The sequence below is a fragment of the Macrotis lagotis genome, chromosome 6 (assembly GCF_037893015.1).
Source record: "Macrotis lagotis isolate mMagLag1 chromosome 6, bilby.v1.9.chrom.fasta, whole genome shotgun sequence".
In the NCBI taxonomy this organism is placed as follows: Eukaryota; Metazoa; Chordata; class Mammalia; order Peramelemorphia; family Peramelidae; genus Macrotis; species Macrotis lagotis.
The window spans coordinates 172,809,576-172,881,664 of NC_133663.1; positions in this window are offsets into that span (position 1 = coordinate 172,809,576).

Here is a 72,089-nt window from a genome sequence, read left to right on the forward strand (position 1 = left end):
ATCTGACTTTATGTGGGTGAGAAGTGTTTCATAATTGTGTTCATATAAGTTTCTGAGTTTTCTTTTTGTGAGGAAGTATCATCTCACACCTCTCAGATTGGCTAAGATGACAAAAAAGGGAAAATGATCAAAATTGGAGAAATTGTGGGAGAATTGGGATGTTGCCAGTGGAGTTGTTAATGAATCCAATATTTCTGGAGAGCAATGTGGAACCATGTCCAAGGAGCAATAAAACTATTCATACTCTTTGATCTAGGAATATCCAGAAGAAATTATTTAAAAAGTGATAAATCCTACATGTTCCAAATATTTCTAGTAGCTCTTTTTGTAGTGGCAAAGAATTGGAATTTGAGATGCCGATTCAATTGGGAAATGGCTAAACAAGTTATGGTACATGAATACTATGGAATACTATTGTTCTATAAGAAACCACAAATGGTTCGACTTTAGAGAAGCATGAATTGACTTGTGGGATCTGATGCTGAGTGAAGTAAGAAGAGAATAATGTACATAAAAGAACATTACAACAACATTGTTAAATGAAAGAACTTGATGGAATTAGCTCCTCTCTGCAGTCCAGAGAGCTAGGAAAGCTATTTTAGACTGGCTATGGACTATATTATCCCCATCCAGAGAAAGTAAAACTAAACACACCAAAAAAACAATACCCTCCAGAATCTGGTGAACACTTTATAAAAATTAATTCTTATGTATCCTTTTCCCTTAATCCTAATTCCTCATACTGAAAATTATTACTTTATAAATATGTTTATCAAAATATGTTTGTGTAATGATAAAAAAAAGACTTTTTCAAAGCTGGAACTGAGACTCAAATAAAAGTAATATCATTCCAAAGTTTACAAGACTATGAATATAAACAAAATATTTAAAGCAATAAAGAAGGAGACAGAAAGATGGAGAGACTGACAGACATCCAAAAAAAAAAAAAAAGAATAGCAAACAGACAACCCAAAGGGCCATAGAAAAAGAGAGCATGAAATAATGTGTATATGGGTAGGATTAGAGTCAAGAAAATCTGAGTTCAAGTTTTGCCTTTGCATTTGAACTTTCTACAAATGTTGGCTTTGCATCCTGAATATATGATATTGGTGAGCCATTTAACCTTTTAGTGACTGAGAGAGCTCTGAAAGATAAAATCTTGAAGAATAGATGACTATGGATGTATAGTGGAATTTACCAGAAACTGATTTTTATCAGCAAATAACAATATAATAAAACAATTCCATCTAATAACTGTTTCATCACCATTGTCATTGTGGTGAGTTTCACAAGGACAATTAAAGACTAGAAAAATCTGAAATAGTGAAAACCTGTCAGTAGTATTATATTACTTATATGTGTGGGACAATTAAAATATCATGAGATAAATAGTTTCTATGTAATTCAATAATTTTATTAAAATTAATTAAAGTAAAGGATGAACATTTGCCCACTTTGTTTAGACCATAGACCTCTATTGGTTGTGAACTCACAATTTATATGAACCTCAAAGAATATGTGTTCCATAATAGTGTCAATCAATTATTCCTTAGCAAGAGAATGAATATTTTAATGGAAGGTGGGCTTTATTAAAATGAAGATCTTTGGAGTATGTGATTTGAATCACTCAAATATTGATTTAACAGTTTTGATATCATCTGTCTGACAAAAGAGAGAATCTACATTTTTTCCCCATTTCTGTTCAAGTTGCACAGGAAGGAGGAATATATCCATTAGCCCAAACTTAAATTTTTCTTATATTGTCTTTTTGGATCTTGTTTTGGGTAAATCTTAAAGAGAGAGATTTCCCACAATGATTGGTTTCCTCATGAGGAATTAGAAAGGAAAAGAAATCTTAATCCATTTCATTAATTACTTACTAAATATAAAGGTAATTTCACACAAGCATATTTCACTATCAATGCATTTAACTTGTTGCCCACCCTTTCTTTCAGAGAAGCTATGCATACTTGTGGGAGAGTATGTTGAGATTTTGAGTGAACATGCTTCTGACTATCATATTTGAAACTAATATTTTATCTTTCCCAAAACATGTTATGAAAGTTGTTTCAATATCCATAAATATGCATATGAATATTTTTAAGTTATAAAACTTACGAAACTTTTAAGTTACAAAACTCCAACCTCCCTTCCCAATCTCTCTCCCCTCAGTGGTGAATAGTCAGGTAAACATTGAATATGCATATATTTGATAATCATGCCGATTAGTCATTTTCGGTATGAAAAATTAGGATTAAGGCAAAGAGATACATAAGAAATAATTTTATAAAGTATTCATCAGATTCTAAAGGTTTTTTGGGGGGAGTATTTTTTGTTTTGTTTTATTTTGTTCTTCCTCTGGATGGGGATAGCATTGGTGACTGCTGATCTAATACATTTATCCTAGCTCTATGAATGACTGAGAGGAGCTGATTTCATCAAAGTTGATCATCTCACAATGTTGTTGTTGATGTGTACATTCTTCTCTTGGTTCTGTTACCATTTCTCATCATCAATTCCTTTAACTCATTCCTTGCTTCTTTGGAGTCCAACAATTTATGGTTTCTTATAGAAGAATTATATTCCATAGTAATCTTATGCCATAACTTGTTTAGCCATTGCCCAATTGATGGGTATCACCTCAATTTCCAATTCTTTGCCACTACAAAAATAGCTGCTATGAATATTTTGGAATATGTGAGACTTTTTCCATTTTTTAATGATATTGCCTGGATACAGGCCTAGAATTAGAATTACTGAGTCAAAGGCTATGAACAATTTTATTGCCCTTTGGCCATAGTTCCATATTGCTCTCCAGAATTTTTGAAACTGTTCACAACTCCATCAGCAATGCACCAACATCCCAATCCTCCCACCACATCTCCAACATTGATCATTTCCCCTTTTTTTGTCATCTTGGCCAATCTGATAGGTTTGAGGTGAGATCTCAGAGTTATTTAATTTTTATTTTTCTAATCAATAGTGATTTGGAGCATTTTTGTATGTTTATATATAGCTTTAATTTCTTTTTTTGAAAACTGTTTATATACTTTGACCATTTTTTCAATTGGGGAATGACTTGTAACCTTATAAATTTAAAACAATTCTCTATTTATTTTAGAAATGAGACCTTTATCAGAATTCCTGGCTGTGAAGATTGTTTCCCAGCTTTTTGCTTTCCTTCTAATTGTGGCAGGATTCATTCTATTAGTGCAAAACTTTTTTAATTTAATGTAGCCAAAATTACTTCTTTTTGTAGTTTATAATGCACTCTGTTTCTTGTTTGGTCTTAAATTTGACCACTGCCGATGGATCTGATAGATAATTTCTTGGTTTATTAATTTACTTGTGGTATTGCAATTTATGTATAAATTTTGTACCCATTTTGACCTTATTTTGGTCTAGAGTGTGAGATGTAGGTCTATACATAGTTTTGCAATACTATTTTCTAGTTTTCCTAATAATTTTTGTCAAATAGTGAGTTCTTATCCCAGAAGGTGATGTCTTTGGGTTTTTCAAACAGTAGATTGCTGGAGTCATTTGTTTTGAACCTGTCTTATTCCACTTATCCACTACTCTATTTTTTTAAGAAAGCAATGGGGTTAAGTGATTTGTCCAAGGTCACATGGCTAGGAAATTATTAAGTGTCTAAGGCCAAATTTGCACTCTGTTGCTCCTGACTTCAGGACCTATGCTCTATCCATTGTGCAACCTAGCTGTTCCATTACTATATTTCTTAACTAGCACCAGGCAGTTTTGATGACTTCTGCTTTATGGTATAGTCTTAGATCTGGAAGAGTTAGGTTACCTTACCTTACAATTTTTTTTCATCTGTTCCCTTGCTATTTTAACCTTTTGTTGCTCCAGATGAATTTTGTTACTATTTATTCTAGCTCAGTAAAATAGTTATTTGGTAGTTTGATTGGTATGGCACTGAATAAGTAATTTAATTTTGGTAGAACTGTCATTTTTCTCATATTAGTTCAACCTAACATTGAACAAATCACATATTTCCAATTATTTAGATCTGACTTTATGTGGGTGAGAAGTGTTTCATTATTGTATTGATATAAATTTCTGAGTTTTATTTTTGTGAGGTAGATAACCAATTATTTACTGTTGTCTATAGTTACTTTAAATGGAATTTTTCTTTCTATCTCTTGCTCTTGGTTTTGCTGTTCTTATATAGAAATGCTGGTGATTTGTGTGGGTTTATTTTATATCCTGCTACTTTGCTAAATTTGTTAATTGTTTCAAGGATTTTAGATGATTTTCTTAGTTTCTCTAAGTATACATTCATATCATCTGCAAAGAGCAAAATTTTTGCTTCCTCATTGCCATTTCTGATTTCTTCAATTTCATTTTTTCTCTTATTGTCAGCATTTCTAATATCATATTAAATAGTAAGAGTGATAATGAGAATTCTTGTTTTTACCCTGATTTCACTGGCAATGATCCAAGTTGTTCCCATTACATATAACATTTATTGATGGTCTTATTTAGGTACTATTTATTATTTTAAGGAAAACTCTATTCCTAAGTTTTCTAGTGTTTTTAATAGGAATGGATGTTGTATTTTAGCAAAAGCTTTTTCAGTAACTATTGAAACAATCATGGTTTCTGTTGGTTTTGTTATTGATATGTGAAATTCTGTGTAATGTTTTTCTAATATTGTTACATCCCTGCCTACCTGGTATGAATCCTTCCTGATCATGTCATACTATCCTAGTAATAACTTGCTGTAGTCACATTGTTATGATTTTATTTTAAAATTTTATTCAATATTCATTGGCAAGATTGGTCTATAATTTTCTTTGTCTCCTTTGGTTCTTTGTCTTAGGTATGACACATAATTGAGTCATAAAATTTGTTTGGCAGAACTCTTTCTATTTTTTTTAAATAGTTTATATAGAATTCCTATATAGAATAGGAATTCATTGTTACTTAAATATTTTGTAGAATTCACTTGTAAATACTTCTGGATCTGGATAATTTTTCTCAAGGAGTTTATTGATGGTTTCTTCAATTTCTTTTTCTGAAATGGGATTATTTAAGCAGCTTTTTCCTCTTCTGTTAATCTTAGAAGTTTTTATTTTTGTAAATATGAATCCATTTCACTCAGGTTATGCAATTTATTGGCAAACAGTTTGGCAAAGTAGCTCTGAATTATCTCTCTAATTTCCTTCATAGGTAGTTAGTTTACCTTTTTCTGGTTTTGATACTGGTAATTTTGACTGTTTTATTTCTTTTTTTTAAAATCAGATTAACCAGAGGTTTGTCTAGTTTTTTTGGATTTTTCATAAAATCAACATTTTGTTTTATTCATGTGATCATCTGATCATTCTTGATGCTCTTACTGCAATATTTAATCATTGCATGATTATGTGCCTTTATTAAAAAAAAAAACTACTTGGATTTATTGGGAGATTATGAAAGGGAAGCTCACCAGAGATGATTAATGAGTTAAGATGTTAAAATATCCACCTACAGTGTTACCCTTCAAACTTTGCATAGTATCAGTAGTTTCTTTGTGGACTCAAACTCCAAAAGTTAGTGGGGTATTAGTAATAATCCCAAAGTTGTTACTAGCTATAGATTACTTAAAATGAAATGAGTGGTTCATTTTTATTATTTTAAAACTAATATTTAAGAAATGGGGAAATTCACATAAACTTATATTCCTGAATTTGCTTCCTATTTTGAACACTCTAAGATTATAATAATCTATTTGATCCTTCTCAAACACTTTTTACCTTCCTCTTAGCAAAAGTATCCTATGCTGCAGATAAAATATGAATTTATTTTTAATTATATCTCTTTAACTCTATCCATCCAGACAAAATAATGGAATAAATGATAGAAAAATTATCTTCCCCTCTTATGAAAATCATCTCATATACTGCCAGAATCTTATTCCAAAATCTTTCATTTTTTTTGTCCTCCTTAAATCCCACACTATCAAATAGGCCTATGATATAATACTTTCAAACCTTAATTTATTTAATTAGGACAATGAAACCTGCTTGGAGTAATATTTTGGAGGAATGAATGCAACCTTAACCTATTACTCTTGGTCACTGTATACTTTGTCTCCATTCCAATAAATCCTTTTTGTTGACAGTTTCATGATCTCATTTATTTTATCTTTCTCATAAGGATGAGGGCCTGAGTAAGGACTAGTAAGTTATTAGTCTGTGGTGACCCACATCGTTCAAAACAGATGTGACCATTGAGACATTTGACTAGCATTCAAACTGAGGTTATGTTTGAAAAAACAGGATTTTTTTAACTTTTGAAAAAAATCACTAGAGAATGTGAACTTAATACAGATATAGCTAAGAATATGATTTCAACGGGATCTTCAAAACTTCTCTGTAGAAGCAAGGTATTTAAAAAAAATTTAAACAATCAAGGTATTTAAGGTTGTTACATTATACATTTTTTGGTAGATCACATGTGTTCCTGTTATCCCTGAGTAAGGTTGAGCAAGGCCCACTATCTAAAGGTTCATTAACTAAGTTCAACAATATACTCTCAATCTTTGTACCCTCTTAGATTTAGTTTCAAATAAAGCTGGGATGAATTATGGCTTCAGATAGATGCTATGTCAATATTGGTGGTTTGGATTCAAATCTAATACAAACTCGAAAAATTGAGTTTTGATTAAACCAAAAATCTGAAACTAAGAAACTGTGTTTCTTTCTTCATTGACATGAGATAAAAACCTATGAACTTACACCTAAAGGGAAGTTTATGTGATATCAATTTCAACCTCAAATATTTAATTTTTATGTGAGTCATACAATTGCTAACATATAAAAGGAAATTTAATATTTTCTGTAAATTGAGACCTGAGTTAAGTTAGTGAAAAGTATTTATTAAAGGTTTGCTATGTTCCAAACAAATAATGAGAATACAAATAGTGAAAGTATGGCAATCATTGTTCTCAAGGATTTCACCCCCTATCAGGGAGGAGTGGAAGACTTCATTTAAAAAAAAAGTTTGAAAACAGATACAAAAACCTTGAAAGGTTGAAGACTGTCCAATCATTTTGGGCTGAATAGAATGTTCTTTCTTCATGAATGATTTGACCTGAATTATATAAACATGTGTATATGTGTATTTATTTACACACATGTACACTCATTGTGTTTGCTAGATGGCATGGTGGATAAAGTATTGAGTTTAAAGTCAAGAAAATCTGAGTACAAATCCACCTTAAACACGGTGACTTTGGACAAGCTGCTTAATAATCCTATTTGCCTCAGTATCCTTTTATGTAAAATGAGCTGAAAAAAAGAAATCGCAAACCATTTCAGTATCTTTGTCAAGAAAATGCCAAAAGGGGTTGTGAAGAGATGGACATGACTGATATATCTAAACAACATCATGATATACACATACACACATATATAAACTAGATGAATATACATCTATATATTAATTAGGCAATAAAAAGAAAATAATATTATTATCCATGCCTACTATATTTTACTTTCAGTGTTCACATAAATCTCAGAGTTTAAAAGCAAAGCATTGTTCATTTCCATTTTGTCAAATCTACAAAGTGATCTTCATTTTGAAGTAGAATTATTAAATGACCTTGAAACAAAAAATAAATCTGAATATTACCTGCATGATTTCAGACATGCTTTTTAGACCTTTTAAACTAATAGTACTTAATACACAGTTATAAGATAGTGCACCACACTCTTGAAGAGAACCAAACCAAATTGATATGTAATTGGCAAATATCAACCCACAAAAACCACAACACAACATAGATAATGTTAATATTTGTTTCCTTACTTCAATATATGCCTGCAGGTATCTTTTTGTGTACTTGGATTTTTTTTTTAAGGATGAAATGAATCAGGTCATTTGAGTCCAGGCTTTTTGTTTTCTTCTTTTACATTGCTTAGTGATGCATTTGGGAGAACCTGAATAAAATTACAATCAAATAATGAATTAAATCGAACTATAGTAAAACAAATAAGTTTTGCTCCTGTCATTTGAAATCAAATTAAGTAACTTTTGTCCAGAGGCAGATTTTTTTCCTTTGGTAGAAAGAAAAGTTTTTGGAAACAACTTTAATGATTTCTCTCCTTGACATCAATCCCTGTCCACCAGAAGTGTGCCTCATTGTATATAGCAACACAGACTCAGGGAAGGATGATGAGAAGAGTCACAGGCTCTTGAAATCTGTCAAGAGGTCTTTTCAGGGGAAAGACAAAGAATGTGCATGATTGCATGGGGTGTTATGTAGAATTTTCTTCATCATCTCTGAAGAAAAATGAATTGCTGTGAGTGTGTGTGTGTTTTAAATCACATTTTTGTACTAGAGAGCATTTACTTGAAACATTCAAGGGAAGAATCCTTTGTTAAGAATACTTTGTTAAGATATGAAGGTTAAATTTTCAAAAGTTTCTGCCAATAACTTCAATTTATGTGAAAAAAAGGCTTACTTAGATGAACAAAATATCTATTAGGAAAAAATAAAGTCAGGCTTTTTCAAATTATGGAATGATTATGGCATGCATAGCTAATTCCTAAGCATCCAGTTCAGGAAAGATGCAAGAAGTCCATGTTTGCCTCATTAAATTCTATAAATCAAAGCTGCATTATTATTCTTCCTTAGATATGCCCCAAGAGGAATATATTGCCTATTCTTCCTAGAACTTTCCCAAAGAATACAAAATGTGAATATTTTTAAATATATAAGATGAAAATAAATGAAGTGTGAAATTGTGTAAACTTTTCATTAAGTCTTTGTGGGCATAGATTTCTCTTGTCCAACAGAGATGACTAGGAGAACAGTGATTCTCACTTGGAACTCATCCTCCATAAATCTTCTGGACTCTAGATTAACACATTCCTGTCATCCACTTCACTAAGTAAGGAAAAAGTAAACCAAAGTATTGTACAAGAAGCTCTGTCTGAGCTTTGAGGGAAACACAGTAGGTGGGTGAAGTGAGAATTAAAAACTGCCATGTTCCTGAAGTTCTCACATTTTTAATATTCCCCTTCAAAGCAGCCAGTGATGGCAAAATCATTCCAGCCATGTGATATAATTAATTGCTTTAATTTTAGTTAGTTCAAAAGTAACTGAGCCCTTCACACTGTGCTAATGAGAAGGATCCTTAACAGGAGTTAATATTTTGTTTATAGGAAGCTCTGGAAAATTTCACCTCAGATATGGACACAAATTGATTCTACTTCTGCTTTACATGTAAAATGTTTTATAATAATTAATAGAAACTATACATTACATTTCTGCTGTAGTTTTCTATGAAAATGATGCAAATTACTTATGAACACTTATAAAGATCTGACTCTTGAAAGTATAAACGATGCAGGAAGCTCTCACACAACAGGAAAGAACAGAAATGTGCCCAGTATTCACTTCCCTCAATATTTTTTGTTGCAGGGAAAGGGGACAGAAAGGGGAGGGGTTTGGATATAGGGAGGCAAACACACTGAAAGCTATGGTATTCAGAAACAAAATACTGGGAATGTGAAAAAAGGGAGAAAATACAAACAAAGGGAAGATTGCATGGAGGGCAATAAAGAGTAAATATAGCTTTGAATGTGAATGGGATGAATTATCCCTTAAAACATAAGTGAATAGCAGAGTGGATTAAAAAACAGAAGCCTACAATATACTGCTTACAAGAAACTCATTTGAAACAGAGAGAGATTCATATAGAGTAAAGGTAAAAGGTTGGAGCAAAATATATTTTGCTTTAGCTGAAGAGAAAAAAGCAGAATAGCAATCTTTACCTCAGACAGAGCAGTTGAAAAAAAATCTTCTTAAAAGACATAAGGAAGGTAACTATTTCCTACTAAAAAGACAGTGAATAGACAGTAAAATAATTTCAATATTGAATATGTATGCACCAAATGATATAGCACCCAAATTTTTGGAGGAGAAGTTGAAGGAGTTATAGGAAGACAAAGGCAACAAAACTCTCTTGGTAGGAGACTTCAATCTTCTCTCAGATATAGATAAATCTAATCATAAAATAAACAAGAAGGAAATTAAGGAGGTATGTTAGAAAATCTAGATGTGATAGACCTATGGAGGAAATTGAATGGGCATAGAAAGGAATATTTCTTTTATTTTTTTTCTGCAGTACATGGCACTTACACAAAACTTGACTATGTACTATGTATGTCACAAAAACCTAATAATCAATTACAAAAAGGCAAAAATGGAGAAGATATCTTTCTCAGATCATAATACAATAAAAATCACATGCAATAATGGGCCAGGGATAAATAGATGTAAAACTAATTGGAAACTAAATAATTTCATTATAAAGAATGAGCGGATCAAACCACTAATTATTTATATAATTTGTAATTGGCAATGAAGAGGAAATTAAAGTAATAATTCAGAAATATTTTGCCCAACTCTATAACAAAAAATTTAATAATCTAAGTGAAATGGACAAATATTTATAAAAATATAAGTTGCCCAGGTTAAATGAAGAAAACATTAAATAACTAAATAACCCTATCTCAGAGAAAAGTAATTAAACAAGCCATTATTGAACTCACTAAGAAAAAAAATCTCCAGGGCCAGATGGATACACAAGTGAATCTTTTCAAAAATTTAACAAACAATTAGTTCCAATTCTACATAAACTCTTTGGAAAAATAGGTGAAGACAGAACTCTGCCTTTTTCTATGAAACCAATATAGTGCGGATACCTAAACTAGAAAGAGTTAGAACAGAGATATAAAAATTTTAGACCTATCTCCCTGATGAATATAGATCCAAAAATCTTAAATAAAATCTTAGCAAAACAATTGCAAGTTATCACTGGGACCAAGTTAGGATTTATGCCAGGAATGCAGGTTTGGTTTAATTTTAGGAAAACTGGTAGTATAATTAAATATATCAATAACAAACCTATCAGAAATAATATAATTATTTCAATATATGCTCAAAAAGCTTTTGACAAAATACAGAACCCATTCCTACTAAAAACACTAAGAGAGCATAGGAACAGATGGATCTTTCTGAAACCATCAGCAACATTATATGTAATAGGGATAATCTAGATGCATTACCAATAAGGTCAGGGGTAAAACAAGGATGCCCATTATCATCACTTCTTTACAATATTGTATTAGAAATGTTAGCTTTAGCAATAAGAGAAGAAAAAGAAATTGAAGGAATTAGAATTGGGAAGGAAAAGACGAAACTTTCACTCTTTGCAGGTGACATGATGGTATACCTAAAAAATCCCAAAAAATCATCTAAAGAGTAACTATAAATAATGAGCACCTTTAGTAAAATAGCAGGATATAAAATAAACCCTCATAAATCCTCAACATTTCTATATATATGACTAACAAGATATAGCAGAAAGTGCGAGAAAGAGAAATCTCATTCAAAGTAACCTCAGACAAGATAAAATACCTGGGAGTCTACCGGCCAAGGCAGACTCAAAAACTTTTTGAAAACAATTACAAAACACTTCTCAAAGAGTTGGGCAAACATCAACTTCTCAAACAGATGGGCAAACATCAACTGTTCATGGATAGTTTGAGCTAATATAATAAAAATAACAATTCTAGCAAAACTAACCTACATGTTTAGTGCCCTACCAATCAAAATTCAAAAAAAATGATTAATGAGCTTGAAAACATTGTAACTAAATTAATATGGAGAAATAAAAAGTCAAGAATTTCCAGGAACTTAATAAAAAATAGTACAAAAGAAGGTTGATTAGCCCAACTAGTTCTAAAATTATATTATAAAGCATCAGTCATCAAAACTCTCTGGTATTGGCTAAGAAATAGAGTGATGAATCAGTGGAATAGACTAGATGCAATAGTAGGAAATGATTATAGTAATGCACTGTTTGATAAACTCGAAGAATCCAGCTTTTGAGTTAAAAACTCTCTCTCTTCACTTAAAAAGTTTGGGGAAAATCTGAACTTAGTGTGGCAGAAACCTGAATTAGACCAACATCTCACACCCTATAGCAAGTTAAGATCAAAATGGATACAGAATGTAGACATAAACAAACAATATTACAAACAAACTAGGAGAACAAGGAATAGTTTTCTGTCACATCTATGGAAAGGGAAGCAATTTATGACAAAGGAAGAGATAGAGATCATCATTAAAAACAAACTAGATAATTTGCAAAGACAAAACCATTTTAAAAAAGATCAAAAGAAATGTAGTAACCTGGGAAACAATCGTTTCACAACTAGTATTTCTGACAAAGGACTCATTTCTGAAATATACAGAGAACTTAGTCAATTTTTAAAAGAGCCATTCACCAATTGACAACTGGTCAATGGATATACAAAGGCAATTTACAGAAGAGGAAATCAAAATAAACCATAGTCATATGAAAAATTACTCTAAAACATTATTTATCAGAGAAATACAAATTAAAGTGTCTCTGAGGTATCACTTCACACCTCTCATATTGGTTAATATGACCAGAAAGGACAAGGATCAAAGGTGGAAGGGATGTGGGAAATCTGGGACACTAGTGCATTGTTAGTGGAGCTGTGAGCTAATCCAAACTTTCTGGAGAGCAATTTGGAATTCTACCCAAAGGCAATAAAAATGTATTCTCTGATCCAGTAATACCACTACTAGGTCTATAGCCTGAAGAGATTAGGAAAAAGGGTACAAACATCACTTATAAAAAAATAGCAGCTCTGTTTGTGGTGGCAAATAATTGTAAATTGATTGAATGTCCATCAAATGGGGAATGGCTGAACAATTTGTGGTATATGTACATTATGAAACACTATTGTTCTATTATAAACCAAGAGGGATGGGAATTCAGGGAAGCCTGGAAGAGTTTGTATGAACTGATGGTTTGCAAGATGTATAGAACCATAAGAACATTTCATACCCTAACAGCAACATGGGAGTGTTGATCAAACTTAATGGACTTGCTCATTCCATCTGTGCAAAAATCAGGCACAATTCTGGGGTATCTGTGATGGAGAAGGCACTCTATATCCAAGGAAAGGATTGTGGAGTTTGAACAAAGACCAAAGACTATTACCTTTATTTAAAAAAATTATCTCATTATGTAATTTTGCTATCTCTTACACTTTATTTTTCCTTAAAGATATGATTTCCCTCTCATCACAATCAACTTAGATCAATGTTTACCATGGAAACAATGTAAAGAGTAACACACTGCCTTCTGTGGAGGGGAGGGGGAGGGAAGCAATATTAGTGAACAAAATTGTAAAATTGTAAAATTCAAAATTAAATAAATAATTAATGTTACATTACTCACTTAACCTCATTATTTCACTTTCTGTTCCATAATCTTTGCTTACCTCATGGATACCTGACAGTTTAAATAATTAACCAAAATAGATGAGTTGAAAAGTCTAGACTACTGATCTAGGGGTTGTATCAAGCAGTTTCTGGAAATTTCAATACTGTTCTAAGAGATTTAGTGCAAGTTAAGCAAATGATTTTCTTAAATTGGATTCTTTAAGTGAGTTGGGGAAGCATAAGAAGGTAACACAAAGTTCAGTTAAAATATTTTAAATGCTTTTACAAATATCGATTAATTAACTGAACAAATTTTAAAAGATATTGTCTAATATTGATGTTGTTCATTTAGTTCCAAGACTCCAAACTTAGTAGAAATTGATTTATTTTAGTTACTGCCATCAAAGAATTTATAATGAAGCACTTACATTTTTATTTCTTTTCCTTTTCTCATTTATTCTGTATAACATCAACTTATATGACATTTTGAGTGAAAAAAATTATGTACCACATCTCTTCAATTTTCTCATTCTTTTTCCCACTGTGTTTCTTGGTCTGTGCTTTTCCCCCTTTACCTGTAATGAACTTCTGTCTAAAATTGTTTTTATTTTTAAATATATTTCTTAAAAATCAATTGCAGAGGGGTGGAGCCAAGATGGCAACAGGAGAGGATCCTCTCTTAGGTGCTTTCTCTCTGATATTTCCAAACTTATAAAATAAGGACTCAACTGAATTTCCAAGAGACAGAACCCACAGAGGGATCCAGTGAGGCAGTTCTTCAGCACAAGGTAACCTGGAAAACAGTGAAAATACTGGGCTCCATGGGGTTAGAGTGGGTGGCTGCCAGAGTGAAGCAGCTTCAGCCTCCTGGAGGCAGCCCCAGGGTGCTGGGAGCCTTGGCACATGGCAGCGAGGGTAGGTTCCTGACCTACACAACTGGGAGCACAGGGCACAATTTGGGGGATGTAGGGGGAACCTCTGTCAGAGCAAGCACATGAAGCCCAGCCCTCAGGGCACTCAGTGAGCAGAGTGGCCACCGCAGCCCAGATCTAGGAACTGGAATCAGGTGGAGCAGGTAATTAGAAGCCCCCAGGCATGAATGCTGAGCCTAGGTAGGGGAGTGGAAAGAGACTGAGGAGGTCTGTCATCTGTTTCTGGAACAAGATTCTGGGGCTCTGACAACATTCAGATCCTGGTCACAGTCTAGGCTCCCCCATAGAACAGCAGGGACCCCCCTACCTCAGCCCCATGGCAGAGGGATGCACTTGTGGTTGTTTACAGATCAGGAGAGAAGACAAAGCCTCACACATGGAGATGCTTGTGTGGGGTGGTGTTGCAATAATACTCCAAAGCTCAGGAAGCACCCCAAAACCAGGCACAGACTGGAGAAATGAGTAAGCAGAGAAAAAAGAGAAACACCATTGAGAAATACTTTGTCTTTGATCCTAAGAAGGATCAAAATACTCAGTCAGAAGATGAGGAAGTCTAAGATCCTGCATTTAAGACTCCAAGAAAAAGAGAAATTGGACTCAAGCTATGACAGAGCTCAAAAAAATATTTTGAGAATCAAGCAAGAGAGATAGACAAAAAATTGGGAAAAGAAATGAGAGCAATGCAGGAAAAACATGAAAAAGAAGTCAGCAGCTTAGTCAAGGAGATCCAAAAAATGCTGAAGAAAATAACATGTTAAAAACAAGCATAGGTCAAATGGATAAAACATTTCAAAAAGTTATTGAGGAGGGGCAGCTAGATGATGCAATGAATAGAGCACTGGCCCTGGAGTTAGGAGTATCTGAGTTCAAATAGGGCCACAGACAATTAATAATTACCTAGCTGTGTGGCCTTAGGTAAGCCACTTAACCCCATTGCCTTGCAAAGGAAAAGTTATTGAGGAGAAGTATGCTTTAAAAAGAAGAACTGGCCAGATGTAAAAAGAGATAAGAAAACTCTCTGAGGAAAACAAATCCTTCAGGTATAGAATGGAACTGAGGGAGGCTGCTGATTTTACAAGAAATCAAGACAAAATACTTCAAAACCAAAAGATTGAAAAATTAGTAGGAAATATGAAACATCTCTTTGAAAAAATAACTGATCTGGAAAACAGATTCAGGAAGATAATTTAAAAATTATTGGAATACCTGAAACTTATGATCAGGAAAAGAGCCTTGATATCATTTTCAAAGAATTCCTACAGGAAAATTGACCTGATATCCTAGAAGCAGAGGGCAAAATAGAAATTGAGAGAATTCACCAATCTCTGTGAGACAGAGATCCAAAAAAACAAACCTCAGGAATATTATAATCAAATTCTAGAACTCCCAAGTACAAGAGAAAAATATTACAAGAAGCCAGAAGGACACAATTCAAATATCATGGATCTGCAATCAGGATCACACAGGACTTAGCAGTGACTACATTAAAAGCTCATAAGTGGGGCGGCTAGGTGGAATAGTGGATAAAGCACTGGCCTTGGAGTCAGGAGTATCTGGGTTCAAATCTGGTCTCAGACACTTAATAATTACCTAGCTGTGTGGCCCTGGGCAAGCCACTTAACCCCGTTTGCCTTCCAAAAATCTAAAAAAAAAAGATCATGGGGTTTGGAATATAATATTCCAGAAGGCAATGAAGTAAATAAAGATAATGTCTTCCCTGAAATGAAACAAAAGAAAACAAAACAAAAAAACCCAATTGTAATCAGCTCCTAAAGCGCTGCCCTTAAGCATTACACATGATTGTGTTTGTTACTATGTTCATATTAACTTGACTATCTCTTGACTGTCCATCTATCTGTGATTCTAATATTGATTACATAAAGGGAAATGTGGTTTTAGGAAAAAGAGAAAAAAGGAGAAGACTGACAGCCAAGAGATAGAAAGAAAAATCATGGATTTTTGAATGACTGACAGGAGTCTTCCAGAACCATAAACACTGATGTGAGATTTCAACAGACTCCAAGTTGTTGTTTTCCTTTCCTCTTGTGCAATTTATCATTTAAATTAATGTTTGTGCTTCTCCTCAATTTCTGTTTTATGATTTGCTTTGATAAATATATGTTTGTTATCTGAGGCTGTCTTTTAATATAATTGTTTGATGTCAAAAATTTTAAGCTGGGCACAGTTAAGCTGTTAACAATCCCATCTAGAATGAACCTACTTCTCACCCAGAAGAACCAGCAGAAACAGCTTTTAACTTCAGTCATAGCATCACACCACCAAACTGCAAGTACCTGATATGTGACAGATATAATTCAGGCCCAATTATTCTCTTGAAGTTAGGAGAGTGAGCAAATAAGTACTCAGGCTTGGTTATCTTCTCTCCACAAAAGTAAAAATGATGTTCTCCCTTGTAGATGTGAGTTTTCCATATCATATTTATTTATTTGTACATACCCATTAAACATGGGTTCCAGGCTTCTGTGTCCTGGTTTAAAACTATTTCATTTATTATCCAGATTTCAAGTCAACAGACATTGGGTTAGTAATGTTTTATGGCATTTTACTATACACTGGAAATTTTTTTCATATTAATTTAGGGAAGGTGGTGGATGCAAATTTATGATTTAAACTAACTAGAGGGTTCCCTCCATTTTGACTGGTAACACCTCAGTAATTTTTAAGAATTGTGCATTTGGGAGCAGCTAGGTGGTGCAGTGGATAGAGCACCAGCCCTGAAATCAGGAGTACCTGAGGTCAAATCCTGCTTCAGACACTTAAGAATTACCTAGCTGTGTGGCCTTGGGCAAGGCACTTAACCTCATTACCTTGGAAAAAAATCTTAAAAAAAAAGAATTGTTCATTTGTAGCTAGAGGTTTTGATTAATATCTCATTTCTAAAATAGAGAATTGACTCAAGTTTATAAGGTTACTAGTCATTCCCCAACTGAGAAATGGTTAAAGGATATGTATACGCAGTTTTCAAATGAAGAAATTAAAGTTATATATAATCATATGAAAAAATGATACAATTATTTATTGGTCAGAAAAATATAAATTAAAAAAACTAAGAGTTTAACATTTCACACTTATCAGATTGATTAAGATGAGAAAAAGGGAGATACAATCAATGTTGGACAGGTTGTGAGAATATTGCGGCATAGTGCATTCCTGGAGGAGTTGTCAATGGATCAAATCTTTCTGGAGAGCAATGGGGTACTATGTCCACAGAACAATAAAACTGATCATTTGAATCAGCAATACGAATACTAGGCCTATATCCAGAAGAAATCTAAAAAAAGAGAAAAGTCCTATATGTTTAAAAATATTTATAACAGCTCATTTTGTTATGGCAATTAATTTGAAATTGAGGGGATATTCATCAATTGGGGAATGCTTAAACAAGTTATTGTACATGAATACTATGTAACATAATTGTTCTATAAGAAACCATAAAGGGTCAGACTCTAGGTAAGCATGGAATGCATTACAGGATCTGATTGTGAGCAAAGGGAGCAGAACCAAGAGAACAATGTACACAATAACCACAAAATTGTGAGATGATCAACATTGCTGTCTACAGCACCTCTCAGCAGTTCAGAGAGCTAGGACAACCCTGCTAGACCAGCTATGGACAATACTATTCCCATTCAGAGGAAGAAATACAAAACAAAACAAAAATCCTTCAGAACCTGATGAATAGCACATTCATTTTTTTATATCATCTCTTATGTATTTCTGTTCCTTAATCCTAATTCCTCATAATGAAAATGACCAATCTGTAAATATGTTTAACACAAATGTTTATGTATGACATTAACCTGACTGTTCACCACTGAGGGCAGGAGGATGGGAAGGGAGGTTGGAAGGAAATTTTGTAACTTAAAAATATACACAGATATATGGATGAATATTGAAAAACTTTCATAACATGTTTCTTGAAAAATAAAATGTCAATTGAAAAGAGGTATCCTCAGTCTCATTTCACCACATGGACAATTTGGGGGTCAGATGGCTTAGTAGAAAAGTAAAGTAACAAATACAACTGTACTGACCAACCTTAATCCCGGTCTTATAGCTGCATGGACAAAGGAGCTAGCATATGCCTGTAAGTGTGGTAGCAGAGGGGCAGGGACACTGATAACTGTGGGCATAGGAAAGAGAGCAGGCTCCCTCATTTCATTTCTGAACACAGAGGACCAAGATCATTTGAGGGACAATGTGACTGTGGGTTCTATCTATGACTTAGGGGTTTAGAAGAGTGTGAAAAGTTGAGTCTCAGGACAGAGTTCAGAATATAACAAGAGAGAACTAAGGCCTAGGGAATCATTCCATGTACCTCAGGCCTAGAACTTGACTATAATAAAAAATGTTAACAATGAATTAAAATAAAATAGAAATAAAAATGAGTAGCATAGGAGAAAGAACCAAACAATAGATAGGTACTACTATGATAGAGAAAATCTGGGTTCATATTCAGAGAAAGATAATGGAGTTAAAAGCTCCACTCCTTTTTCAATGATAAGCATCAAAGGGTCACAAATTAAAAAAAAAGTTCGTGGATGAACTTAAAAAGTACATTAAAATCAAATGAGAGATTGAGTAAAAATTGGAGAAATATACAATCAATCCAATAAAATCAATTAAATTATAAAAGTTGACCAATTGGAGATACAGAATCAATTTTTTTTGTTTAGGTTTTTGCAAGTCAATGGGGTTAAGTGGCTTTCCCAAGGACACACAGCTAGGTAATTATTAAGTGTCTGAGACCTGATTTGAACCCAGGTACTCCTGACTTCAGGGCCAGTGCTTTATCTAGTGTGCCACCTAGCCGCCCCAAGAATCAAATTCTTAAGGAAGAAAATAATTCCTTGAAAAGTAGAATTGGAGAAGGAGAAGCTAATGATTTTATAAGGCTCCAAGATACAATAAAAAAAATCAGAAGAATCAATCTGATTGATATATTTGAATAATTTTGCTAAAAATTTAGAGAAGTGTCTAAAGGAGTGATGTTATACAGAAGATCACATTTACAGAGCTTTGAGATTCATAACAGACTTTCATGCAAAAGTCCTCATTTTAAAAATAAGTCAATATAACCAAGGTCATGCACATACTAAATGACTGAGCTAGGATTATTAATATCAGGATTCCTCGCATTGAAAAATATTGTCTATATTACAATTTTACTTATTTTTTCAATGTTGGTTTAAGAAAAAAGGAACCACAGAGTGATCATGTAATATCTACTATGTACAAAAGATACAGGCATTCTGTATTTCTAGAGTCCACCCAGCCCATATGTTTAAAGATTAAAATTAAATCTGAAATTATTTCTCAAAGATGATTAGTTCTGTTATATATGTTTGTCTCCGGCTATTTATTTATAGATGGATGCTCTTTAAGATTAAGATGAAACCAAACCCATTTTAGAGACCTATATAGGAACAGCTAGTTACTTTCAATTCCATTTCCTGAGCAGTTTTGATATGATTTGCATGGCTTCATGACCTATGATTCATTCCATAATCTCAGGTAACCCTCAATTGCAAAGATCTTGGTTATTGTCATTTTTAAGAGTACTCTCGCCAGTTGGTCACATCTGAAAATTATTATTGTAATTCTCCCACTGGAAAAAAAAGAAATATAAGACAAAATGCTTAACCTAGTATGTTCTGCTGGTATCTCAGAACTATTAGGATCACATCATAAAGTGTTACTATACCCCTTACAATTTCACTAAACAGGAAGTTGGGGATATCCAATTTCCAATATTATTGTTGACCTAAGTTTAGGTTTAAAAAAATCAAGTCCACTGGTTGTAGATGACTATCTAATCTTTTGAACAGTTCCAATAAAATTGTCTTTCATTACAAAATTGTATCCCATTAATAGGAATCATTCCCAGGCTAGCTAGTGATGGTAGAGGTAAAGCAAGTTATTTTCAGTATTGATGCAGAGGAATGTTGAGCTTACCCTGAATAACATCAAAATTATTTCTTAGAATAGCAAATCCCTATTCTTCATTTGGATGAACCTTTCCTAGCTAAGATTAACCTTATCTTCATCATCAGCATTTCAGCAAAATTGTACTTCTTTTCTTTCCCACACAGAATAATGTGGATAAAATGCAATGCATCATACTTTTTAAAAGCAGGTTATCATATAGATAGACCCAGATAATAGAATCATCAAAATGGGAGATAGAAAAGACCCAAAAGGTCACTTAGTCATCTTTAAAGAAACGCAGATACTATTTTTATAGTGTACTTTTGAATATTTTGTCCATTCTAATTTTAATATGACAATAGTGATGGGTATCCATACATCCCCTCATGCTATTTTCCAGTTTAGAAATCTCTATGTTACAGAGTGTTTCATGTTAAGCAGTTTCACTTTCAATTATATTTTTTTACTTAATTTTATTCATTATTTCTCCTGAATGAATAGAACACCCAATTCTTTTCTCCCATATTGGGCATTCATTTTTGTGATTCTAAATAAAGTAATTTCCATATATCTAAATATCATTCATTTATATAGAATTGTGCTTCTTATTTTTAACCAAATAAAACGTATGCCATACACAGGATATATAATTGTTGTAACAGAATACTGATATATACATCCTTAGAAGATCTTTACTCCAATTCTTCTACACATATTATAAAATACCACTTCAATGAATCAATCAGCAAGCATTTAATAAGAAATACTATGTGCCAGAAGCTTTGCTAGGATTGGAGTTATAAATATAAAGAATGGGAAGAACCAGTAAGGTGAAATAGAGACAGCAATGCAACCAAATTCTTCCCATACTTCCTCCAAATAACTTTAAATTAACTTTTTAAATTGAATTATAACATTAATGAAGCTTTGTATATTGTAATTTTTCCCATACTTTTGCTTCCATTGCAATTTTTTCCTTTTATTCATTAAATACTCCTTTCAAAGATATTCCAATCTGATGGAAGCTTTCTTCTTAATTTATTTAATATTTTATGCATGCTAGTGCAGCATTCGGCATGATCATCTTCTTTCTTCTCGTCATATTATAGCCTGTATCTTTTCTTGTTCATATATGTCTTGTTGATATCAAAGAATAATAGAATTTGATAGGTGGAAGGACCAGAACAGTCATCTGGTCTAAAATACATAAATTCTAGTCATGGTAGATTAATAAAATAATGCCCATTTACAATCACAATGCCATTTTGATTCCTCTTTGAGTTTAAGTCTTTTAAAATAACTGGGAAAATATTGATAACAAAGTCAGATAAGATAAGAGATTTTTGAACTCAGATCCTCCTGATTCAGGACTGGTGCTCTATCCACTGTGTAAACTAACTGCTTCCTAGATAGATGATAATCACAGGCAACTGTCAATTGGGAATTTCTTGGTTAGAGGTATTTTTAATTTTCTCTCAATTTCCCTTCCCTTTTTCCTGGAGGACAATGATGAAGAGAAAAGTGGGAAAAGGACAACTTAACTCAAATACTGGTTTCAACATCACTCAGAAAAAAACAAAAAAAGTTCTCTGACACCTAGTTTACTCCTGAAATTCATGAAAGGCACATTTTTATTCACTGTGCTATATAGATATAACATAGGTAATATAACAGTTTCAACTCTAACACACAGAATCCTTGAGTATATAAAAATAAATGGAACAAAGTACTTATTGTCTGTGTTTAGACTTTTGACCTTTTCTTATTTTTGACAGTCTTTGAATTCCATGACTTATGTGTCCATATGTTCCTAAGGTGTAAAGAGAATGCATTCTTTTTTTCCATGAACCAGTGAGTTTCCTTGACTCTCTAGCTAGGCATTTTATCAACTAGGAAATAAATCATTTGTCTCTTGTTTGGATTCTGTCCTTATAACTCTAGAGAGACCATTGGTCTGTTTCCCACTATTAACAATTTATTCACCTATGAAGACAAACTTTTGACAATTTTATTATTAAACTATTTAATTGGTGAGTCTTCTGATCTATTCCCCTTAGTTGCCAATGTAGCTACTATGGATGCAGACAGCACCATGGCCAAGGTTATTTACAAAGACCAAAGATATCATGGAATCACTGATCTGAAGTTGGAGAACAACTCCTAAGTCATCTATTTCTACACAGATTTTACAAATGACCCTGAGGCACAAGGAGGTTTACTGCCTTGTTCTGTCATAAAGATATTGAATATCAGTGTTTGACATTCAACCCTGGTCCTTTGCATCTGGAAATATTGCTGAATCTACAGTATAATGCCGCCTTCTAAGTCATTTTCAGTTGAATTGCTTTGCAGTATTATTATAAGCAGAAGAAGATACATATGATGAGATATTTGAAAATGAGACAGAAAGAGAAATGTTAACATTGCCTGTGAGTTAATTTCCTTAATCAACCTTTGTGACTTTGGGTGGATTGTAATGTTTTCAGTCTCTTGACTCCGAAGAAGTCAAGATTCTGAAAGTAAATCATTATAATTTATGAATTCATCAAAAAATTCTGCTAAATTAGATGTGTTTCTAGTTTGTTTGATAATAAAAAGACCAACAAATTCTTCTTCATTAGATTATTATTGAAAAATATGAAAATATATCTCATTAGCACATTATCTTCTATTCTAGAAGAGAGACATCTTCAAATAATATCCAAAAAAATATAACCATTATGTTTGCCCTCCATTGGTCATAATTTAGACTGCAGATGTCCTTTAATGTAGAATCTAACAGTCACTGAAATTCTCCACTTGGGGTCTGACCAAGTCAGAATATATCAGGACTATTTTATTCCTCATACTGAATATTATCCTGCTTTTAGTAAAGTCTGGATTTGCCTCATCTTTTATAAATAATAATTTATCTTGATGCAATTGAAGTTTAATAACAATCTGCAGAAAACCAGATCTCTTCTGAAAGAACTATTTATGACTGGACATGCTTCATTTTTGTATATTGTGAAGGTGCTTTTTTGAGTTATTATAGTACTCCATATGAAATTCCATCTTATTAAAGTTGAACCACTTTTCTATGGGTGGTAGATAAAAGTAGTAACAGGTGAGATTATGAATTACTTTATCAAAAGTCTACTGTTTTGATGTGGTAGTGTTTGGTACCCTCCTCACTTAGACAGAAGCCATTTCTGTGGTGAATCTTGAGTCTTAGTTGAAATGATTTTAAACATTTCTTTTTTATAACATTACTGATTTCATGCTTCTTCTTGGACTCCTTTTTAGTACTCCAAGGACAGTTTTGAAAATATAGATGTAGGATTGGTAATCTTACCTGACTTGCTTAGTTCCTAAATCAGCAATCACGTCAGATGTTTTACTTAAGCATCTAGCTTATAAAGCAAAGGTCTCATATATGCAGGGTACAAATTAATCAGATTAAGAAAACAAGAGTGAATGATATTCAAAATCTTGAAATTCATAGTATAGTCAGATTATCAGATTTTTTTTAATTTATAAGAGAGACAGAGTGAATGGCTAATAGTAAAAATAAAATGTCTTACTTAATTTGCACCTCTTTATAGATGTCCAGAAATGCATTATGCTATATTGAATTATTATATTCCAAGTAATAATTAGAAACTAAAAATCTCTTCCCCTTCATTTAGAACCATCTGGTAAGGAAAGGGTAACTTGGTTTCCATTTACATCATCATATAATTTCCTTCCTGGAATGTCGTGAAACCACTAGTACTCAATATTCACATTAAGTTCTTTATAGTTATTATATCCCTTATTCTTTCCAAACAGATTCAGCTAAAATGTGCCTTCCAATACCTGTAAGAAAATACTTGATGTTTATTATGGCCATTCTGGTTAGTTCTTTTGCTGTATCATTTATTGCCCCAGCTAGAATTAAATCCACTTAAGATCAGATATTATATCTTTCATTGTTTTTTTTGAATAGTGACCTTCATTAATAGGTATTTATTGATTTATGGCATGCTGAAACAAATACGTATGATGTTTATATAAGCAATGTATTTTCAGTATTAACATAATGAAGAATACTTAATAGAAGGCTTACCAAAGGGTTTTTTTAGTTATAACTGGACACTAAGGTCTCTCATAACTCCTTTGATCAGTTTCAAACTCAGTAACACTTCACAAATTCAGTCCAAGTAATATCAGTTTATATGAGGACATTAATTTATTTCTTCTCCAAGGAAAAGCTTTATTAAAAACAAAAATTATATTTTATCAATCTGAGTAGGTGAGAATAATGCAATTGAAAAATCAATATGTACACATTTCAAAAGAAGTATATGAACCCTTTGATTAAATGACATTCTGAAATCTGAAACTATACAAATTATATACACAAATTTAGCTTGTTTTGACATGAATAAAAATTCTATGGATGGATTGAGGTCAGAATATAGTAGAGCAAAAACACAGAAACTCAGGAAGAAAACACACAATCACATACACACACATGAATGCACATGCACATACTCATGCACTCATACAGAGCGAACACCAGCTGTAGTCAAACAAACTTAATTAAATTCAATAGTTCCCAGGTGCTCACATGAGAATGCTTCCTCCCAATTATGGATACAAATCCACCCTAACAGCTTAATCCACCACTTCAAAAATTTTAGGCCTTTAAAATAAGCTTTTTTCCTTTTTTTTACTGCCACTACACTTCTTTTTCTTTGAAGATATAATAAACAATCTTTATAAACCAACAAGTAGACACATTTTTTCCTTCATCCACAATAAGAATTTACTTAAACAGTTTATTTCTAAGAGATTAAAAGTTCAGTATTCAACATCTTGGCAAGAAGAAAAACCTTATTCTCTTGAGTTTTCCATTTCTAGTTTTTCAACCAGATGGTCATTTTTTCTGTTTCATCTTTAATCAAAATCTCCCATTATAAAAAAAGATCTCCCATAAAATTCCAGCTTCATAAAACAAAAAGTTTTAAAATATTGCTACAAGATGAAAAATGAATAGATTAAAGAGTAAAATAGACCATTTATTAATATATTTTTTCTAAAACAATATTTTTCAGTATAATTCCCTTCACCTTCAGGTATAAATTCTTAAGAATATGCTTTCTTATTTTTAATCTTAATTTGTATTCTATTTATTCAACTTCTAAAAAACTGAAATCTATACATAATTAACAATATTTTAGTATAACATAAAAATAACTGAAAGGATTTTTTGGGTAATGAAAGCATGTAAAGTGTTATTTTTAAAACTTCTATATCTCACTTTCCATTTATGACATGCATTTAGTATTTTTGAGGTGATTTTTTAATTATATAAAATATTTTTGTTACTAAAACCTTATTAGAGTTTAAACTATTGGATTATATTATATATATTACTAATAGTATTTGCATTTTAAATATTTGATTCTGCATATATGTATGTATTTCTGCATTATACACACACATACATATATCTATACACACACACATGCAATATTTATCTCAAAGTCTAGAATAATTAAAACATTTTGAAAGCTTCTAAAAATGTCCCTTTAAGTCTTCTGGCATGAACATCCACAACTTGCAAATGTCCACTGATGAAAGTTTACCATTTTTACGAGTTAATTCTATATAAATCCCTTGGTATATCAATTCAGACATTTTTAAAATTTGAATTTTGAATTACTTGGACCTCAAAATTGTTTACTATGAAGGAGTGTTAAATAGAAATTAAAGTTAAATCAAATACATTATTGCATATGTTCATATAATGTTTTCTATTTGACTGATATAAATTCTCAAAATTTGAATTTTTAAAGGTAGCTTAATGGTCATCTTGTCCAAAGTTTTGAGATAGAGTGGCTGAAACAAAAATATCTTGGTATTTTAGGGTCAAAAATATGAGGTCAGTTCATATTGGTTCCACTTACTACCTATAAGACTGAGAAGGAGATTAAAGAAAGTTTTATGACTTGCAGTTTCTTGAGTGTAAAATCAGAATTTGGTATTATATGACTTTAAAGTTCTTACCGGTTTAAAATCTATAATCTTCAAATTAACAGAAGAGGAAATAAATTACTTTAATAACCCCATTTCAGAAAAAGAAATTGAAGAAACTATCAAAAAAAACCCTAGGAAAATGTCTCAGGCCCAGATGAATTTACAAGTGAATTCTAGAAAACATTTAAGGAACAATTAATTCTTATTCTACATAAACAATTTAAAAACATAGATGAAGGAGGAGTTATGTCAAATTCCTTTAATGACACAAACATAGCACTGATACCTAAATGAGAAAGAACCAAAACAGAGAGAAAATTATAGATCAATCTCCGAAATGAATACTGATGCAAAAATCTTAGATTAAAATTTTAACAATGAGACTATATCAAGTTATTACTATGATAATACACCATGATCAGATAGGATTTATAGCAGATAATCAGGGATGGAGCAACATTAAGGTTACAGTAAACATAATTAACCATACCAATAGCAAAACCAAGAAAAATCATATGAATATCTCAGAAGATATTGAAAATGTCTTTGGAAAAAATGCAACATCCATGCTTGTTAAAAAAAATAACTAGAAAGTTTAGGAATAAATGAAGTTTTCCACAAAATAATAAGTAGTTCCTAAATAAAACCATCAACAAATATATGTAATGAGAATAAACTCAGAAAATTTACAATAAAATCAGGGGTAAAAAAGGATGCCCATTATTGCAATTAAATATAGTATTAGTAATGATATCTGTAATAATAAGAGAAAAAAAATAAATTGAAGCAATCAGTATTGGCAATAGGAAGCAAAGCTTTCACTCTTTGCAGATGATGTGATGGTATGCTTAGAGACCCAAGAAAATCAGCTTAAAAACTGTGAAAAAAACTAATAAATTTGGCAAAGTAGCAGGGTATAACATACCACCCCCATAAATCATCAGCATTTCTTTAGATGAACAACAAAGCCCAAGAGTAAGAAACACAAAGACAAATTCCATTTAAAGGAAATATAGAAAACATCAAATGGCTAGGAATCTATCTGCCAAGACAAACCCAAGAAACTGTATGAGCATAATTATCAAATTCTTTTCACCCAAATAAAGTCAGATCTAAATAATTGGAAAAATATCAAATATTCATAGTTAAGTCCAGCTATTATAATAAAAAATGGCAATTCTATGCAAATTAATTACCTATCCAGTTCCATACCAATCAAACTAAGAGATTACTACTTGATCAAACTGAAAAAAATGATAAAATTCATCTGGAGCAACAAAAGGTCAAGAATAGCAAGAGAACTGATGAAAAAATCATTTAAAGAAAGGTGGACTAGCTTTACCAGATCTAAAACTATGTTATAAAGCAGCAATCATCAAAACTGCCAGGTATTGGCCAATAAATAGAGTAATGGATCAGTGGATTAGGACAGGTTCAAAAGATAAATTAGGACAGGTTCAAAAACAACAACTTCTGGGATAAAAAAATCAGAAAGCTGCAAAACACTCTTCACAACTAGTTCTGTTAAAGTTATCATTTCTAAAAGCCATCAAGGTTACAAGTCATTCTCCAGTTGATAAATGGTCAAAGGATATGAATAGATGGTTTTCAAATGATGAACTTAAAGCTATATATAATAATATGAAAAAATGCTCCAAATCATTATTGATTATAGAAATGAAAATTAAAACAACAGTGAGGTATTACCACCTATTCGTTTGGCCAAGATGAGAAAAAAGGGAAAAGGTTCAATACTGGAGAGGTTGTGGAAGGATTGGAATATTGATGGTAGAGTTGTGAAAAATCCAACACTCTGGAGAACAATAAAACTGTTCATACCTTTGACCCAACAATTTCAATACTAGCTCTATATCCAGAAGAAATTATTTTAAAAAAGGGAGAAGTCCTACAAAATATTCATTGCAGCACTTTTTCTAATGGCAAAGAACTAGAAATTGAGGGATGACCATCAGTTTGGGAATGGTTAAACAAGTTATGGTACATGAATACTAGGAAATAATATTGTTCTATAAGATACTACAAATGGTCAGACTCTAGAGAAGCATGGAATCACTTACAGGATCTGATGCTGAGGGAAGGGAGTAGAACCAAGAGAACAATGTACAATTTACAAAAACCTTGTGATATGTATAACCATGATGGTAGCAACTCCCTTCAGTAGTTTCAAAGGATAGCATAACTGCAAATTGACCATATGTGGACTATATTATTCCCCAACCAGAGAAAGAAAATTAAAAGAAAACACCACACACACACACACACACACACACACACACACACACACACACAGACCATTACCACTACCATCACCACCACAAAAAGAGCAGCAACCCATCACAATCTGATGAACACTTTTTAAAAATTATCGCTTATGTAGCTCTTTCCCTTAGTCCTAATTCTTCAACCTGGAAATAACTAATCTGTAAACATGTTTATCAAAAATATATATGTACAATGCTAACCTCTCTGTTCACTCTGAGTGAAAGGGGGTGGGAAGAGAAGGTAGAAATAAATGTTGTAACTTAAATACATACATGTGCATATGGATGAAAATAAATAAAATTTTAAAATCTATAACCTTATGAATTGCCTATGTCAATTCAAATTTTATTTTTTATATTTATTTGCTTTTGTTTTGTACAAATGAAATTTTTATACATTAATAAAATATTCTTGTTTAAGAGTAAACATAATAACCCCTCCCCTGAAAAAATATAGACCCTCGTGAGCAATAAAAGAAAGAGAAAAAAAATTAAAATAAAAAAATAATAATAGCGGAAGCTAGGTGGTGCAGTGGATGGAGCACTCTTCCTGGAGCCAGGAGCACCCAAGCCCAAATCCAGCCTCAGACACCCAACAATCACCCAGCTGTGTGACCCTGGGCAAACCACCCCAACCCCATTTCCCTGCAAAACTAACAAAAAATAACATAACATAACATAAAATAAAATAATAATAATAATAATAATGATAAATGTGCTTCAGTTTGTGTTCCAACACCCCCAGCTCTGTCATAGGTGGATTACATTCTTTATGAGAACTCCATCACAAAAGCTACTTCCAACTCCCTCACATTCCCCCACAACTCCTTCACATTCCCCCACAACTCCCTCACATCCCCCACAACTCCCTCCATTCATACTTCCCCACTACCATATACAATATTTTCTTCTCCTTTCACTCTGTCCTTCTTAAATGTGGTGTAGGATAGCTGAGTGACTCAGCAGACTGATCACAGTTCCTGGGGCCAAGAGGCCCTAATCCCACACACTACCCCTAAGGCCCAGCAACCACCCAGCCCTATGGTCCCCGACAGGCCATCCAATGCCAGCCCCTTGCAAGAATTAAAAAATAAAATGTGTTATAGCTGACCATTCTTCCCCCATGGTACATCCTCTCCTCCATCACTCACACTCCCCCTTCCCCCTGTCCTCCTTCTCTCCTTCTTACTCTAGATGTCTATACCCCATTGAGTATATATGCTTTTTCCTCTCCAAGCCACCTCTGATGACAGTGAAGGTTGCCTCATTTTCCCCTTGCCTTCCCCCTTCCATATCATTGTAATAACACATTGTAATAAAAAATCTTATTATATGAAATATCTTAGCCTATTAGACCTCTCCTTTCTCTCATTTCGCTTTTAGCCATTGGCTGCATTTTTACAATATATTATATCTTCAAATTCAGCTCTCTCTTGTGCTTCATCTATAAAAGTCCCTTCTACGTGCTCTATTAATTGAGAAGTATCTTATGAGTATTATCAGTATCATTTTGTCTATGCAGGAATACATGTAGTTCATCATTGTTACATCCCTCATATTTTACCCTTTTCCTCCACTCTCTGTAATTCTTTTGAGTTTTGTATTTGAAGATCAAACTTTCTGTTCAGCTCTGTATATTTTAACAAGAACATTTGAAATTCCCCTGGTTCATTGAAAGTTCATCTTTTCCCTGGAAAAGGACATTCAGTTTTGCTGGGTAGATGATTGTCGGTTGCATTCTGAGCTCTTTTGCCTTCTGGAATATGATATTCCAAACCCTATGAGCTTTCAATGTAGTTGCTGCTAAGTCCTGTGTGATCTTGATCATGACTTTCAGATATTCCAATCATTTAAAAATTATCTTTCCTAAATCTTTTTTCCATATCAGTTGTTTTTTCAATGAAATGTTTCACATTTTTTTCCAAATTTTTATTCTTTTGGTTTTGAAGTATTGTGTCTTGATTTTTCATTCTAGATCTGAAGGATTTGTTTTCCTCAAAGAGCTTTCTTATTTCTTTTGCCTTCTGGCCAATTTTTCTTTTTAAATTATTCTTCTCCTCAATAACTTTTTGAACTGTTATCCACTTGAACTATGTTAGTTTTTAACATATTATTTTATTCAGCATTGTTTGGATCTCCTTGACTAAACTGCTGACTTCTTCTTTTTTTCCTGCATCTCTGTCATTTATTTCTCAATTTTTCCTTCTATCTCCCTCACTTGATTTTTCAAAATCTTTTTTGAGTTCTGTTATCCTGAACCCAGTTTCTGTTTTTGTTTTTGTTTTTTGTTTTGTTTTTTTTTTTTTTTTTGTTTTTTTTTTGCAGTCTTTAGATGCAGAACCTTGCACTGTGTTTTTGAGTATTATTGGGACACACACCCCTGCAAGGTTCTCAGTTTGTGAAGCTCTATCTTCCCTCCTGGTCTGTGAATGATCACAAGAGCACCCCTCTGCCATGGGGCTGAGGTAGGGAGGGCCCTCTTGTTCTATGGGAGGCCTAGACTGTGATCAGGATCTGAATATGGTCAGAGTCCCAGAGCCTGGTTCCAGGTACAGAGGACAGACCTTGGAAGTTTCTCTTCACTCCCCTACCTAGGCTGAGTACTCAAGGCTCAGTTGCCTGGGAGCTCCTGCTTACCAGCTCTACCTGCTTACCAGCTCTGCCTGCTTACCAGCTCTGCCGGCTTTCCATTCCTGGATCTGGGCTGCCATGGCCACGCCGCTCACTGATTGCCCTAAAGGCTGGGCTTCACGTGCTTGCTCTGGCAGAGGGCCCCCCACTGACCTTTCAAGTTGTGCCCAGTGCTCCCAGGTGTGTAGGTCAAGACACTGCTCCTGCTGCCATGAGCTGCATATCCCAGGTGCCCTGGGGGTGCCTCTGGGAGGCTGAAGTTCCTTCACCTTGGCTGGGCCCCTCTCTAACCCTGTGGGGCAGAGCCTTTCCACTATTTTCCAGGTTACCTTGGGCTAGAGAACTGCCTCACTGCATCCCTCAGTGACTTCTGTCTCTGGAAAATTTAGTTAGAGTCCTTATTTTGAGTTTTGAAATATTAGAGAGAGAGAGAGAGAGAGAGAGAGAGAGGGAGACAGAGAGAGAGAACCTAAAAGAGGCTCTTCTCTTTGTTGCCATCTGGCTCCACCCCCCCATTCAATTCAAATTTTAAAGCTAATTTCACAAACTGCTTGCCTCATAATTTTGTGAGATATGTAATACATGATAATCTCCCCTATTTTTCTGATAACAAACCTGATGACCAAAGTGAGTATGACTTTTTAAAAATATTTAGATAATTATTTTAACATAATTGATTTCTTAAAAATCTTATAAATTTTGTAGTTGTATACTCACAAGTGATGTAAATACTCTTCTAAAATACAAAAACATATTGTCAATAAAAATGTTAATGTGCCCTTGGTATATTAAGTTATGGTCGATATATATTCAAGTATGGCTTTCTTCCAATTGTTTTGTGTGTATGTGCGTGTGTGTGTGTGTGTGTGTGTGTGTGTGTGTTTTAATATGGTTCCTCTTTCAATTTTTTTTCTTTTCTTTTTTTTTTAGGTTTTTGCAAGGCAATGGGGTTAAGTGGCTTGCCCAAGGCCACATAACTAGGTACTTATTAAGTGTCTGAGACTGGATTTGAACCCAGGTACTCCTGACTCCAGGGCTGGTGCTTTATCCACTGCGCCACCTAGCTACCCCTCCTCTTTCAATTTTAGCAAAATATTACAACCAAGTTTTTTGTGGTGCAGAGGCTACTTTGACATCTTGAAAAATTGTCAGTAAAGACTTGAGCCAGAGATGGAGTATTTATTTTTTTATACAAAAAAGCAATCTTTGGGTTTTGGGGGGGTTTGGCAAGACATTGGGGTTAAGTGACTTGCCTAAGGTCACAAGCTGGATGATTATTAAGTGTCTGAGGCCAGATTTAAAGTCAGGTACTCCTGGACTCTATCCACTGTGCCACCTAGCTGCCCCTTTACAGGTTTTAAAGACAAATTATGCATCGATGACCATTATTTACATTTACATTTATTTATATTTATAATCATATGTGTGCCTACTTATAAACAACAAAGCAATGCTTCTATGCATGTAAACTTCTAGATAATTGACTCATATATTTAGGTGTTTCCTTCAATGACTAAATCACAATTATTGAACTTTATAGTCATGAAATCATTTCTTTGAAGTTTGAAGTATGAAGATGGCAGTGAAAAGGTGGACAAATTACTAAAATTTCAAAATTCATCTATTTTAGTGTTATTGCAATCCCAAGGTAGTTATTCTGTTCATTTAATTCAACATACTATCTGGTAACCAGAATAAAGTAAGTGATAATGTAGTAATTTCACTAGACCACTAAGCTTGTTAGTAGCACTAAAAATAGGTGTCCTAATACCTGGTATAATATCCATACTTCATAATTGATCCAACTCGATCCCAATATGATATGTGAGCATTTCAGTTTGTATTGAACACAAATACAGCCTACTACAGGAGAAAGAGTACTAGATAAGGAATCACAGAATTTGAGTTCAAATATTGTGCTTGTTATCTGCTGCCCAGTTGGATTTGGGGAGCTGAATACCTCCAAACATCAATTTTTGCATGGAAAAATTGTGGAACTTGGACATTATTGCTAAATAAGATGAATATCTGCATCTCATAAAATTTAAAAGCATCCAAAACTCATTTTGTATTATATTCATAATAAACACAGTTCAGACAGCCACATTTAAGGATGACTACTGCAAACATGCACACACTTGTGGAGTCTTTCATCTTTCTTTTACAAATGTGGCAAATTGATTCAAAATTAATTCCTCTATTATTTCTTGTAATAAAGGAGAAATAAATCCTGATAAATAGAATTTTTATTAATTGTTATCTTTTCTATGATATTATTTTCTGACATAATTAAATGTCTTTCACATGTTTTAACTGCATCAAATTTAGCTGAATATTATCTTTTACTTTTTACACTCTGTTTCAAATTAACTTCATTTCAAACTGAATAGGGCTTATGGCTTGATTCCTTTAATTTTTCCCTAAAAACAACATTTATAAAAGAAATAACATTAACAAAAATAGCCAATTTTGATAAAACCATCTAAAATATTTTCAAAAGTCTATCTACACTTGATAAAACAGATTTCTTTTTTAAGTAGTGCCATAGGAATATAAATTTCAATGAAAACATTCAAGTTTAATATTAAAATGATGAAGATAGTCCATAACCTTTAATTCTTAGACAACACAGAAACTAGAAAAATACATCAAGATAGTCTATGAATGAAAAAATATTTTCTGTCCTACTTTTTGTGACTAAGACTTAAATACCAATGAATAACTATAAAAAATAAATACCTAGAAAGATTCTATTCCAAATAGTTTGTATAGTTCAAACATAGTAATTCAAAGCATCCATCCCCTTATACAAACATTTACACATACAAACATACATAGCCACGTTATACACACAAAGAAACACACATGCATGCATACATGCATATATAAATGTAAAAATTTGGCAGAAAGTAAGACTAGGATCTTCATCTAAACGAAAACGAAAATTTCAAGTGCTCTAATTGAATGTTTAGACCATAACTAACTAGCTCAAATATCAAGAACATGAATTACTCTCAATGCTCTATTTTCCCCGTTAGGTCAGATGATATTAGAAAAAAAATGAACTTAAAAAACAAACATACGAGATAAATCATTATTAAAATTGACATTTTTCTTTCTATAAGATTACTTCTATCAAGTGATTTCTTGCTAAATCAAGAATTCCTATGCCCTTGGGATGTGTAAAAGGCATCAAAATACATTCTGTGAGGTCTTAGTTTATCTGTTTTAACATTTAGATATAAGAATTATGCTGTACCTTTATATATTTAGATACTTAAGTCCATGGATAATTTGTTTTTGAATAAAAAATTGGGTAAAGGTATTATGTGCTTAATGATTTTATATAATTAGCAACAAAATTTGTTTATAATTGCAGTAAAAAGGAAACCATTAATTAACTTACTTTTGCATAGACAATGCATAAATTTAGATTTTTCTAAAATGTAGGTAAATATAGGTACATACTTTATATATACATATTACTCAAAAGTGATTAGAAAGTATGAGTAGTGTGATTCTTTATAATTGTATTTCAGTTCCTAGCAGTGTTAGTACATTGTTGGCACTTAAATCCTGTATGATTATGATGGTAATATGAACTCCCACAAAAGCACATATATACATATATTTGCATAGACATATGAGGATATTCATACATAGGTGCAATTGTATGGGCAATACAGTTTAGTGAGGAAATTATCATTATTTATACATACACACCTATATAGCTACATTCATTTACATGCTCACAGAAACATACTTCTATACGTACACACACTAACATATATTCACATTACCATATACCCAACTATTTACAAACACACACACACTTTTGTCTACACACTTTTGTCTACAAGTACACATACATACACTACATACACATGAGCATATATATGCAGATATACCCTATCCTTAAATAAAATACACATATGTGGATTTCAAAAAAATCCTTAAGAGACTTAAGTTGCATTTTTTAAAACAGTATTTTTAAAATTATCTCAAGCTTACATTAATCATAGATAAGCTTGATAGGAAATTAAGACCATGAACCCCTTTGAAAATTTTTTCATTTTTAAACACTAAAATTATTGAGATTTTTAGATGACAATTTTATTTCCCTTATTTTTACCTACCAGACAATAAAATACATTTAACACTTGGGTAATATATTATATTAGATATTTACTTTCAGTGTAAATATGTTTTTTTCTTTTGTGGTTTTTATCTTGCTTAAACACAACTACATATCATTTTGGAGATTTTGTTTCCTGGAGTTTATTCTTTTCTTTGCCTTTATTTGTAAAAAATAAACTTAGTCAAATTTCAAAAATACTTTCTTTTTATTCAAAATTATAGTTTGTGAATTTGCAAGAGATGTTTTAATGTTTTATATACTAATCATTAAAGTGGCCCAGTATGCAACAGCTATAAGAAAATATATTTTTAACTACCACATGCTGGATCATTCACAAAAAAATAATCTATAAAAAATTCATTCTAATTCACAGCCACAAGACTGGTAATAGAATAGGCATCGAAAATAACTTGAATACAAACTACACCTAGGCAAATGAACATCTTGGATGGCAGTAGTAGAAAATATGATCTCACTTTGTATATTTCACATTTTACTGTTCATTCACACAGCTCTATAGATAATTAATTTTTTTAAAAAGTCTTTAGATAGTGATGATGGTATTGTGTCATATATAACAACAACTAAATCAGCAAATTGATACTGTGACCACAGTTCTAAGTAGTCAGATGTCTATATACTAAAATCCTGACACTGTTAGCATCCTGCTTGGCAGTTTCTGTTTTGATGCCACAGACCTACTGAAGAATGCTGATCAAATGTGGTGAACTCTTTGAGGATTTTAACATCTGAACACAGACATCTGTGCTATTATAACATGATTTTTACATCTTTATGCTCTTTTTTCCCAACATCCTTTCAACCATGTAATAATGTTACTGGGCAGTATTCCTTTATGTTGATAGATATTCAGTGTAAATTAATTAAAACAGTAAGAAGGAACAGAATAAATTGCAAATCCAATCATTTATGATTCATTTGAATATACAAGATACTACTGATTCTGAATATCAAGCTTATATCTATTATGAGTAGTTTATATACATAATTCCTGTTGACACAACTAGTGCAGCAAACAGCAATATGAGAACATATTTCACAAATATGAATATTTAAGTGCAAAAGAAAGAGGAATATAGATGTAGAGCTAAAAGGGATCAATTACTAATAGTTACTACTGCCACTTACCTGTCCTTATTTACCACAATTTACTTTGTTCAGTATGCACGACATCCGGTCAAAATGGGAACTTTGTGGATGGGGCACAGTCCAACATTCTGAAAGCAAACAAAAAGCAGAAAACTGTGTCTTCGTCAAATTTACTGGGTGGCAGCACTAATGTCATTTTACTATTAGGGGTATGAAAGGTGTGGATTTATTCAGGCATGCAATTACTTAATCATTGGAATGCAGTAAAATGATATAAGTCACACAAATAAACAGACAAGCTTACTATAATTGTTTGTTCTTCATTGTCAATAAGGACCAGTGGTGTCATGAGTGATATGTTGCCTCATACCTGAATTGAATTTAAGAAAGGCAGAGTTGAACAAAGTGATCAAACTCACTCTCTCTTCAAGAATCATCAAAGTTGGGGGGGGGGCGCGGCTAGGTGGTGTAGCAGATAAAGCACTGGCCCTGGAGTCAGGAGTACCTGGGTTCAAATCCGATCTGAGACACTTAATAATTACCTAGCTGTGTGGCCTTAGGCAAGCCACTTAACCTCATTTGCCTTGCAAAAAACCTTAAAAAAAGAATCATCAAAGTTCAGTGGGAAGAGAAAAGTCAAGAAGATGAGTGAAGTCATTATTGTCTGATGACAGCCTAAGCACTCCATAGCACTTGATTTGATTGTCTTGGTCAACAATGGATTCCCATTTACCCAGTCTTCACATGTTTGAGGTAGCTTACCAACAAATTTGAGATCTATTACCTTAAGTCTTATTTAGCCCAATTATTGAAGCACGTTTAAATAAGTGTGGGCAATGTACATGTTATCATTACTTAGTGCCAAAGATGACATCAAATTACAAGACCAAAAAGTATAAAAATTTTCATTTCATAAGAGATCCACATGCTCAATTTTCCCCTAAACGTATATACTCTTTAACTTTGTGGGGATACCACAAATTCAACAAATAATTAATTGTGTTTAGATATAGATTTCCTATACAGCATTGGAAAATGAGCAAGATTCCCCTAATGAAATTCGACTCATGACTTGGTATAAGTTTGTTGTGAAGGGTGTTGGGAGTAGTAGGGAGGAAATCTATATAAGAGAATAGAGAGGCTGATTCAGGTACAAGAGCAGGCTTCCAACTGCTGATTCTACTGTTTTCTTGCTTAAAATTCTGTCCTTGGTTCTAACTCTGACTGTAATCTCACAGTTTTCCTAAATACTAATTTTCAACTAGGTTTGAAAAAATATTGTCTGAGAAAGCTACAATTGAGGTTTGAGTTGATGCTAAAGATTTGAAGCAATAAAAGACAGAAAAGAACAGTACTAAAACATTTTAAACATATAAATTAAAATAATTTTCAGAAATCAAAATAAATTCAGATTCGATTCTTATAATTTTAAGTTTTATGTATTTTCTAAAAGCAATCTGTATGTACATGAAGAAGATGAATCTGGAAATATGTTAAAGAAGAATATACATGTGTGTATATATATATATATATATATATATGTAAAAAATAAATATCAGATTACTTGCTGTCATTGGGGAGTTGAAGGAAGGGATGGAGGTAAGAAAATATGAAACAACAGTATAGAAAAAGAAGAATGTTGAAAATTATCTTCACATGAAATTGGAAAAAATAAAATAATATTCAAGACTGCAAAAATGACTTTCTATGTCAAATATAGTCTTGTGTTTTGTTCTTTATTTTCTCTTGAAATGTATATGCTGCTTGGTTGAGGATTGTCAAGTTTTTAAAGGAGGATTTGATTTTTTAAGAGTCAGAGGTTATTTCAGTAACTCAAAATTACAGACTTCACAGCCAAACCATTTGATTTTCCTTCTTTTTACCTATAGCAGAGACTCCCTCTCCCCTGTTATCAATTACCATGTTTCTTGGTAAATATGAGAGAGATGTAAAATTTCTTAAGGTTAACTGACTTTTAAAATTTGATTCTGAACTTCTTCAACAAATCTGTCATAAATAAACATTCATGGCATAGTGTGATTCATGTTAATTTAGTGATACTACCGATAGTGAAGGGAAAGACTTTGTCAAATAATTATAAACATTATAAGGGTGAATTGCTTATGTCCTATATATCAATATATCCTATTGAGGAGGGAAAGACACATAAATATAAACACATAGGTCCATCCAATATTCATTGAATTTACTTTTATTTCAGTTATTGTGAACTACTTTCTATAGGGAAGGGACTTTGACAACTTCTATTTTCAGAAGAGATTTTAATAATAATCATGAGGCTTGGTTATCAGCATCCTGGGGATATGAATTCAGAAAGTTTAATAGATCTGACATTTAGTTAGTCAAAGAATGAAGGAAGAAAGGTATGTTCAAAGTTTTCACAAAGAATACCAAAAGGATGTCAGGATAAGGGGAAGAAAACCAAGAGCTGATAAAATTGGTTTGAAGGTTTAGTAACATGGGCAAGCATTAGACTCTTCATTGATCCTGTGCAGTTAGCACTGTCAGTAAGAGAACAGAAAGAAAAATAGACAAAGGAATTATGCTACTGATAATGTCAGTATTTTCAACTAGGGGCTGAAAACTTCAGGGTTCAGAGGAATGTCTCTGCCATGTTTATTCTCTTAGGGGAAAAACTTTTTCTATAAGACCTGGAGTGGAAGACTAAACAAAATAGAATTCTGATAGAGAATATCACACTGTCTGAAAATCCATTAGGAGATATAACCCTAATGAAAAGTACTTTCTTAGCTTTATAAGGAAGTAATCTATTGAAGTTTAAGAATATTCCACTGAATTGAAAGCAAATCTAGAAAGAAAAACATAGAACTAGGGATCAACAATATTAAAGTAGCTTTGGTGATGTTTGCCTTGCCAAGGTTACAACGCAAACTCATGTCACTAAATTGTGGGTATCAGTATAATTTAATCATATAAGATTCTTCTTAGATGAAATCAGAAATTATTCAGAGACCTCCTCTAAAGTTGATCATATATAGGACCAGAGAAATAACTTCAATGTATCCCAACAGGAAGCACACACACACACACACACACACACACACACACACACACACACACACACAGAGAGAGAGAGAGAGAGAGAGAGAGAGAGAGAGAGAGAATCATCATCTGATGATTGTTTTTGTTTGTGTACTCAGCTTTTGCATCAAAAATAGAAGTGAATTTTGTAATTATATAATTCAGAATTTGTTTTTAAAGTGCAAACAAAATTGATAAATTCAACCTCTGTTAATATTCCTATTGTTCCTTATGTTTAATAAATTGCTGGAGTGGGGAGGAAAAAATATCATTGCATCAATAACAGCTCAATTCATAACTATACATATCTATTATCCAAAACCTATTTCATCTCTTTTGATAAGAAGCCTTCATGAATGATGAATTGAATTAACAGACATCTAGCATCATTTCAGAAGAACTTTAGGATGAATAGAAGATATTCTACATATTAAAGAAATATAAAAGAAAATATAACATCTCAATATCATTTTCTATCCTTGAGGTAAGGTCACAAACAATCCATGCTTTATCAACTAGTTAACAATTCCAGTTGGTCATGGAGATTATTATTAACTGATTTACCCCAATGACCACCTGTATTTTTCATTCTATGTATAGTAATTTTCTATCCCTCTTACAAAGCAGAATTATAAGACTACTTGGAAGTCCATGTTTTACTACAGATGCTAAGGAAATCAACATTTCTTTAATATCAAAGAACATTCTTGTAATTTGTTTTCGGCTGACCTGGGTAAAATTTGATCAAGATTATTTGCTGACTATACATGAAGAGATAACACACACTTTGTTAAAAGCAATACAGAATTTTCTCACATCTGGTAATTTTCTATGGTCACTTGTTCCAGTATTCTGAACTGATATAGCTCCAGATGATAGCTTTTAGAGAAAAATCTAAGCTTCATTTTTAAAAAAAATATTTTTTTGAACAAATATCCATTTTTCTTCCTTCTAACAACCCTTCTAATATATCAAGAAATAAAAGCAAAATTCCATTAATACATATGTATATTAAAAGGAAAAAAAGAATACTACAACTGGTTGAGTCCAAAATGTATATCTCATTTTGCATATTGCCTCTATAGTTAATGTTTCCTCTGTTCATGAAAGAGAAGAGTTTAGGTCATAATTTAATTTTCACATCTAGAATTCAAAATCATCTCTTTTCCCAGATCCAAAATATAAAGAGATCCTCAGAAGCTAAATCTAGTCTATTGTCAAACATTATCAGAGAAATAATTGGAAATTTTATATAAAATAAAGCATGTAGAAAAATTAAATTTAAAAGTCTGATTATTATATTTTATTATGAGAGTGAGAATTTGCATGAATATATGTATATAAATATTTCTATTTAACCACTTGCAAGTGTGAATATATGCATGTAAAACATGTATATGGGTATTTATATGGCTATATATCCATATATAAACTCATCAAATAAACATAATTAAAATGGAAGGAGAGTTACATTCAGATTAAACTAAAATAGAGATGTTACATATATTTGCAGAAAAAAATTTCTAATCTAACTATTAAACTAGGTTACAATTTAGTTCTCAAAAAATGTATTATTGATCATTTTTATCAGTTTCTTAAAATACTCTTTGAGTCAAATTAAAAAATATAATTTTTCAGAAAGGTAGCATAGGAAATATTCTTAAAATAACTTAGAAACCACTGAATGATATATGTGGATAAATTTATCTACACTGAATTTTCAGTCAAGATGATAGGAGTTCAAATATCAGTTCAAGGCAATGATGATGTGGCTCTATAGGTTATTCCTATAATTCCTTCTAGCACTGAACCATATAATTATAGGATAGATATTTTAAGTAATTCATATTTTAAAAAAAATTCCCGTGTGTGTGTGTGTGTGTGTGTGTGTGTGTGTGTGTGTGAGAGAGAGAGAGAGAGAGAGAGAGAGAATATAAGAAAAAGTTCTACATTCTCAGTTGTAAAATGTCAGATTAGATTATGCACAAAGTCCCTACCCATTCTAAAATATTTTGGAAACTATGTGTCAAAAAGCTTTAAATAATGAATAAGTAAATATTTATGAAGTACCTATTATATATCAGGCATAAATATGCATATACAGATATAGTTTATGCATGTGCATATATATACATATATATTTTACATATTCAGAGAAAATCTAATCTATTTAACCTGAATTTTCTTGATGATTAGGAATTTGAACTCAGATAATCTTAATTAACATTTCAATTTTTTATCTCTCTCTCTCTCTATCTATCTATCTATTTATCTGACTATCTATCCAACTTTTTATCTCAGGCACTGGGATGGAATTGTCTGCGGAAACTTCATATATAAAATCAACTATTGTTATACGTAATGATTGTAATCTAGAATATTTTCCAGTAAGACCAGGAGTGAAATAAGATTGTTTATTATCACCAATAGTATTTAATATTGTGCTAGAAATGTTGGTTTTAGTATTAACAGCAGAGAAATAAATTGAAGGAATTATATTAAGCAAAGATGAAATAAAATGATCATTCTTTGAAGTTGATATGATGATACACTTAGAAAATACTAAAGAATCAACAAAAAAACTACTTGAAACAATTAACAACTTCAGCAAAGTTGCAGAACATAGAATAAACCAATACAAATCATCAGCATCTGTAAATTTATCAACAAATTCTAACAATAAGCAATAGAAAAAGAAATTACATTCAAAAAATGTAAATAACACAATTTGAGTCTACCTACGAAGGGGGAAAAAGTGACACAATTGCAAAGCACTTTTCACAGAAATGAAGTCAGTTCTAAAGAAGTGGGAAAATGTCAATTATTCATGAGTAGTGTAAACTAGTTATAATAAAATTGACAGTTCTAACTAATTTACTTATTCAGTGCCAAACCCATAAAAAAAAACCCACAATATTTTATATAGCAAGAAAAAAAAATAAAAACAAAATTCATCTGGAAGAGTAAATGGTCAAGAATACCAAGGGAATTAATAAAAAAGAAAAGGAAAGTCACCTATTCATAACATATCTAAAACTATATTATAAAGCAGCAAACAGCAAAAGTATTTCATGCTGGTTAGCAAAGAGAGTGGAGTATCAGTGAACAGGTAAGGTAGAAAAGACACAGTATTTAATGAGTATAGGAACAAGACCTTAATAAACCCAAAGAATGAAGTTTCTTCCAAAAGAACTCATCATTTGACAAAAACTGCTGGGAAAACTGAAAAATTGTATGGCACAAACTAGGCATAGACCAACATCACGCACTCTGTACCAAGATAAAGTAAGAATGTGTGCAAGATTTACACATATATGGTGATACCATAAATAAATTGAGAGCACAAGAAATATATTATCTGCCATATCTATAAAAAAGGAAGAATTTATGACCAAGCGAGAGATAGAGGAGATCATGAAATGAAAAATGGATCATTTTGATTACATTAAATTAAAATGATTTTGTAAACAAACAAAAAAAATGCCCAAAATCAGAAGGAAGCCAGAAAGCTGGGAAACAATTTTTACATTCAGTGTTGCTAATAAAGCTTTCATTAGAAAATATATCAACAATTTATCAGAATTCTAGTCATTTTTCAACTGATAAATGGTCAGAGGGTATTAACAGATAGTTTTCAGATAAAAAAAATGAAGCTATCTCTATACATATAAAATACTCTAAATCACTTTTGATTAGTCAAATGAAAATTAAACAACTCTGAGGTACATAATAACAACTTTAAGATTAACTTATATGATGAAAAAGAAATTGAACAATATTGGAGAGGATGTGGGAAAATTGGGACACTATTGCACTATTCTGGAAGCTAGTGTGGAATCATGTCTATAGGCCTATAAAACCCTTTGATACAGCAATATAACTGCTATACCTGATTTCCAAAGTGATCAATAAAAAAAAGAGAAAAAGATCCACATGTTCCAAAATATTTATGTTAGCCCTTTTTGTTGACAAAGAATTGGAAATTGAGGGGATCCCATCAACTGAGAAAGTTGAAGAAGTTGTATATTATTGTAATGGAATACCATAGCGCTATAATAAATCAGGAGGATATGTATTTCAATTAAATGAACTGGTGTAGTGAGAAGTGAACAGAACCAGGAAACATTGTACACAGTAAGAGAAACATTACAGACAAATCTCAACATTACAATGATCAAAGACAATTCTAAAAGACTTGTGATGGTAAATGCTATCCACATCCAAAGAAGGAAATATAAGATTCTGAATGCAGACCAAAACATACTACTTTCATTTTTTTCCTTTGTCAATCATTTTGTCTTTTATGCTGATTCTCCTTTTACAGAATGACTAATATGGAAATATGTTAAACATCATTGTACATGGATATTCTATATCAGATACTTTGCTATCTTTGGGAAGGATCCAAGGAATGAAGAAAAATTTGAAATCATAATTTTATAAAAAATGCATGTTGAAAACTGTCTTTATAGATAGTTTAAAAATAAAATATTAAGTGAAAAATAAACTTATATATGTATATGTACATGTACATTTACATATATAATTTATATAAGCATATGTAAAATAACATACTTCTTTGAAGTGATTTGAAGGTTAATTATGTAATTACCTTAGGCCATATACCTAATGGAGCCAGAATTTCACTTTTGACTCTACCTAGGCTATGTGATCAATAAGTTTGCAGCAGCATCAGCATCATCTTCTTCATCCAAATTTATATTGTATTTTAATATTTGAAAAGTACTTTACATATATAATCCCTTTTGATCTTCATAGCAAATTTGGAAGGTAGATACTCTCATTAATCCCATTTTAAAGATAAGAAAAATGAGTTGGAAAGAAAAGTCTAATGACATGATTGGAGTTGTACAATCAACACTTTATTCACTGAACCATCTGGCTAACTACCAGTTTTCTATACAGGAAAAAAGTATTCAACTGCCCCAAAACTCATGTTCTCCTGTCTCAGGGAAACTGTTATTTTGCTGTTAGTTAGAAAACTGTTTACAATCAGGAATAACTAATTCATCCTATGTTGACTACCACTGCAAACAGAACCAAAAATTAAATTAAATTAAATTAAATACCTGCCTCAAAAGTGATAATGCCATTTACAAGTGAATTCTACCAAATATTTAAGGAACAATTAATTGATATTCCTTATAAACAATTTTAAAAAATAGGAGAAGAAGGAGTTCTGCCAAACTCCTTTTATGAAATCAGCACTGTGCTGATAGCTATACCAGGAAGAACCATAACAAACAAGGGAAATTATAGACCAATCTCCCTAATGAGTATTGATGCAAGGATCTTAACTAAAATTTTAGTGATGAGACTACAGCAAGTTATTACCAGAATAATACACCATGATCAGGCAAGATTTTTACCAGGTAGGCAGTGATGGTGCAACATTAGGAAAACACTCAACATAATTAAACACATCAATAGCAAAACTAACAGAAATCATGGATTATCTCAATAAATGCTGAAAAAGTCTTTGATAAAATACAGCACCTAATCCAAATAAAAACACTAGAAAGTTTAGGAATAAATGAATTTATCTTTAAAATAATAAATGGAAAAAAACTAAAAAAATAAAAAAATAAAAAATAAATGTATCTATCTAAAACAATCAACAAGTATTTTATGTAATAGGAATAAACTCAGATGATTTGCACTAAAATCAAGGGTGAAACAAGGATTCCAATTAACACCATTACTATTCAATATAGTATCAGAAATACTAACTGTAACGATAAGATAAGAGAAAGAAATTGAAAGAATCAGAATCGACAATGAGGTAGCAAAGCTTTCACTCTTTGCAAATTATATGATGATGTACTTAGAGAAGCAAAGAAAGTCATTTAACAGTACTTTGAAAAAATCAACATATTCAACAAAGTAACAAGATATAAAATAAACCCCCATAAATCATTAGCATTTCTATAGATGAACAAGAAAGCCCAAGAGCAATAGATAGAAAAATAAATTCCATTTAAAGTAAATATAGACAACTTTAAATACTTGGGAATATACCTCTCAAGACAAACCTAGAAACTGTTTGAAAAAATTATGAAGCACTTCTTACCCAAATAAAGTCAGATCTGAATAATTGGAAAAATATCAAATGTTCATGGCTAGGTACAGCTAATAAAAAAAAAATCTATTCTATGCAAATTAAATTATCTACTCAGTGCCATACCAATCAATCTACCAAATTGCTATTTTACCAAGATGGAAAAAAATAACAAAATTCATCTGGAGCAATAAAAGCTCAAGAATAGCAAGGGGACTGATTAAAAATATAATGTAAAGGAAGGTGGCCAGGCTCAACCAGATCTAAAACTATACTATAAAGTGGCAGCCATAAAGCTGCTTGTACTGGTTAAGAGAGTAATGGATCAAGAGATTAGGATAGGTTCAAAAGAAACCATAGTAAATGACAATAGCAATCTACTATTTGACAAACCTAAAGACATCAGCTCCTGGGTCAAGAACTCACTATTTGACAAAAATTGTAGAGAAAACTGAAAAATTGTATGGCAAAAACTAGTCATAGATTAACATCTGACACTATACCTAAATAAGGTAAAAAGGAGTACAGAATTTAGACATAAAGGGATACTATAGATAAATTAATAAACCAAGAAATACTCTATCAGTTCTATAGAAAGGGTATTTCCATTACTTCCTGGAATTTATGGCCAAATAAGAATTAGAGCACATTTTAAACTGCAAAATGAATGATTTTCCACTACATTAAATAAAAAGTTTTTGCACTAATAAAATTAATGTTCACAAAATTAGAAGAAATGCAGAAAGTTGGGAAACAGCCTTCATAACTAGAAGTTGTGATAAAGATCTCATTTTAAAAATACATTGAGAATTACATCAAATTTATGAGGTTACAAGTCATTCTTCAACTGATAAATAGTTAAAGGATATGAATAGAAAGTGTTCAAATGAGGAAATTAAAAGTATATGTAATTATATGAAAACATGCTCCAAACTATAATTGATTAGAGATTTGCGAATTGAAAAAACAATGAAGTATCAAGCCACACCTATCAGATTGGCCAAGGTGAGAAAAAAGGGGAAATGATGGATGTTGGGGAGGTTGTTGGAGGATTGCAATATTGATGCATTGTTGATGGAGTTGTGAATGAATCCAACCATTCTGGAAAGCAAGATGGAACTCTGCCCAAAGTTGAATAAAAATGTTCATTCGCTTTGACCCAGAAATTTGAATTCTAAGTCTATATCCAGAAAAAATTATAAAAAAAATGGTAGAAACCCTCCATGTTCCAAAATATTCATAGCAACTCTTTTGTAGTGGCAAAGAATTGGAGGGAATGCTAATCAATTGGGGAATGGCTAAACAAGTTATGGTACATGAATTCCATGGAATATTATTGTTCTGTAAGACACCATAAGTGATCAGACTCTAGAGAAGTATTGAATGACTTGCAGGATCTGATGCTGAGTGAAGGGTGTAGAATGAAGAGAACAATGAACACATTAGCAACAACATTGTGAGATGAACAACTTTGATGGAAGCAGCTCCTTTCAGCAGTTCAGAGAGCTAGGACAACCATAATAGATTGGCTATGGGTAATGTTATCTCCATGTAGGGGAAGAAAAACGAAGCAAAGCAAAATAAAAGAAGAAAAAAATGAAAAAAGTCCACCTTTCAGAATCTGATGAACACTTTATGAAAATTATCTCTTATGCATCTCTTTCACTTATTCCTAACTCCTCATACCCAAAAATGTCTAATCTGAAAACATGTTTATTAATAATATGTATGTACAATGCTAATTTGAATGTTTGCTGCCAAGGGGAGGGGAGTGGGATGGTAGGGTAGAAGGAAATTGTCTAACTTAAAAATATACATGTGCATATGGCTGAACATAAATAAATAAATACATTTAAATAAAAAATAAATGTCGAAGCTGGGCTTGTTGAAATCTTGATTGTTTGCTTAATTTTTTTTCCCATAAAGACACTTTCCTATACCCCTCAACTTTTTAAGATGCAAGTTATGAGATTGCAATAAATGCATTTTGTTAATTTTTCTTTAAATGTTCAGATATTGGGATAGAAAAACTATTTAAAATCCCCCCCAGAATATATGTTTAGTTTGAAACTGAATAATAGGATGAGTGGTGTCCTTAAGGCCTTGTCTGTACACTCAAATTGAAATAGAAAATTGAAGCCATTATTCAAGCTATTCATGCCAGGAAACACTTTCACCTAAAAGATCTCAATAATTGACTCAGAAGTGTGTTTGTAGAGTTAATTATTTGGACAATTGCCTAAAATCTCCACTTCATTGAAAACATAGACATAGTCTGATAGTTTATTTAATTCCCCTGAATTTATTTAGTACTGACTTAGTACATCCTCTTTTAAAGACTTCAGGGGTGACTCTATAATATTTCTGTCTTAACCTATTTTACTATTAACAAAATTTGCTGTCTGGAAAATTCTTCTATATGCTGTAGGTAATCTAAATCCTAAGGCTATGAAGTAAATCTGTTTCCTTTCACTAATCCTTGCTGGAGACAGATAGCAGCTGGTCATCATTTTCTGGAAAAGCTCCTTTTATAAGAGCAAATGTTGTAAAATAGTATCTGATCAAAAATTTTTCCAGTAACTTTGACTCATACTCATAGTCAAATCAGTGAGTAAGCCCTAAATTATACTTTAGGGATCACATTTTGGGGCTTCTTTTGCCTTTGTCAACCAAATAAATATAATATAATCAATTTTCAACTACTGGTGTTTAACTTTTGCCACTTAAACCAGTCTTGTGATTTTATTACTAATTTCATTTTCACTTTTGAGTTGGCAGTCATGTACAGTTGTGCCTATGTGAAGTAAAGGGAAAAAAGAAACTTCTAACTTTACCTTGGTGCTCATTCCCTTTCCTATCATGAGCTTAAGAACTTTCTTCTGACACTGGCCATGTGGAGCTCTCCTGAGGGAGTTCTGAGCTCATACCAGATTAATGGATTTATCTCAAGGCATGTGTTTTTCATTGGGAAACAGTTCAACCACAGAGTGGAAAGGGAGACTAGAGTTGTCATATTGCTCCTTTTCCTTTTTTATTCTGGGATTCTTCTGATATTGCAGCCCCTGCCCCTCCTTGCTCCATATTGATTTTCCTACCTTTATATGGATTGTTTCATTGTTAATGTGTTAGGAAAAGCACATTTTATCATAAATAATATATTGTTATAAACATTTGTATACTGAAAAATGTATGTTCAAAAATATCTATTGAAAGGTCATAGGTTTGGTTGGTCACAGAAACCCTATACCCTATTTTCCTTAGCTCAGTGTATCAACTTTCACAGTTTTTACTATGCTTTCATTTTCTAGAAAGTTTACCACCCCACCATACTTTTTGGGGAAAAAAATGAGGATTGACTGTAATTGTTCATTTGAACTTCACTATGCATGAAGAGGGTTATCACATAGAATGATGTACATATTGTAAGTATATGAATGAAAAGAGAAAAAAAAAAACTAATTTTTTCCATGCATCTGTGATGTAATTGGAAAAGTATTACTACCAGTTGTGCATACTACAATCCACACATATCTGACCAAGCAAGGAGATTGTGATTCAGTTTTTGACCAGAGATCCAATCCAATATGCCAGAGACCTAATTCTATATTATATTTTATTTTATCTTTATGATAAGACTACAATTTCTCTGGGATTCTTCCTCCTTCCACAAGATGGGTTAAGCTAGTCTATTCATTTTTTTTGTTTTATCTTGTCTGGAAATGTGGGACATTTGACATTGAGACTTGATTAATCCAAGGTTTCAAGGTTTTAGATGCACTTTCCTTAATGCCAATAATTGGGATTCATTGTTTTGGTCCTGTAAATACATGCAAAGGTCCAACCATAGAGTTGAGGACCTTCAGACTTGATAACTCTTCTAAGATCATATTCATTTTAGATTGAGATGGGGTGATGTCTCCTTTGTAATACTGTAATATCCTTTCTCTACTATGTCTAAGAAAACCTCATCTTGTTGATAGTTCAACCTTCTAAAATGCCTCAACTCAATCCAATTTTGAACTTGAACAAATAAGACATCTACACAAATAAGTTCAATTGCTAGAAATGGGAATTATGCTCTTATATAATAAGGATTTCAGCCTAACTTCAGATGATCAACTCATGTCAACTCTACATTTTAAGAAACGCTCTCCTATTCTAAGCTGTATATATTATAAAGTAATAGTTTTAATTTGAGAGAGAATATTTGAACAACTGTGAAGACCACCTATATCTATCAACTTAGCTAATATGACAGAAAAAGAAAATAACAAATGTTGGAGGGGATGTGAAAAATTTGAGACTCCAATGTTTGGACTTTTGAACTGATTTATCCTTTTTGGAGAAAAATTTAGCATCAACATTTCTATTTATGAAAAACAAAACCCAAGAGCAAGAGATAGAAAGAGAAATTCCATTTAAAAGAACTATGGACAACATTAAATATTTGGTAATCTACCTTGTAAGACAAACCTAGAAACTGTATGAACACAGTTAGTAAGCACTTCTCACCCAAATAAAGTCAGATCAAAATAATTGGAAAAATGTCAAATACTCATGGTTAGGTTGACCTAATATAATAAGAATGACAATTCTACCCAAATTAAATTACTTATTCAGTGACATACCAATCAAACTACCAAATAAATATTGAACTAGAAAAAAATAGTAACAAAATTCATCTGGAGCAACAAAAGGGCAAGGAGAGCAAGGGAACTGATGAAAAGAAATGTAAAGGAAGGTGACCTAACTCTACCAGATCTAAAACTATCCTAAAAAGCAGCAGTCACCAAAACTGCCTGGTACTGGTTAAGAAATAGAGTAATGGATCAGTAGGATAGGATAGGTTCAAAGGAAGTCACAATAAATGACTACAGCATCTACTATTTGACAAACCCAAAGACATGAATTTCTGGGATAAGAACTCATTATTTGACAAAAATTGTTGGAAAAACTGGAAAATAATATGACAAAAACTAGACATAAATACACATCTCACACCCTATACCAAAATAAGGTAAAAACGGGTACAGGATTTAGACAAAAAGAATGACACTATAGATAAATTAATAGACCAAAAATTATCTACCAGATCTATGGAAAAGGGATAAATTTATAACTAAACAATAATGAGCACACATTATAAACTGCAAAATGAATGTTTCTGACTATATTAAATTATAAAGTTTTGCACAAAAAAATCAATGCTGCCAAAATGAGAAGGAAAATAGAAAGCTGGGAAGCAATCTTCACAACTAGGAGTCCTGATAAAGATCTCATTTTTAAATTATATAAAGAATTGCATCAAATTTATAAGGTCCTAAGTCATTCCCCAACTGATAAATGAACAAAGGATATGATCAGACAGTTTTCAAATGAAGAATTTAAAGTTATATAAAATCATATGAAAAAATTTTCCAAATTATTATTGATTAGGGAAATGCAAACTAAAATAACAATGAGATATCAGCTCTCACCTATTAGAATGGCCAAATTGAGAAAAAAGGTAAAGTGATCCATGTTGGAGAGGTTGTAGGAGGATTTGGGTCATTGATACATTGCTGGTGGAGATGTGAATGGATCCAACCTTTCTGGAGAGCAATATGGAAGTATGGTCAAAGAGCAATAATGTTCAAACCCTTTTGACCCAGCAATTCCAGTTCTAGGTCTATATTTAGAAGAAATTATAGAAAAGGGAAAAGTCCTCCATGTTCCAAAATATTTGTAACAACTCTTTGTAGTGGCAAAGAATTGGAAATTGAAGGGATGTCCATCAATTTGGGAATGGCTAAACAAATTAGAGTACATGAATACTTTAGAAACCTATTGTTCTATTAAAAATAACCCATAAATGATACAACTCTAGAGAAGCATGGAATGACTTGCAGGATCTGATTTTGAGTGAAGGGAGTAAAAAAAAAAAAAAACAATGTGCATATCAACAACAACATTGTGAGATGAACAGTCTTGATGGAAGCAGCTACATTCAGCAGTCCAGACAGCTAGGATTAGATTGGCTATGAACTATAATGATAATAATCCACATCCAGAGGGGAAAAAAGCAAAGCAAACACAATAAAATAGAATCCTTCAATATCTGATGAACACTTTATAAAAATCATCTCTTAGGCATCTCTTTCCCTTAATCCTAATTCTTCTACCAAAAATTTCTATTCTGAAAATATGTTTATCACAATATGTGTGTAAAATGTTAAATTGACTGTTCATCACTGAGGGGAAGGGAGTGGAAAGAGAGGGTAGAAGAACATTTTGTACCTTAAAAATATACATGTGAACGTGGAGGAAAATAAATAAATAAATTTAATAACAAAAAGGAAAAAAAAACAAGTTAGAACCATGACCAAAGGGTTATAAAAATCCTTAAGCTTTGACTATGTCTGTGTATCAGAAAACATAAAGGAAACAAGAAAAGGACCTATATGTACAAAAACATTTAAGCAGCAAAGAATTGGAAATTAAATGTATGTCCATCAGTTGGAGAATGACTGGAGAATTAACTGTGTTAAATGATTGTGATGAAATACTATCATAATTGAAGAAATGATAAGTTGCATTTTCTCAGAAAATTAAAAAAACAAAAAAACAAAAACTCAGGAAAACTTATATGAAGTGAGCAGAACTAAGATAATATTGCAATATCGCATAACTATCAGCTGTGAGAGACAACTTTTTTGTTTTATTTAATAATCTAAGACAACTTCATCAAAACCTACCTTCACATATGAGGGGGAAGGGACTGGGAAGTAAATTTTGTCACTTAAAAATAAATGTGTGCATAAGGATAAAAATAAATAAATAAATAAACAAAAGTACTACAAAAAAAGAAAATTATAATTTAATACAACTTCAGATGATTTAGGATGAATGGATCAGTAATGGATCAGTACAGGAACTAATAGAATCTTTATACTTATTGAAGCATATTTTCTTCTAATTTTTTATTGTTCTTTTTGTTTCTGTTTGTTATGGGAGAAGTTCTATGCTTTCTTCTGCATCATAGCTAATTCGGAAATATGATTTGCATGACTTTACATAATCTATATAATTAAAATTAAATTGTTTACCTAATGAAAAGTGGGAATAGGAAAGTGAAAGTATTTGGAATTCATTTGGGTTTTTTCAATGTAAATGTTATATTTACATATAATTGTAAAATATTTAATGAAGTAGATAAAAATTATGAAGAAAAGAAAAAATATATGGACTCTTCCCTCTCAAATTCAATGTGACTTTCAGAGATTAGGTATTCTGAAGAAGTAAAGTATTATACAATGTGAACAAGAGGTCATACAAACTATATAGTATGTTTGCAATTGGTTCACATTAAATAATTAATTTACATAGATTTATCTACATGTTTTTCTTTCATTTAACATCTTTCTATTTTGCTTGTTAACTAATAGCAAATACTTTTGTGGGGCTCATATTTATCTACTTGTACCTACTCTCACTGTGTTTAAAAAAATCATTGACTTGCTTTTACTTTTATCACTATTTCAATAAAATTTCAATAACCAATAATTTTACTTTTTTGATGCTAAAATCGACAAGGATCTTTCCACATTTTAGTCAGTCATCACATATTAAGCCTTCTTTGTGAGAAAACCATTGGCCTAAAAAGAAAAGCAAGAACAGTACTTACACTCAAGCAGTTCATATTCTAAACAGGAAGACAAAATATAAATCTCTAGATATATAAAATATAGAGAGAGACTAAAAGAAAAGCAATATGAGAAGGGAAACAAATAGGAGCAAGCAGATTAGTAGGACGTGAAGTATATGTAGAAGGTAGCCTGGAAATGCAATATTTAATATCAAGGGAACAAAGCATCTTTGGCCATTAATTCCAAATCTATTTATCCAATCCTCTTCTTTCTCCTGAGATTACAAATATTCATCATAAACTATCTATTGCATATCTCAAACTGTGCCACTCATTAGCATCTCAACTTGTACAAGTTCAATATAGGGTTTATCTATCCCTCAAATCCTCCCCTCTTCGAAATTCCACTGTTTCCATCAATGGTTCTAGTGTTCTCTTCTTCAGACAAAGTTGATCATACTCAGTTCCTTCATTCACAATTGAAAAGACTGAATGAGAATGAACAACCATCTAAGTGGTTAAAACAAATGGAGACAATATGCTAATATATATATATATATATATATATATATATATGTATTTATATATTTATATATTTATATACATATATGTATATAAGTATATGCATATATACATACATAATCACTATATACAGGAAAAATAAAAATTAATCAACCAAGGAAAGGTGTTAGAATTAAAAATAGTAGGGAAAAAATGCTGTAAACAGATGAAATGTTAGTTGGGGCTTAACGAAGCCTGGTAAATCAGTAGTCAGAATTGCAGCATCTCTTATCTAATTGTAACTTGAAAATAGCTCTTGTTTCTGTAGAATGCACAGTTTGACTGGACAAAAAGGCATAGGTTGTTGTTATTTTTACACTAATAGTGGGCAGGTGGGATGAGAAGTATAGACAAGGAATAGCTGGAAGAACTAAGTAATAAAGGGAGGAATGTGAGGTGAGTAGTAACTTGACGTTGTCTCTTTTGATTAACTTTTTTTCCTGGCTCAACCTCATCTGACAATTAATTTAGAAAGTATTTTAGAAATGCATAGACATATCTGGCCTCTGTACTCAGATAACTCCAGAGTAGAAAGTGAAGCTGTTGACTTTTCACAGGGTCCCCTCAATCAAATTCACTTGACTCATATGTAACAGCAATACTTTTCTGATGTAATACAAGTGGTTCCACTACTGACTACTGACAAGTTGGGCTTCAGCTCTTTTCTTTCTTTCTTTCTTTCTTTCTTTCTTTCTTTCTTTCTTTCTTTCTTTCTTTCTTTCTTTCTTTCTTTCTTTCTTTCTTTCTTTCTTTCTCTTTCTTTCTTTCTTTCTCTTTCTTTCTTTCTTTCTTTCTTTCTTCCTTCCTTTCTTTCTTTCCTTCTCTCTTCCTGTCTTTTTTCCTGTCTTCCTTCCTTCCTTCCTTCCTTCCTTCTTTCTTTCTTTCTTTCTTTCTTTCTTTCTTTCTTTCTTTCTTTCTTTCTTTCTTTCTTTCTTTCTATCTTCCTGTCCTTCAATTATCATGAAGTCACAGTCTGGATAAAGGATGTTTTAACAGCTTTTACATTAAGGGATCATAACAAAAATCTGCAAAACTGAACATATTCTTTCAAGGGAATAGATGGATACTCAATGAAGTAAGGGACTTTCAAACTTTCTTGATGAAAAGAACAAAGCTGAATGCAAAAAATAATCTTCAAATATAATACTCAAGTGAAACATATAAAGGTAATTAGGAAAGGTAAATGGTAAGAGATTTGATGATGTTGATCTGTTTATATTCCTGCATGGGAAAATGATTCAAGTAGCTCATATGAACTTTCTCTTTTATTATGGCAGATAGAAGAAGATATATAGACAAGGCACATTTGAGAGATGAATTTGAAAGGATAATAAATTAAAAACATGGAGTTAATGTTTGGGAGAAGAATGTAGTGGGGAAAAAATATGGGAGAGTTAGAATATGTTAAGTTATTTCACATAAAAAAGGAAAAAAAGCTTCTGCAATGGAGTAGTAGGGAGGAAGTGACAGGGGAGTGAGTGAGTCTTATTCTCTTGAGAATTGACTCAGAAAGGGAATGGCATACACACTCCATTTGACTATAGAAATTATTATTACGCTAGTGGAAAATAGGAGGAAAGGAGATAGAGAAGGAGGTGATTAAAGGGAGGGAAGATAGATGCAAAACGGTAAAAAGAACAAGAATATAATAAATGCGGCTGGAGAGAATAATTTTAACAGAAATTCAATTATCAATGGTAACTGTGGGAAAAATATTGAAACAAATTACTCTAATTAAGACTTTGTTTTGGACTGGCTAAGTGGCACAATAGATAGAGCACCAGCCCTGCAGTCAGGAGTACCTGAGTTCAAACCAGGCCTCAGACACTTAATAATTACCTAGCTGTATGGCCTTGGGCAAGCCACTTAACCCCATTTGCCTTGCAAAAAAAAAACCCTAAAAAAATAATGACTTTGTTTCTCAAACATAGTGAACTGAGTAAAATTTATAAAAAATGATAGCCATTCCCCAATTGATAAATGATTGAAATATATAAACATTTTTCAGATGAGGTTATCAATGCTATCTATGGTTATATTTAAAAGAATCCTTATAGTTTTGAAAGAAGAAATGGAAATTCAAATGATTCTGAAGTACTACAGTATGTCTATTTGACTGGCTAATAGGACAGAGGAAACTGATGAAGTTGGAAGGAAGAAAAGATGAGACATCAATGCATTATTGGAGGAATTGTGAAAAAATCCAACAATTATGTGAAGCATTACCAGGTCTATATTCCAGAAGAGATGAAAAATGGAAGGAAAACGACCTATATGTATAAGGATATTTATAGCAATTTTTTTTTCTGGTGGCAAGGGGATGGAAATTGAGGGGATGCCCACTGGTTGGGAAATGGTTGAAAAAATTGTATTATGTGATTACAAAGGATTACTCGTTTACTATAAGAAATGAAGAACAGGAAGCTACCAATAAAAATCTTACATAAGCAGATGCAATGAGAAAAGTATCGTAAATAAAATAGTAACAATATTGTAGGCGGATCAATTTTGAAAGACAAAATGTGACTCAAGTCAGTTATGAAGAACATATAATAAAGAATAATATCCATCCCAAAGACAGAACCTATGATATCTGAATACAGATTGAATCATACTTTTAAAACTTTATCTTGAGGCGTTTTGGGGAGGAGGAGAGGTTATGCTTACTTTCACAACATGAACGTCATGATAATGTTTTGCAAGACAAAACACTTTTAAACTATATCAAATAACTCCCAAGGAGTGATGAATAGGAACCATGGAGAGAATTCAGAACTCAAATTTAAAAAAAAATGAATGTTAAAACTTGTTTTTGCATGTAATAGGAAAATAAAAAGTTGATTGTCTACTCCATTATAATATTTGACTATTGCTCCTTTGCTTTTTAAAGTCGACATCAAAACCAATTCCTTTTTCATGTGACAACTTTTAAATATTTGAAGATATACAGTTGTATTCCCAGTAAGACATCTTTTCAGTAAGACAACAATTAAACATCCCTAGTTGCTGTTCATGATCCTCATAAATCATCCTTTACATTAGTAAACTTCCCTAGAAAAGAAAAAATCACAGATCCAATGACAAAAATAACAATGATAATATTAATTATTCATTTATATACAACTTTAAGATTTCCTAAGTAATTATCATACAACAAAACATTTTCTTTAAGCCGATTTTGTTGATGATATGAAAATTTCATTATAGAATGAAATGGAATCATAGTTTAATCTTCTCATGTGCATTGTCTTCTTAATGAAATCATAAACACCTCTGGGACAGGACTCATATTTATATTTCTTATGTTCACAATGGTACCCAGAACAGTACTATTGTATCTAACAAGAATTCAACAAATATTAGGTGATATTTTGAGCATTGACTGGAAGCCTAGACATCTAGGATCTAAGACTGAGACTGGATTTGTACCCAGGTACTCCTGACTCCAGGGCTGGTGCTTTATCCAATGTGCCACCTAACTACCCCAAAGATTTTTTTGAACTATAGATTGTAGTGTAATTCTAAATACTGAAGCTATAGTACAATATTATAAATGATAGTTTCATAATAGGTTTTGTTCTATGAACTCATTTTAGTATCTGAAGTATCTAAATCCCTCCTTAAAATAGTATTTTTAAATGTGTAAAATAGAATATGTAGGATTAAAAGGAAATCATATGTATTGAAATAATTATTAAATCAAAAACAAAAAGAGGAAAATAATTTCAGAGACACTCTAAATACGATCAATCAGGCAGAGGAAAGTCAGGTATATAATCTTGAATGTAATAGTATCATATATATATATATATGCATATATTAAGATATAAATATTTCTAATTTGCATCTAATTTTGACCCTGCTTTATTAAGAATGAATACTAGATAGCTAGACTGAAGTATTGTGAAGCAATATCTATATGCCCTAGTCAACTACAGGATCAATACTTTCCAAAAGATTAATTTATTCTTAGCTGTTTCCAGAACTTGGGGCAATCATAGATACACATTAGATAGTAGAATTAAAATGATACCTCAATATGGTATGAAAATGAACCTATTTATTGAAGGCTATATCAGCAAAAGAAAAGATTTATGATGTCTATAATAAATGGTAGATATAGAAATTGCACATCTATTTGTCTGTGATTCAGAAGAGCTAACTTCAGTATGGTTCGCTAAAAGCCATAGGTTTATGATTTTCAGGTCATGGCAGAACAGGAAAATTACCAACTGAATATTAGAAGTATCAAGAACTGTATGTCATGTTGGAGGGAATGAATATTATCATGCAATTATTGATTCATGAAGACCTGAAGTACTATCAGAAAATTGAGGTGCATCTTCTGATGGTGCCTTCATCTTGGTATGGATGCTTATCCACTCATCCATATCACTTGATGCAATTAGAAAATTGTCATTCCTGATATATAAATATTTCTTATTTCACAAGTTCTGTAATTTTTTTTATGTTTTTTCAAGGGAAATGGTGTTAAGTTGCTTGCCAAAGGCCACACAGCTAGGTAATTATTAAGTGTCTGAGGCCACATTTGAACTCAGATACCACAGACTCCAGGGCCAGTGCTCTATCCACTGCACGACCTAGCTGCCCCTCCCAAGTCGTATAATTTTGTTTTAAATTCTTAAGGTTCGTATTAATCTTTTCTTCGGTAGTTTAGAAACCCAAAAGCCATTTGTGATGAATAATTTTGTTGCTTATATATTTACTAGAAATATCATTCTTTTCTCTTTGACTTTTGCACTTAATGCATCATGGCAATTAATTTACAAAAGATAGTTGGAAGCAGATACACTATTTTTCTAATATGTGCCTTCAACCATTTTGGGAAGGGGAACAGAGAGTTGGTTTTTAACTTCAATTTATTTTATTAATAAATGGAAAAAATTCCATTAATGTTAAGTCATAAGGTTTCAGTTTATTTATTTTAATTTAGTTTGGTTATTGTCCTATATCTTTATTCCCACTCTCTCTAAAATTATCTCCTGTAAAAAAAGTCTTTATACTCACTGCCACTCCTTACTTTCTTCTCACCCACTATCTTGTAATCTTTCCAGTCTCAAAAGTCAGAAAAAAATCACTTTTTCCAACATTACCAACAATCCCTTAAATGTCAAGTCATTTGCATGATCTTTTCTTTTTTTGGTTTTTTATTCTCTATAGTCTATTTTCTGCATTAGCCTAGCTCCTGACTCCCTCAATCTTCCTTTCTGGATGAGTTTTGATAACTACATTATTTAGAATCTGTGAAAGCTTCCTACTCATTCTCCTTTAATGGCATATTATTCAAAATGGAACTGTGGTTGTTCCACAAAGCTTCATCCAAATCCTATTCTATTCTCCTCATAAATTCTTCATGGACTTATCAGATCAGTCTTAACAAGTATTTAATTACAATATCTTTTCAAACAACTCACTGACCTAAATATCACTTTGTAATTGTTCCACTGAGCATAAGCCAAACAGGATATGTCAAAATTTTCTCACATTCAATACAGTCAATTCCAAACTTGCCTCTTTTTCAAACTTCCCTGTCTCTTCTCAGTTGAAGACACTAATACAATTCATTACTGCTTCCAGAGTCTTAATCTCAGACCTTCATGATTCCTTACCAACCAGTTGCCAAAAATTAACCATTTCTTCTTTCACAATAACTATCAGATCTGATATTTATTTTCATAGCTATGATCTTAGTTCATGCCTTCATAACCTATCACCTAGTTTATTCCTAAATGGTCTCTCTGATGAAAATAAAACTACTTACACTAGTCCATACAACACTATCTTATTAAATTGATTTTTTTACATACAGTTTTGACTATGTTAGTCCCCTTACTCAATAATCTCCAATGATTCCCTGTTTCTAGGATAAAAGATAAACCTCTTAAAGCACTTAAATTCCTTTTTTCAACTTATTTTTCCAGTTTCATTCTACAAGACTTTTCATCTTTAATTCTGAAAGTCCACTAAATTGGCTTTTTTTAAATTTTTGATTCTTCACACACAGTATTCTGTTTCCTGTCTTTCTGACATTGCATTGCTCATTTCTCTAATGCACTCCTTTACCTCTACATCACTGCATCATTTTCATTCCTTAAGATAAAAGACCTTTTTTCTATAAGAATTTTAATTACCTATTATCTGTCTCAATATAATGTATATGACATTATTTTGTTCATTGTATTTGAATCCTACGTTCTTAACATAGAACCTAGGACATACTTGATATTTAATAAATCCTTGCTGCTTAAAGACAAAGGATCAGTTATATTGTTGAAAGAGTACTGACTCTGAAACCACAAGTTCTAAGTTCCAATCCTACCTTCATTATCTCTGATTGATCTTAGGTAGGTCATTTACACTCTTAGAAACTAAATTTTCTCCTTTATGAAAGGAAGGCATTGAACTATTTTGTAATCTGGCTTCCAGCTTCATCAATCATACAAAATTTCTTTCTCCAGTCGTAACATAATATCCTAAATTTTGTGCCCAGTTTTTATGTGTTTGTTTTTTGCTTTTGTTTTGTTTTTATTTGAAATGAGGATTTTCACAGAATGTTAGTGATGATATCTTGGCAGCAAGTTTATATTGGGTTTATCCTAGAGAAAATATATATTGGAGTTTATATTCCAGTTTAAACTGGAAAAAGTTATGTAGAACAAATGACAATATAGGTCAATCACAAACCTAAGTCATTTTAATAGCATAGGAAAAAAGATAATAAGAATTTTGAAACCCGGATAAGAAGAGGCATTGTTCTGTGGATAAACTTAAGTTAAATATCTTATCTGTCTTGCATTGTGCTTTTTCTCTGGATTTGAATGTGAATATGAATTGTACTTTGAGGTTACATTATTGATATTCATTTTTAGATCAGTAATTATTGTATCTATCTATTCCACTGACTAACATGGTTTATACTGGGAGCAATACCAATCTATATTGGAGACAATTATTTATAAAGAATTGGCAAAAATTTATCACAGAATGTCTGATGAATAATTAAATTCAAACAATCTTTGGGTGCCTACTCATATGTAATTAGTGGAATGTAATTAGCATCGTCTTATAATTTCCAGAATGCAAAATCTTGGCTCATTCTGACCAGTCATTAGCCATAACGTGGGAAAAAAATGCCTCACAACTCAGTTTTTATTTGTTAAAAAAAAGAGTAGGGAAAGAATAATAAATAAGGTAGCTGAAAAATTTCCTCCTTGTTGGTTCCTTATTAAAATATTTTCTCTGCATTATATAAACGATAAATAAAAGTGAAATCTTTTGGTAATCAGAGGGCATATGAAGGTAATGAGATCAGTTAGTGGAATACATGCTTTACATAAGGACATCTCCAATAGCTGGCACTATGAAGACAATTTGCAATTTGGCTTATAAGGCAGGAACAAATCTCGTGTCAGCCAGGGCTTACTGCTAAAGTAAACAGAATGTTGTGGGAAGGAGGCCAACAGATATACAATAAAAATAGAGGAATTTAAAATAAATTTATAAATGCATTTTATAAAATAATCTCCTTAAGGCATTGTGCCATTTATTTCATCTATAACTGTGCTGCTAATCTTCAATATATTGTTGACATATGGCTGATTCACATATACAGGGGGAATTTTGAAACCTAGAATGCTGTCACTTAAACAGTCAGAATGAAGTATGGATTTAAGACAATTATTTCAGAAACTAAAGGCAAAAAATAAAGACAGTTGGAGACAGGGGATAGGGGAAGGAAGAATTTAATTCGCCTAGATCATTTCTTTACTATTTAATAATCTTCCCACTGTCACTCAGATCATGTGTTAACTCCTTTTTTAACTCTTTAAACCTTGGCAATTTTGTCCATTTTCATTATAAAGTATTCTCCCTTTCACACTGTACCATCCATCTTGTCTTTATCTCTGTTTCTCACAAAATATTCTATCTTCCATTTCTGTGCTGTTGCTATTGCTCCTCACTTCATTCACCTCTTCCTCCAATCCCTCCTCCTTTTTTGTTCCTTCCTCCTCACCTCCACATCATTATATCTCCCTTTACCTTCAAGGCTCAGGCCAAGCTACACAGTCCACATTAAATATTTGGGAATAAAATATATTTAGCATTTAATAGGCTATCATAGTCATGATAACATGTAGTAGAGAAATTAAAGCTTGGATGATGATGGTTCAAATTCTGTCTTTGATTCTTACTACTTACATGAGCCATGGGAAAATCACTTCACTCTTTGAGACAATTTCCTATGAATCAATGAATTAAATTATTTATGCATAGTGGTATGTTACAGGATGCAATGGAAAAATAATTGCATCATTAACATATCATAGAGCAGTAACATTATGAATCACTCCTATGGACTACACCAGGATTTTTTTAAAAAGCCTTCTTTCTATTGACATAATTTGTTCTTATATCACAAGCATTTCCACATATATTTCTCCCTGATCTTCCTCCTAATATGTCACATATTGTAATAGGGATTTAAAAAATAAAAAAGAGCCATTTAATCTACTTCAAAATTTCATTTCTAAATATTCAACCTTTCAAAAATGAGGTACATTTATTCTTTCAGTTTTTCTGGAAGACCAAACTTGGCAGAACTAGGACTTCAATTTGCAAATAGATTTTTGATTCAATATAATCATGAAATCTCAGAAAGAATTCAAATATTATGCAACTGAACTGTATTATGCTAACAGATGTGTATCACTTTTCAATGAGAAGTTTACCAATGATAAACAAATCATTACCTCCTAAGTAAGTTCATTTCTATTTTTTGGACTGGTGTAGTTATTCATATGTTTTACATTTATGAAAAAAATGTCGGGGCATCTAGGTGGTGCATTGGATAGAGCACTGACCCTGGAGTCAGCAGTACCTGAGTTCAAATCTGACAGACACTTAATAATTACCTAGTTGTGTGGGCTTGGGCAAGCCACTTAACCCCATTGCCTTACAGAAAAACCTAAGGAAAGAAGAAAGAAAATGTAAAGATACACACTATTTTCAATTTATAGGCATATACAATTGAATCATTCTTAAATATTATCATCTATTAAATATGTGGAAATAAATGTCATGTCACTTAATCATTTAATATTCATGAAGAATCTGCTACATGCTATGCACTGGAGAAGTTAAAAAAAAACCCAAAAAACAGTCCCTCCATTCAAGGAACTTACAGCCTAAAAGAGGAATATATGATGCAAACAATTATGTGAAAACAAGATATGTGCAGGATAAACTGATAACAAATAAACTGAGATAATCAACAGAAAAAAGTCATTAAAGAAGATCAAGAAAGCCTTCATGAAACAGATGGAACTTTAGGTGACAAAGAAATGTAAGGAAATTAGGAGACAGAGATAAAAAGGGATGATTTCATTCACTAAGGACTAGTGAAAATGGCATGACTTGAGAGGCAGAGTGGTATGTTTAAGGAAGGAATAGTAAAGAAGTTAAAATTGCTGAATCCCACAGGATATGGGAGAAAGGATAAAGCAAGTGGAGATGTAAGGTGTAAAAACAGAAGAAGAATACACACATACATAAAAACATGTATATGTGTGAAGGTAATGAAATACATGCATACATTGATAAATTTTTACACACACACACACACACACACACACACATATTCAATTGCTATTTGTATGTACTTAGTTCATCAGGGAGACCAGTCAATCAACTATTGCCACAGTTTAAGCATGAGTTAAGGGGATTCTGCACTAACTGCTGACAGTTTAAAAGAAAAGGTACATAATATGACTAGTGTTATGAAGACAAAAATGTGTTTTATTTCAAAAAATAGTTTTTCCTCTCTAATCTAAAGGTCTCTAATTTAATCAATAAATGCACATTATACTCTGCTTCACTTTCTTCTCCAGAGCCATCTGGGACCAGTGGCCAGATATGAATTAGGGCAACCAGAAATGGCCTTGGGTAGGAGGCAATCAAGGTCATACTTGGTCAAGTGACTGTGTATAAGTGTGAAGTATCAAAGGTCAAATTTGAACTCAGTTCCTCCAGACTCCAGGAATAGTGCCCTATCTACTGTTCCACCTACCTGCTGCTGCTGCCACTGCCCATTTTTTAAACCATTATGTCACGCTTTTGGCTCTCATTGAGTTTGTCATCAAAAATCCAAGATCAGTTCCATATACATTGTGATCTCAGCATGCATTTGTCATTTTATATGATATGTAACTTTCATCATTTTTTAGGATTTGGGACTCATTATAACTCATTTAAGAGTTTTTGGACCGTAACTCAATAATCCAACATGTTATATATCACATGCAGATATCCAGTGCTCTCATCTAATTCACTGAGGAACAAATACTCTGTGACTCACTAAAAGAGAACCACTTCAAGGTTAATATCAGGGCATGAATCATCAATCTCTGAGGCTGATGAGATATTCAGATATTATACCATTTCCCTACATGATTATTTGTCATAACCTCTATCTTAAATCCAGGATATAATACTAGACTTTATCAAATGTTATGCAGAAATCATTATCAGCCTTACCACCACCTAGCAATCTTAGTAATACTGTAAAAAGGGGAATGAGATTCATGCAATTTAATGATCATTTTTCCAATTCTAAATCCAACGCACATCTTCCCCCTTAATAATAAATTGTAAATATTTGTCAGCAATAAAAGTCAAATTGACTTACAATTTAGAGCAGCCCATTTGCTATAATTTTTCAAAACTGAGAGTGACTCATTAGCCATATCTGTCACATATTTCAGTACTAAGAATCATAATATTTCTTTGTTTTGTGGTTTGGATTCATCAAGAACAGTAAGAGATTTTATTATTATCTCCTCGGTTACACTGAATTTCAGTTTTCTGTTAAATACATTTGTTTTATGTTGCTCAAAGTGACCATTCTCTTTGGAAGAGGAAATCAGCAAATAAATGTATCTATCTTCTCAATATTACCTAACCATCAGTCTTATTCTTTCTTTAATCTTCCTTGAGCCTCCAAAATATCTATATCTATATAGCTTCACATCTTAGAATCATCAAAGGAATGCTTATGCATGCATATCACTCCCATTAGACAGCAACTCCACAGAGATCCAGATGCTTTCTTCCTCATCGGACATTTAATTTTGGACTAGAATTTTATTTATGACAACATCCTTATCATTTTGTATTTATTTCATCAAAAGAATTTTAGACTCCATAATGCTATACATATATATATATATATATGTATATAACATATATTTTATTTCATTATTTATTATACTTTTTTCTTCTGAACTCAATGAAATGTACTATTTCAGAATATAGACTGTGAACTAAACATATGCATTTTTATTTATCTAACAAAAATTTATTAACAAGGTGGTAATTTCCTCAGTGTAAACAAAAAATTACTTTGGCCCATGTTAAAGAAAATGCCCACAACTGTTGATAAAATCAATATGACAAAGTATCTATGTTCAAATATCTTAAAGGACAACAAGGGGAAGACCTGAAATAAACTGGATGCATTAGGAATTGAAAAAAGAAATGGAGAAAAAAATGAAAGGATTTGCCTCATAAATTGATGTAAGTGGTAATTAAACATTCTTTCCTTCCTTCTCCAATTATATATTACTTATTCAGATATTCAGGTCTCTATAGAAAGATGTATTTCTACTAACTTATTAAATAGATCTCATAACTACCTAACAACAATTTATTGCACCTTAAAAATTTGGATTAGAAAATTCTGCATTTTTATCTGTCAATTAGTAAGCAATGCTTAAGTGTTTATTCTATATAACAGTAACTGGGTTCAGTCTTCAGTGAATACATACATATATGTGTTTGTGTGTGTGTTTGTGTGTGTATGCATGTCAGAAGAGTTAGCATATGCTTCACTTTCTTGCTATGTACTTCAATATCTTTATGCAGAACTTCATTATTTCATAAATAAAAATTTTCTCAAAAACTAGAGCTTTTCAAAAATCAAATAGACTGCTTAGGCACACAGACAATTACCTTCCATTGCAGGTTTTCAATGGCCACCTGGATGAACAGTGGCACAGGATTTTACAGAGGTCTGCAATAGGAGGTTGGACTTGATGACCTCAAAACTGTTCTCTAACATGAAATATTCTCTGTTTCTTTGATTTTTTAAAAATTCCAAGTCTGTCCATTTTCCATAAGAAGATGTGATGAAAAGCTATTTAAAAGTGAGGTTAAATCATTGAAGATTAACAGTGGATTTCATTTATCCCTATTGTTCATGTCCTACATTCACAGAGATAATTGATTTGGATTTATAAAAGTGGAAAGGTTCATAACTAACTAGTGATGCCATAATTTCAAAGCAAAAAGCATAGGATAGCATTTGATTTAGCTGTCTTTTACCTAATTAATAAACACTATTATATCCATATTTGATATAGTGAAATTTATCCCATATGTATATAAGTCAAATCAGTGATAAATTTCTCCCATGATTAAAATTTAAATTAACTTGCATTCGTGTCTATTTTGAGAGGAAAAAACCCATAGCAAAACTCATCCTTTTGCAGTCATAGTGTGTGTGTGTGGGGGGGGAGGTTGTGCATACACATATCCTCATGCAAACAGCTGGGATTATAGAAAGGTATGCACTGCCCTATGCAACCACAGCTGATAACACTACTCCCAAATGTTGAATTAGCTCTGACATCAACCTCATCATCTATGTACACATCCCTAGAAAGTATATTGCTGGGCTCAGTGAACTTATCCATTGTTTTCAAAATTTCTCTACTTGCTGTAACTGACAGTTCCAGGTATTTATAGTATGGTGATGGCTGTTGGACACCTCTTGTTTTCTTTATGTTTATTGTCAAGCCAAATTAACACAAGGCACAGAGAACAAACCTGTCTTGCATTTCACCCTAAGAGGAAAATATGGGAGACAAGAGGTATTATACTGTCTTCCAAAATGAAGAACTACAGCATTGGACTGACCTCATAGATGTGTCATACCAGATAACAACTTACATTTGAATTGTCATAAGATAATGAAGATCACCTTGCAGGATAAAGTACCAGAAACTGGGATCCTTTGGCAAGCATTCTAATTATATTGCAGAGGGTCACTCTGATGTACTGGCCATGTTATTCAAATTCCAAACTATTTCCTAAAAGATTGTTTTATGGAAAGCTAACACAAGGCAAATGCTCCCAAAGAGGTCAGAAGAAGCAGTAAAAGAACACCTTAAAGATCTCTCTGATGAACTTTGCTGCCAGTTGTGAGACATGATAAATACTGAATTGTCTAGCATGTTATGGCCACATCAAAGAAGGCACTGTGCTCTAAGAGCAAGGCAGAATTGCAGTTTCTCAAAAGACACATCAGATATTCAGATTTAGAAACATCTTCATCATAAATTTTCGTGTTACCTATTAGTGCACAACTTGTAATAGAGCTCTCTATAACCTTATTGTTCTGAGCTACCATAACTGAATACACTGCAAATCATCTTCAGCATCAAGTAATTTTATTCTACAGAGAAGCAACATAGATAATGATGTTAGAATGACCAGTGAGTAAAGATTTTTATGAATCTTTTCTGAGATGTGATAGTATTGTGATACATTTTTCTTTTAGTCTCATTATAATATTTTATGATTATTTTTAAAATCCATTTGTCCATTATCTTTTTCTGAAATTTTACAAAATTAGCCAGGCATTTTTGAAAACCTCTTATAAATTAACACACTTTAATTCCTTTTCTCTCAAGAGGATAGGAAACTCTTTAGCAAATGGGGAATACAAATAAACACAACAGATTCCTTTGTCACACTGAAAATTGATTTATTTTGATGACACTTCATTTACATAATTCAAATAACTTTCCCCTCTTTCAATTATGAGCAATGATAACGGGTAGAAAAGAAACCATGTATATGTAGTTAAGTCTTTATTGATCATTGAAACTCAGGTGAAGCCTTTTTAATTCACAAAAGTATTTATGTTGTATGTATGTATGTATGTATGTATATATGTGTGTATATCTCTGTAATTATTCCATATATGTGTATGCACAGCACATTTGATTCAGCTTTGCACAACACCTCTGTAAATTTCTTAAAATGTTTTCTGAATTGTATTGCGGTACATACTTTTCAGATGACTCATTTCACTTTGCTATGAGCATCTGCTCAAATTACCAGGAAGGCATTAAATAAAAGAGAGCATGTGTGCATCTTTTAGATATTAGGTATGACCAGCTGTTTTATATTCTCAGAACCTATTTAATAATAAAAGGCTACCACACAGCTTACAGGTAATGGGAGGGGGGATAAGGTTTAATACCATTGCTCAGCAGTCTTGATGTTTTCCAAGGTATGCTGGTGACTGCCAGCCCAGTATGTGGGCATGTCTAGTGCCAAAATTCATGTCTAGGAAGACAAAACAATTCAGAATTCCTGTTAAAATACTCCCTTTAGAATATAAGGTACTTGGGTGTTCACTGTGATATAATTCCAAATAAAGAGGATGTATGCACCATTTGTTCTTTCAGGATGTTTAATCTATCATCCTGAATAAATGCAGACAATCCTTTATTGTAATGTTTTGCTGCTTCTTTCTTGACCTATTCCAATTAATTAGGAGTACATAATAAGAAGCCCATTCCACAAATCATTTAGAGATGTTTCCTTTTTCTTGATTTCTCTTATTAAAGAAAATTCTTTTAAGGTACCCTATCCAGAGCAGTAAAATTATATCTGTGCTGATACATAAAACATAAGTCTAACATATGGTCCTTGTTCTCAGGCCACTTTCAGTCTTATAGAAGAGAAAGACTTATACACTCAAACATAAATAATTATGGAAAAATACAAATAAAGAGGAACTGGGGAAAATATGGTTTTGTTGCAAAATAGCTTATATAAGAAAGTTAATAAGTGATATAGAAAGACTGAACTCAGAAAGAAGGGAACTTTGGGATGGGCTAGTGTAGGAAAGCTTACATTTCATGAAGATAATCAACTATATCAGGTGACAAAACTGTTAGGTGTCAGAGTGCCTGATGTTTGGCAAATGTTTAATAAATGTTTGCTGATTGACAATGCATGAATGAGTGATCTAAAATTTTTGTAATCGAAACTGAAGACACATTAAGTCAGTAGAATACATAATCCAATATAATAATAACATGGGGGTAGAATATTCATCATGATACTAATAATACTAATAATATTAACCATCATCTATATATTTGATAGCAAAATTCTAAGTACACCTATATGTGAAAAAATGTGGGTATTTATCTGTATATAAAAATATGTATATGATGACACTGTTCATCCTTCTTTCTCCAAGAAGACGATGACATCAGGGATAAGATGCCATGACAACCAAGTGAATTGAATTTGAGTGAGGGGGTGCTGTGTAAGCCACCAGTCTCACTTTCTCTTCCAGAGCCATCTGAGTCCAGCAGCCAAATTTGAATCAAGATGACTGCAAACGGCCCAGGATGTGAGCTAATCAGCATTAAGCGACTTGTTGAAGGTAACACAGTGTCAATTATCTGAGGTTGCATTTGGATTCAGGTCCTCCTATCTCTAGGCCCAAAGCTCTGTACCACCAACTTCCTTAATATATGTATGTGTGTATGGATATGATTATTAGTCATTATTCATTTGAAACTAAATTTCTTTTCAGAAGTTATCCTGGTTCTGTGGTTTTTAGATAGATAGGTAGATAGATAGTAAGATAGAAAGATAGATAGATATAGTTTATGTGTACTGATTTGGATTTCATAGTGACCTTATAGAGTCATTGCTATTATTATTCTCATTTTACAGATACAGAAACTGAAACACAGAGAAGTTCAGCATCTTGCTCATATCACACAGCTAACAAGTATCTGAGGAAGGATTGAAACTCAAGTTCTCTGATTTCAAGTCCTACACTCTATCCACAGAAATACTCACTCTCTTGGCTTCTCAAATAATCAATAAATATTTAGGAAGTCATGCATTGTTCTAATCACTAGAGATAAAAACTTATAATAATAATACAAAGTATTTGCATAAATGTCCCTGATCTCAAGGAACTTAAATATTAATGCATTTATATATATATGTATATTATATATACACACATGTATATGTAAATATATGTATGTGTGCATATATACAAACATATGTTTATATACATCTGTGCATAAGGCACAAATATGTAAAGTTACTTGAAGGGATGGATAAAGTGATATTTAAGTTGAATTTTGAATGAATTTCAGGATTTCAAAAGGGTCAGGTAAGAACAAAGAGCATTAACAATATGAATATGAGGCACCCCGAGAGAAAGGACATAGAAAACAAATTATGGAGTATAATACATTAGGAAAAAAAAGCAAGTGATAGAATTTGATTAGAACATAGAGTATGTAATGAAGATTTAGCTAGGAAGAATTACAGAAAAACTCATTCCTGACTATTAATCTAACTCTATGGGGGGGGGGGGGTTATCTATTGAAGGACCATGAGGTATGAGACATGAGATCTGTGATATATGTATATGTAGATAGATAAATAGATGGATAGAATCAGTGAAAAATTTATATTTCCCAAGTTATTGGTAACTGGCACAATTCTCATCTGCCCTTTTCACTTTTTAAATTATATAAATAATGTATTTTTTCCAAATATATGCAATAGCAGTTTCTACTTATCATTTTTGGGTTTTCTTCTGCCTTATTTACAATCTTGACTTATAAAAAACTGAAGAAACTTATAATGAAACTGAAGACCAAATGAAAAACATACTTATATCACTGTTGAGTCATTTCAGTAATATTTGACTCTTCATGACTCCTTTGTTTTTTGTTTTTGGGGTTTTCTGGCAACAATAATGAAGTTATCTGCTATTTCCTTCTTTAACTTATTTTACAGAAAAGAAATTGAGGTAAATAGGTTGAAGTGACTTACTGAGGGTAACATAACTAATGTCTCTGAAGTGAAATTGTGATGCTTAACAAATAGTTAAGTTCTGTCCCTTTTTGGCCGCAAACTATGAAATCTTATGCTTTAAGCTATGCCTTGTGTGAAGTACATTATAGATTAAATTATCTTACACTATTCCTGGGATATAGTAAATTATAGAAATATTTTTGTATCATTTGTGTACTAGACCTTGAACCAATAACAGTTATCTACATATATTATAGATATGATAACTAAAGATGCTACAAGGACAGGGAGGTAAAAGCTAGAGCCCCATAAATTATATCCTACTAACAAACTGTTAGCTCTTTATTCTTATATTATATTTTGCACTATTGCCAACTCCTACCCCTTTCCTAGTTCATAGATGAAGTACTGTATCCCAATATAAGCCTTGGTTTTTCCCCTGCTAGTTGCTTATTTTCAAGAGATAAGTCCTGTACCTGCACATTAAAACTTTTCCATCTTATAATTGAATTTTGAATCTTAGTGAAATTCTTTCACTCTTCAAAGCCTAGCTCACCACCCAAGCAACAAATATATATATATATATATATATATATATATATATATATATGAACTTGTTTTTTGCAACATAAAATAATTGGGGAAGAAAACATTGTGACCCAGATAAGAGAGAGAAGAAAAAATATCAGATTAAATACTATGAAATATATCCCAGCTTTTGGAATAAGAATATTAACACGGGGACCCAATTAATGCAAACTTGAATAATTCATATGAAAGATGGTAGAATTTTGGAGAGTTAAAAAATACAGACATAAAATTACATGCTTCTGTCAATTGCCTTTCATTCCTTCCACTGTGGGATTAGATCAAGCAGGCAGTCATCCATATTCCAGTCCCATTGGATATTATGCCCCAAACTTTTAACATGCTCTTGTGTTAGATATTAATGAGGGTAGCCTTTTCCCTTCTCTCTCATTTTTTAATCTTTGCTATTACCCTACTAATGCATGGACTAGCAATTTGAATTCCCTTACCAACCATAATACCCTAAAAATCTGGTTTTTATTAATAATTGACGGATAATGTTCTTTGCAGAAGTTCTCCTAGTCCTGAGGTTTTTCACACCTGCCATACAATGCTGAAGTTTCTAAAGAAGGCTACTAAATTCACTTTGCTATAAAAGTCCCAGACCCCAATACTTTCAAATGACTTTAAAAATTCATTTTTTCCAAAAAAAGGAAGACTTCGCTTTGGTTAAATTTGATGCCCTGAATAATATTCTTAGGTGGATGAAGACTTACTGATCTATAAATCCTTGGTGTTTAGTATCTCTTTTGTACTCTGAGGCTAGTTAAGAATTTCTCAGAGTTAATATTTATTATAGAAAAAAAAAACCTTAAACTCATCGAATTTTTCTCATCAGTTTACCAGTCAAAGAATATAACTTTAGAAGTTATAAATATTGAGATTTTGAAATATCTTTTTGAAAGTCATCAA